The following is a 72,089-nucleotide window of genomic DNA, read 5'->3' on the forward strand; positions in this document are numbered from 1 at the left end:
ACAAACCCAATTCCTTCAGCCTTCCTTCATAGGTCATGTTCTCAAGACCTTTAATCATTCTCGTTGCTCTTCTCTGGACCCTCTCCAATTTCTCCACATCTTTCTTGAAATGCGGTGCCCAGAACTAGACACAATACTCCAGTTGAGGCCTAACCAACGCAGAGTAAAGTGGAAGAATGACTTCTCGTGTCTTGTTTACAACACACCTGTTAATGCATCCCAGAATCACGTTTGCTTTTTTTGCAACAGTATCACACTGTTGACTCATATTTAGCTTGTGGTCTACTATGACCCCTAGATCTCTTTCTGCCATACTCCTTCCTAGACAGTCTCTTCCCATTCTGTATGTGTGAAACTGATTGTTCCTTCCTAAGTGGAGCACTTTGCATTTATCTTTATTGAACTTCATCCTGTTTACCTCAGACCATTTCTCCATGTTAGCTCTGTGTGTGGGGACTGTCTTTCCTTCTCTCCTTGTGCTTCCATTCCTGCTTCCCCCCCTCCCCGGCACATTGGACTACTTCTCTGGCAGTTGGGTGGGAAGCGACATGAAGCCACTTCTGCCTGAGAGCCTGGCTGGAAGGCAGAGCTCTCTCAGGCAGAAGCAGCTCCATCTTGCTTCCCACCCGGCAGCCAGGGACAGTGGCCAAACCTGCCAGAGGAGAGGCATAGGGAGACACGAACCGAGCCCCTCTTCTTCCCTACCCCCCATAGGCCAATCTGGGAGTGGGCACTTGACACCCCCTGCCCCATGTCCCCTCTACGCATCACCTGTGACTGACTGTTTCCCTTAGTTTTTATAATAGAAAGTGAATTGGGCCACAAACAGCTGCTGAGAGGGCAGCTGGGCTTTTACGCAAAGGAGGAAGGAGATGTTAAAGTCCAGAGATTCTCTTGTGCTCACGTCCCTCAAAAAAAAAAATAGTTCAAATGGACTGTAGAATGGACCATATCTTTTGCTAGGGATAAAGACCACACATCATGAAGCAGGGGGTACATGTGTAAAGGTGGTGTAAAGCCCACCTTTAAATTCTATCTTCAGGGCTGAATCTGCAGGGCCAGTCCTCTGGCAAAAGGACAGCCTGAGAGCTCATGTGATTTAGGTTGGTTGCTAATGGGCCAAAACTGCAGCCAGGAGTTGGAACAGACTAGGTCTGGTCATCCTTGCCCTGGGGTGCTGGAACCATTTGTATAGCAGGGGTGCTGAGAGCCATTGACCCAAACTGTAAACCCTGTATATAAAGGAAATCGCTTTGAGCCAGGGGATGCAGCAGCACCCCTAGTTCTAGCACTTGTGCGCCAGCCAGGCACCTTACACTAGTAGCTCGGGTATGTTGTGTTGTAGGTGCCTCACTTCTAGTTTCATACCACCAGGTGGCCTGCCTAAACGTAGGGGACTGGATACATTGCCTCTTCATCCAGATTCCACTTCTAGCGTGTTGTAACTTATAATGAGCTGTAAGCCACACCAGGTTTTGCTCTCGGCCAAGCAGCGCAACTGGTACATATACCAGCAGCATACTTTGGTGTGACTCTTTGCTGCATTAGTTCATGATAGTCTCCCTCTATGGGGTTGATGCACAAGGGTGTGAAAGGTTTCCAAAAAAGAGAACATGCTTAAATGAAGTTGTTTTTAGGACCAAAACAGTAACCATTAACTATTGTGTATTTGCATTAGTCCATGGGTTTACAAGTAGTACACATTCCTTGTACATACTAATTATTACATGTCTGGTGAGTCCTGAGTAAAGTCTTAAATCATTTTCAGGAAAAGTCAAGTCTGAAAGCAAGATCTTTAGTTTTATTGCTATTGGTGTGTTGCTTGACTTTCAGTTTTGCATGTTTCCTGTGTTTTTTGTTTTTCAGACCTGGCAGATGGAATGCACTAAAAATCTATTTTTAAGGTTTTTTGTATTGCTTGCCTTTTATTACCTGGTTTAATCATATCTAGTAAATACTTTTGAGAAAATAACAGGTCTTTGTTGATGGTGATTATCAGGGTAGACACGTCCCTGGAAGGTTTCCAAAGGGCAATGGACCTGCCATCTCCCTTTAATGAGGATTCAGAGAAAGCAGCATCATGGCCACATACCATTTGTAATCTTTTCTTTAAATAAAGCCAAACTGTGTGTGTGTGTGTGTGTGTATGTGGCAGGAAAAAAATTCTTTGTAATATTGGCATAGATGAAATGCAGCTAGATAGATGAAGGTGGAATTGTGCTGCTTTATGTGCTTAATGCACTAAGAGATCTTATGCGAGACACAAAGCAGTTGTTATAAAGCAAACAATCTTCCGCTCCTCTTCAAGCAGATGGGTTCTGTCTTAGTAAAATTGCTGTACTTTCTGCAAATGACACAGCCCTCATACCTCCATGTTCTATTGCTCTTGAAGGAGAAGGACAAACACATTTTGCTACTGTTGTTGCTGTCATTGCCGCAGTTTCCACTGTTTGTTTTTTTAAAAACCAATGTGTGGTGGCTTCTGTTTCCAGAAACTTGCTCCAATTATGTCAGATTTTCTTAATCTGAATTAGCAGAATATTACCCAAAACAACAAGCAGAAGGAAAGGTTCAGGGTCTGTGTGTGTGTTGCTTTTAACATGAAATCCTGGTGTTGCTGTTGCCTACTTGCCTTTTATGTGTCAGGAAGTGCTCCCCTGGAAGAGCTTGGTGTTTTAGGGAATTGGTAACATGGAGGATCCGAGATAGGTGTCGTCATCATCAGGTTATCTATTGTGTGTTTCAAAGGCAGTGTGGATTGAGCACTAGAGTGGGATTTGGGAAACCTGTATTCTTTTCCTGGGTCAGCCACTGACCTGATCTGTTATCTTGAGCAAGTCACTTAATTCTTTGTCCCTTTGTTTCCACTCTGACACTTTGTCAGTCTTGTCTTCCTGACAGGGACTGACTCTAGCTGTATGTATTGGAGTCTGTAGGCACTGTTCTAATTATAATCTCTTTGCCCACTGAACAGATAGAGTCCAGAGAGTGGCAGCGTATGCTGCACCTAGGCCACTAGCATCCCCTACCCCTATTTTGGAGCAATCACATAGTCTAATTTTAAATGGCACTGATTGCATTACTTCTATAAGAATCAAGAGTTCCAAAAATCCTTGGATTGAAATCTGGCTTTACTGAAGTCAATGGGAATTTTGCTGTTGACTTTAGTAAGGCCAGGATTTCTTCCTTTTGTTGTCAGTTTATAGGCTGGATGTTGCAAAACACATTGTGTTTTGTCCTACTTTCGGTGGACATGGAGAATCCTGATAACAGCTCTTAACCTTTTCGAAGTCTCTTATCAAGTCTCCCCCATAGTCCTATTTTCTCAAGACTAAATATGCCCATTTTTTAACCTTTTCTCATTGGTCAGGTTTTCTAAACCTTTGAAAATTTTTGTTGCTCTCCTCTGGACTCTTTCTCCAATTTATCCACATCTTTCCTAAATCATAGTGCCCAGAACTGGACACACTACTCCAGCTCAGTGGTGCTGAGTAAGGTAGGACAATTTATGACCCTTGTCTGTCTTATGACACTTCTGTTGATGCTGCCCAGAACATTAGCCTTTTTAACAACTGCATCATATTATGGACTCAGCAGATCACAAACTGAATATATCACCCCCAGATCCTTTTCAGATGTACTGCCACCTCCAGTTATTCCCCATTTTGAATTTCATCTTGTTGATTTCAGACCAGTTCTCCAATTTAATAAGATTGTTTGTTTGTTTTTTGAATTCTAATCTTGTCCTATAAAGTGCTTGTAATCCTTTGCAACTTGGTGTCATCTGCAACTTTTAAAAACATACTCTCTGCTCTTTTATCCAAATCATTAATGAAAATAGTGAATAGTACTGTACACCGGACTGCCCCCTGTGGAACCTCACTAGTTATGCCCTCCCAGTTTGACAGAAAATTATTGATAACCAGTCTTTGAATATGATCTTTAAACAGGTCATGCACCCATCTTTATAGTAACTTCATCTAGATTATATTTCCCTTGTTCGATTATGAGAAGGTCATGTGGGACTCTGTCAGAAGTCTTCATAAAAACCAAGATATATCACTTCTACTGCTCCCCCGCCCCATTCAGTAGTTCATTAACCCTATCAAAGAAGGAAATTAGGTTAGTTTTGCATGAGTTGTTCCTGATAAATCCACATTGGCTATTTATTGCTCTCTTGTCCTCTAGGGATTTATAAATTGACTGTTGAATAATTTGTTCCAGTATCTTTCTAAGTATCAAAGCTAGCCTGACTGATCTATAATTCCCTGTGTCCTCTTCTCCCCCACCTTCCATTTTTAAACCCAGGTGCTTCTCCAGTCTTCTGGGACTTCACTCATCCTCTTTGAGTTGTTGAAGATAATTGCTATTCAGGTAGTTCATTAAGTACCCTAGGATGAATTTCCACAGACCCTGCTGACTTGAGCATCTCTAACTTACCTAAACATTCTTTAACCTGTTCTTTCCTTATTCTGGTTTGTGTTCCTCCCCCCTTGTTGTTAATATTAATCATGTCGAGTATCTGGTCGCCATTATCCTTTTTAGTGAAGACTGAAGCAAAATAGGCTTTAATACCTCAGCCTTCTTGATGGCCTCCATTATTAGCTCTTCTTTGTCACTAAGCAGAGGACTTTATAGTTTCCTTCATCTTTCTCTTGCTTCTATTGGGCTTAAAGAACCTCTCCTTATTGCCTTTTATGTCCCTTGCTAGGTATAACTCATTTTGTGCCTTAGTCTTTCTGAAATTGTCCCTTCATACCTGGGCTATTTTTTTGTACTCCTCCTTAACAATTTGTCCATATTCTGACTTTATGTAGGATTCTTTTGGGATTTTTTCAGGTCATCAAGGATGTTTTGATGGAGCCATAATGGCCCCCTACTTTTCTTCCTCGCTTTCTTTGCATTAGGATAGTTTGCAGTTGTGCCTTTAATATTGCCTCCTTGAGAAACTGCTAGTTCTTCTGAATTCCTTTTTCCCTTAGATGTTCTTCCCATGGGTTCTTACCTACCAGTTCTGGGTTTGTTAAAGTCTGCTGTTGCTTCTTTTCTCTCTCGCTCTCACTCACACTCACACACACACTTGTCCTTATTCCGCTGCTCTCACTCATTCTTTGGAATGAAATAGGAATCCCTGGAATCCTTACCAAGGAGGAGCTCTGTCAAGCAGACCAGCATTTTTGAACCCCACTGTTCTCATGGTGGTATTTTCATTTGTATACCTCCCACAGTGTGGTAGCTGCTGTACAAGCTAGTAAGGAGACATGGTTATTGCCCCATAGGCAATGCTAATAGATACTAGAAAGCAATGCTAAGGTATATTAGAATGACACTTTCCATACTAATAAAGAAGTTTAGGGCTAACGATAATACAAGTCCTGGCATATCATATTTTATTCTCAGACTCGTAATGAATCCGCTCATCCTATATGTATTATCTTTGTCTCTCTCTCTCAAACAATTATCTTTTGGAATTACTTATGCCCTGTGTTTGTGTTCAATTTTTTTGTAACTGTTAAAGTGAATTTATTAGGCTTTTTCACTGTGCTGAGACTCCCAATGACATATTTGCTCTAGGACTGTGCCAAAGAATAATGGGGTTAATGGCTCAGCCTTAACATATGTTTCATTAATAGTGCTGCTTTGGAGCATTCAAGACTTTTAACTGGTATGACAGAGGTGAAAGGTTGAATATACTCCCTCTTCTTTGTTCACTGCTTTCTCCTCTCTTTATACAGCTCATCCTCAGCTCTTTGATTGTTTGTTCTCTTCCTTCCCTTTGTAGTCTATATTTCCCCTCTGAGAAGCATTAAGGTTGTACTCCTGTCTTCCTTCATTAATGTGTCAGAAAGTGCAACTACTGTGAATAAACAGGAATTGTGTATGGTTCAATGAAAATACAAATTAATGATAGACTGTAAATGCACCTCAGGCATAATCCTGATGCATATATTATCACTTAAAGTACCCTCTAGTGGCTACATTTGGGAACTGACCACAGGTTTTTCATAGACTTGCATTCTGGATATTCTCGGCTGCAGCTATTAGAAGAATCGTAGAAAGTTTAGGGTTGGAAGAGACCTCAGGAGTTCATCTAGTCCAACCCCCTGCTCAAAGCAGGACCAGCACCAACTAAATCATCCCAGCCAGGGCTTTGTCAAGCCAGGCCTTAAAAACGTCTAAGGATGGAGATTCCACCACCTCGTAGTTAACCCATTCCAGTGCTTCACCACCCTCCTAGTGAAATAGTATTTCCTAATATCCAACCTAGACCTCACCCACTACAACTTGAGAACACTGCTCTTTGTTCTGTCGTCTGCCACTACTGAGAACAGCAGAGATCCATCCTCTTTTGAACTCCCCTTCAGGTAGTTGAAGGCTGCTATCAAATCCCCCCCTCACTGTTCTCTTCTGCAGACAAAACAAGCCCAGTTTCCTCAGCCTCTCCTCTTAAGTCATGTGCCCCAGCCCTCTGATCATTTTCATTGCCCTCCACTGGACTCTCTCAAATTTGTCCACATCCTTTCTGTAGTGGGGGGGCCCAAAACTGGACACAATACTCCAGATCTGGCCTCACCAGTGCCAGATAAGGGAAGTGATTATTCCTCTCTGATCTGTTGGCAATGCTCCTACTAATGCACCCCAATATGCCATTAGCTTTCTTGGCAACAAGGGTACATGGTTGACTCATATCCAACTTCTCATCCACTGTAATCCCTAAGTCCTTTTCTGCAGAACTGCTGCCGAGTCAGTTGGTCCCCAGCCTGTAGCAATACATGGGATTCTTCCATCCTAAATACAGGACTCTGCACTTGTCCTTGTTATCAGACTTGTCATCAGATTACTATTGACCCAATCCTTGAATTGTCTAGGTCATTCTGGACCCTATCCCTACCCTCCAGCATATCTACCTCTCCTCCTAGTTTAGTGTAATCCATGAATTTGCTGATGGTGCAATCCATCTCATCATCCAGATCATTTATAAAGAGATTTCTGATGTTGCAAGAAACTCTTTCAAATGAGCTCTAAAGATGTTTTGCAGGCATTTACTTTACTAGATTGAGTCACTATTCTGTTGTACATTTCCATTACTCTAATCCATAAATGAGGACAGACATGATGATGATGGAGTTAAAAATGTGTATTTTTGTATCAGTGCTAATCATGCTACTTTTCCAAATCTTTTCAAGTTTGTGAAAGTTGTTTGCTTGATATCTAGCATTAAGTGCCATTATTGCACAACTCACTCTTGCTAAGTGTTAATTTAAACTGTTTAAGGGTGCATCACACAAATGGGAGACACCAAAATAGCAGTGCACAGTGAAGAAAAGAGTGTCTCTTATTAATGAGACAGGCCAACTTCCCTTTAACATTATAATAAATATAAATATTAACTCTATAGTCTATTGCATATGCAGTTGTAAAGACCACTAGCAGGGTCAGATATAACTCTTGATTAAACTGTATTTTATTAAGCAAAGTGAGCTTATGCCTGCAACTATGGTTTTAAATATCTATCATTGGAATATAGCTGAATTTGTTTTACTGTGCAAAAGCAAACATATCATTGCTATCTACTACTTTATTAATCAGAATAATAGCATCTTATCAGGAATGTACATGAGACTCAATGGCTGTGCAAAAGGCTTCCTGGGACTCCAGAGTCCAGATGGAATTATTGGTTACATTTCAGGATTACTTGAATCTGGAATGTCTCTTTGGAACAGGGCAATATGAAAAAAATGACCTATTTTAAGGACTCTCTAAACTTATGATTCATAATATCAAGGGCCTGGTTACTGAACAGTACATGGAGTACAATACAATAGGCATGATATTGCTAAGCTGTTGAATCAAACAAGTAAAAGTTAATAAACTAATATCAGTAAATATGCAGGCAAGGGAAAACTATGTTGGTAGAAACATTTGTATGGCTTATGGAAGTTGTGTTAACTATCATAGCCAATTCATTAGGGAATATTGAAAAAGGAAAACTGCCTGTGTTAAATCATGTAGCTAAATTCCGTACGTATCGTTGTTCTATGATATTGCTACCAATAGTGGATTCTGACAAAGCAATATTTGATAAATTAGGTACTGTCCATTCAGTAGGTTACCTGGATATGGCATCTACAAAAAAGTCTAGATCTACCTCAACTACTGGTGCATCACTCAGCAATGCAAATCTTCTGAATACTGCACACAGCTTGTGGTTCCATTAAGGGAATTGAGACGTGATACCACCACCACCACCACCACCACATAGGCACAACTCCAGTGTGTGGCTACTAGCACTGAGAATAATCTGAATAAGTAGTATTGTTTTGTAATTAGTTACCAAAGACCTTGCTTATAATTTCACTACTCCAAATTTCTAGTTTACTCCTTATTTACATAGCATTGTGGTCAGACAATAATACTTATTCTAGTTTCTCAACATAAATCCAAAATTCAAAATTTACCACACATGGAAAGAAGTTTCATTTTAAAGTTTTGCTCATATTACAAAAATGTATTCATTTAAATCATATTAATTATGTATGACCACTTGCATAGTTTTCTAAAACAGTACAAGTCTAATACGAATGTTTATCTTTGCTTCATATTAATTTAACAAAGGTGTTGCCCTGATATAATAATCAGAGTAACAAGCAGGGGCCTGTGAGACAAGACGTATGTTAGGTTACTATACACATTATACAAATGCCTGGCAGTTAAAAGAGCTGAACTTGCCTGTGTTTTTCCCAGAGTTCTGTTCACTCATGCTAAATTACATTCCACAATATCCTGCAATAATACAACTCGGCATTTGGCTTAAACATGTAGGAAACTTGTGAAAATCAAGATACATTTGTTGTATGTTTTGAGGCCTGGCCTAGACAATTAGGTTGGTTTAACTATGTCATTGTTAAGCTAACCTAAGTTGCTGTGTCCACAGTGCTAGGTCAAAGGATGAATTCTTCAGTCAACCTTTCTACTGCCTCTCAAGAAGATGGATTACCTACTCTGACGGGAGCATCCTTCCTGTCTGTGAAGAAAGAGTCTACACAGCTGTGCCACTTGAATTCTATTGAATCCTTAGTACAAACTATAGTGATGCCTGCACAGGCCAGTACCTGGAATACTAGTATTGAAAACAAAGGTAAGGAAAGGAACAGAACAAGTTAAAGAACTAGGACAAAATAATGGGGTGAATATTAATGATGTATAAAGAGTTTTGTAACTTGTAAAATCATCCTATAAATATTCCTAGCATGCTTTCTGTGTAAGATGAATGTAACAAGGCTGCATGAGACATTTTCCCAGAGTCTGGTATCGTATTGCACCATTTCCTTTACTGTATCATGGGCTTTCAGCAATAAACCTGTCTGATATTGGTTTTGTTCTTTTTACTAGATTTCATAACAAACCAATTTGTAGTCAAGCAATTGACCATACAATTTATCATAAGTAAAATGACTGACTTCTGGTTTCTTTCTGTCTACTCTGGTTGTTTGGGGACATCGTTAGCCATATATTTTGTCTCTTTAAGCAAATCAACTTCTTTTGCCATGTCTGTTATCCGTGGAGGGATGTGTTGAATTCAGCAGAACAATAATATGAGACTGGGGTGTCAAATGTTTGCATAGCACAAATATTGGCCCAAGACTAGAACTTGCCACCTCTAGCCAATATAATCTTGTGGGAAGGGAACTTTTGGGGTTATGGCTCAGGGATGATGATGATGTGAGCTTTGTTCGTAACTGTCAGACATGCTGTGTGACCTTGGATAAACCTTTTAACCATCCTGTACCTCCATTTTCCTGTGCTTTAAAATGGCAATGATTACACATTTGTGAGGTTGAAGAAATATTTTTATCTCCCACATGGAAAATGGTATAAAAGAACAAATTATTTTGAAAGATCTAGACGCTTCTCAGTGGGGTGAGCTTTCCTTTGCACCAGGCCCCTGTTTGCTTCTAGTGTCAAGTCTTTCCTGGAGTATTATGTATCAGAGGGGTAGCCATGTTAGTCTGGATCTGTAAAAGCAGCAAAGAATCCTGTGGCACCTATAGACTAACAGACGTTTTTGGAGCATGAGCTTTCGTGGGTGAATACCCACTTCGTCAGATGCATCTGACGAAGTGTGTATTCACCCACGAAAGCTCATGCTCCAAAAACGTCTGTTAGTCTATAGGTGCCACAGGATTCTTTGCTGCTGGAGTATTTTATGACTCAAACTTCCAACAACTCAAAGTGTAGCTCAGCCATGTTCTTACTGAAGATGAGAGGATGCTTTTATAAATTGCTTCTTAGCCAGCCTGCAAATGACTACAGGGCTGCTCTAAGAAAAACTTGTTTTTTGCAAAGAAAACTATTCCTAGTGCTTTTGGTATCAGGCAGGGATTTTTTTTTATCCCTTGCCAACTAGTTTAAAAAACATACTCTGAAATTTATATGTATAATATATAGCTGGCAAAAACATACTCTGAAATTTATAATATACATATATAGCCAGCAGGAAGTCTTTAGATGATACTAAAATGCTTCCTGTAGGATCTAAGATTTTGTAGAAGGCCTTACAGGTATGGATCAGCTGTAGCCCTGAAGTGCAGATAGTATCATTTCAGCACCTGATCTCAAACAGTAAGCCTCCTAAATCTTTTCTTGACTCTGACAAAAAGGCTATCAGCAGGCCATAAGGAACACATGTTTAAGCTGCACATTGCCTTCTCCTTTTTCATCTTTTATCATCCTTCAATATATGGAAATTTGCACACACACGAACACAAGAGACTTGTGGGAGTCTGATGATTAGCTTGGGTTTATTACATCTGACTGAAAACATTTCGCATGGCAAAATAAACCAAGTGGGCGAGCAGGAAGGGAGAAGAGTTCAGCTGTATAAAGATGTGCTATCTATAAACATGCCCTGCTAGCAAAGACTTAGCAGTTAAAATGGTCAAATGACTCAGAACAGAATTTGGGTGAACATAACCAACAGCAAAGCATTCCAAAACATGCACATGGGAGCTCTGAACTGAGGAAATGATCCTGCAAACATGGATGTTGAAGATAATGATATGTGTAAGTGCTTGCAAGATTGGGCCAAGTAAGCTCTGTGGTGTGTGTGTGTGTGTGTGTGTGTGTGTGTGTTTAACTAAACAAACAATTAACCAATTTCTAGCACGATTTTTTTTATATACATCACCTGGACCCAATGCTTTTTGCTTAAACCAGTTTTACACTAGTAAAATACCATTATTTTCAGGACTTCGGATTAGGCTCTAAATAAGGTAAGTCAAATGACTCCCTTAAACTTGGAACAGTTTATCAGGGATTGTGGTGGATTCTGTCTATGACGATTTTAAAATCAAGATTGGATGTTTTTTTTCTAAAATACATGTATTTCAAACAGGAAATATTTGAGGGAAGTTCTATGGCCTGTGGTATGCAAGAGATCAGAATAGACTATCAGTGGTCCCTTCTGAACTTTGAATCTATGAATTTCAGTAAGCTTTGGAGCAGTCACTGCTTATGAGAAGAGAAGCAAGTCCACAACCTTGTAGTTGAACTGCTCTTTTTCTAACTTGACTTTTTTTAATATGAGATTCTTTGGAATAGATTCTTCTCCTGCCCCGCTCCAGTATTGTGACCCCGTTTGGAGAAGTGTATAAATGAATGCTATAACTTTAATGGGAAAAGTTGATAGATGTATACTTTCCAGAAGTTATACTCTTCATACAAAATGCAGTCTGTAAAAATCTAATTTCTTCCAACACAATTATAAAGCTGAGTAATATAGAACAAAGTATGCATTAATTAGCATAGATTTATAATCGAAGATATTAAACATGTTTATTAACCATAAGTCTCAAATTGTTAAGTAATGTTAAATAGCAATCTGTTTTCTTATATTAAATCCTTGTCATCTTTATGTAATATTAATTTTATCTAATCGTATTAATCTTGCAGGCGAGATAATAAAGCATGTACAAGAATCTTTTCCCAAGTAAAAAAGCTAACAAGTGTAAACAACTAATTAAGACCCTGATCCTACAGCTCTTAGTCTCTTACTCATTTATACAGAGGAATTAGTCCTAAAACAGAATAAAGAACAAATGGGGAAAAAACACACACAACAGATATACACTGCTAATCCCTGCTGCGTCAATGCATAATTTTCCATATTTAACTACTTATATGAACTATATATTTTGTTTGCTTATATGGCACTGGAATGTGATTAAATTCTCATTCTTGCCATTTGAGGCTAGACGTCCATTATACACAGACCAGTCTCTCAAAATATTAACAAGTGTGACTTCAAACAGGTAGCCCAAGCAGCTAGTTTAAAAAATGAGTCTTGCAGCTTGTTCCAATTAGGAGGTAGAATTGATGATAAACCCAGTTACTTTCAGATACAATGGTATTTATTTACATAGTGTACAAAGTCTTGTTTTCCTGAAAACAGGAGACGGTTTTCTTGCTTACAGCCCCAAACTTTTTAGTCAACACTGGGTGCAAATCTTTTTCTCAAGGCTTCTACCACTGCCTGGACACAGATAGTGTTTTGTTCTATCAGCAGCTTCCTTCTCACTCTTTTTCTGTGGGCCTCTTTCCTGCTTCTCACCTTGTCCCCTTTTTTGCACGCTGTGTCTCACACTCATATACATTTTCCCTTACCCAAACAATACCCAGAGGAGCCCTTCCACTCACATAATTAAAGACCATTATGAAATCATTCAAATTCTTGAGTGGCCCTGCATGTGCCTTTGTTTTAGTTTGAAGACTGACTACTACTTCCACTATCTTAAATGAAGGGCTGCAGTTGTGAAGATCATGTCTCTTCAAGAGCTAGCCTGTGACCCAGTTGTTTCTCTCTCCCTCTCCCTCTCCCTCTCTTCTCCCTTAGCAGCTCTAATGAGTTGGTACATCTACCCACAGAGGTTTGTTTTGTTTTTAGCAGCTCTTACATGCTGGAACAGGCTCAGTGTTATCTTCAATAAAGAATCATCTTTCTCAAGCACTGGCTTCAGACTCCTTCGTCAGGACACTCAAAAGAACACAACAGCAGTTCAGCGTGGCTTAACTTGTAACAGTATATCCTCATCATGGCAAAAGTCAGAGATGTGACTTCTTCACAGACTGAATGCCACCCATATCAATCTCTGGCTAAATTCTTAAGAGGGTCTAGCTGGATATTCAGTATGTCCATTACTGGCAATCTTATGATGCTACTGAATTTCTTGGCACCTAGCTGATCACCAATCTTTGTAGTCGCATTGCTTGGAACATATGGTTCAGAATTCATTAGTTTTTACATTCTAAAATACCATACCAAGAAAGCTGCTGGAACTGAGTGAGTGGTGATAGAAACGATTGATGGATTTGACTATAAATAGCCTCATTTTGGAATTTGTCCTGCCACTTAATAAGGAATAGCTGACGAAGACAATGAAAGTAGACAGTATTAATCTGGTGCTATTCAGCCTTCCTCAGTGCCCACGTCTTCACTTCTATACAATTCAGTTGGTTTAACTGTAGTTCTATAGATCTGCAGCTTTGCAGCAAACTTGATGTCACATCTTTCCCAAAGAGGTCTCTGAAGCAGCTGCTATTATACAAACATCCACATATTTTAAGTATCCTCCAGCTCTATGATGCTGCCCAGATATTTGACAATTGTCACATGCTCAGTCTCCCATCTGGACAAGTTAATAATGAGTTGTTTGAAGTGGTGGCTGGTTGATGGTAATGGCCAGAAAATGGTCAAGAAAGAGATCCTGGAGTCCTTGTGGATAGGTTTCTGAAAACATCTGATCAATGGTCAGCAGCTGTCCAAAAAAGCTAATGCTATTTGGAACCATTAGGAAAGGGATAGATATAAGATCCTGGGATAGATGGACCTTTGGTCTGACCCAGTATGGCTGTTCTTAAGAAAGAAAGAAAATATCATGATGCCACTACATCAATCCATGGTATGTCCCACATTTGAACACTACATGCAGTCCTTGTTGCCCTCATTTTAAAAAAATCTATATTAGAATTGGAAAAGATGCAGAGATGGGCAACAAAGATGATTAGGTTTAAGGAACAGTTTGCATATGAATTGAAATGAGAGACTGGAAATATTCAATTTAGAAAAGATGGCTAAGCAGGGATCTGATAGAAGTCCATTAAACCATAAAATGGTGTGGACAGAGTGATAAGGAAGTGTTTGTTTACCTATTTACATAACACAAGCACCAGCGGTCACCGAATGAAATTATAGGCAGATGTTTTTTGTTCTTTTTAAAAAAAAATACTTAACACAATGCACAGTCAACCTGTGGAACTCAGTGCCAGGGGATGTTGTGAAGGCCAAAAGTATAACTGGGTTCAAAAAAAAACCAAGTGAGTGGAGGACAGGTCCATCAATGGCTGTTAGCCAACCTGCTCAGGGATGCAACCTCATGCTCCGGGTGTCCCTAAATTTCCAACTGCCAAACCTGGGCCTGGATGACAGGTAATGGATTATTCAATAATTACCCTGTTCTCTTCATTACCGCTGAAGAATCTGGCATGGCCACTATGGGTGACCATAGGTCTGTTGTAGCATAGCCATTCTTATGTATAAAAGCTGTCTCAAGGTAAAGATATGGTTGACACTGTAACAACCAGGTCTAAAGCCACACTGAGTGTCCTGGACTTTGCCATAAAGTGCATACTTAATAATATATTAGGAGTCTTTAAATCTGGATAATAACTTAATGTTTCATACTTTAGAAAGTACATTTTTCATTTGTATTCTAGTCTAATGAAATCATCTAGCTAAAAAGTTGTCTAGAAGTACTGGTTCCCCCATCTATTGTCTCACACTTCTCCAACTCAAACACACATTGGGTGAAAATTTAAATCAATGGGAGTTTTGTATTTGACTTTAGTGGGGATTTCACTCATGTCGTCTTTACAGAATTTCTAAGAAATGATTGTCAATAAATGTTGGAACAGTAAAACCAAAGAAAGGCGGAAGTATCAGAGGGTAGCCGTGTTAGTCTGGATCTGTAAAAGCACCCACGAAAGCTCATGCTCCAAAACGTCTGTTAGTCTATAAGGTGCCACAGGATTCTTTGCTGCTTTTAAAGAAAGGCGGAGTTATTTGCAGTGCCTTAAACAACAGGAAAAGAATTAATGCCTGGGGACTACTAAGTTGCTTTGCCTGGGGACTACTAAATTGCTTAGTCTTAATGTTAACAACAAAGGTAATTTTGCGGTGTAATTATCTGTTTAATGTGAGGCATCAACACTAGAGGTGTTTAAGAGTCGGTAAAATAAAACATTTGAGAGATTAAGCAGAAGAATGGCAAGAAGTGGGATTAGATTGATACTAAGACTGAAGAAGACCTCTTAGGCTATGATTCAGGTATAAATGAGGCAAAATCTTTAAACTGCCTGAGGATTGATAATTTTAAAGAGGGCTGATCTACACTAATCTCACATTCGGAAAGTTATTGGCTTTCTCTCCCTCTATTGATGGAATCATCAAAACTAACAAAAGGGCCTGTCAGATCATGTAGTCAGTCCATCTCCTTGCCAATGCAGCACTCTTTCTTGTGTATTTTTGCTATTTTGCAAAGGCTAATCTGCAATGTCTCCAAGTTCTCTTGGAACAGTATTGTACAGTCTAATAAATGCATTAATTCATATGAATTTGGAACACAGACAAGCCTTCAATCTGATCTCTTACCAAGATAACTCCATTGACTAATTCTCATCAGTGTCTGTGAGAGCAGAATCTGGACCATCAAAATTAAACAGAGTTAAATCATCTTAAAATTCCAGAGGGAACATCCCTAGCTCACTTTGAAAGCCAGACCCTTATTTTATTATATGAATGGGTTAGCTCTTCTCTGTACATCTTGCCTGTTTCCCTTCAACACCATCTGTTTTAAGCAACAATTTTTAAAATAACTTTATTGATCACATCTTAGAGATGTCTGGATGAAGAATGTGGCATGAGATGAATCACTTGGTGTTTTTTTTTTTTTTTTTTTAAATTTCATGTACAAAATTTACAATCCATTTTCGCTCATAACAGCTTTCTGGGGTTTTTTTCCCTAAAGGTATTGCAAGTGGCTCAAATCAGCCTGTATTAGCATTTATTTTTCTTCTATTTTTATTATTTCACAGTATAGATCATATTTAACGGACAGACAAAGGCCAGCCATTCACTTTCCTCATCTATGAATGCCAAGTTTTCCTTAGTCCATCTTTAGAATTAAGTGGCCTCTTTTCAAAGCTTTGCTGCTCTGCAAGTCATTCTGGATAAACAATAATCCTTAAAGAGTCAGAAAAATATATAACTTGTTTATGACTCCTTCTAAGCCAGTTGTAAGTGGATGAATGTTGTAACAAAGTTTTTTGCTGGTATCCACCAGGCCTTGGATTTATAGCCACAGCTGATGTATGATGCCATAAGTGAACATCTCCCTGCTTCCTTCAGTAATGAAAATAAAAATGATTCTTTACAGTTAGAGTACTGACTGAACAGTAGGAAGAAGTTGAAAGAGGTATTTTTAAAAGGTTTAAGATTAGTCTGGGAATGAAAAACGAAGGTAAATGTAAAAAAGAAATAACAACTACTATACTAGAGTTCTTCAGAAAAACTTGTCCAGAGCCCAAACAATCCAGCAAGAATAAGGCAGGGGGTGCTGTGGGAGGGAAGGAGACCACTCAATTATAGCCTTAAAATCTCTGTTTGGACTCACTTTGGGTATGTCCACACTTACCATGCATCCATGCTGTGGCAATCGATCCACCAGGGCTTGAGTTAGCTTGTCTAGCAAAGCCCCACTGATGTGACTACAGATCACTTTCTTGTCAAGTCCATTACTCCACTGGAATGAGACCCATAAGGTAAGTCTATGGGAGAAAATCTCCAGTCGACCCAGCGTGGTGTAGACACTGCCGTAAGTTGATCTAAGCTACGTCAACTCCAGCTATGTTATTCACATCACTTAACTCCATAGTGTAGTCCTGCACTTTATCATGGAACCTGACAGTGAGCAAAACTCTGGGTACTCTGCCTACAAACAAAGCACCAGGAAAGATCACAAGAGAATCCAACTGGGAACAAATGTGCTAATGAAATGCATGCTCCGTCATAGCATCAATGTTGCCAAAAAAAACCCTGTGCACACATGGTAGTGGCTAGTCTGTGCTGTATGATACTCGCACACCTGTTGCTGCTTCATCTTGACTCCTCTTTTTGGATGTCCACACCAAAAATACAAAATAAAATTCAGTACTCGTTCTTACTAAAGATAAGAGTCATGTGCAGAGGCCATGGTGCTATGAATAGAATAGTGTTACCTTTGATACTGTCTTTCCTCGTTATTGACTATGAGGGCTTTAAAAGGCCACCAGGAGAATTACAATACAATGAGGCATTCACTTTTCTCCCCTCTATATCTTATCCCGGTAGGTCTATGACGGTCACAAAACTCATTGTACAGCAAGCTGAAGGAGGGAGGATTAATTTTTGCCGAAGATGTCGACTAGTGCAGTAAATGAAAGACATGGCAATGGGTCACTTTTCAAGGTAAATGCACCTGTAATTAATCCCTGGTTAAAAGCTTAACAGATGTCACCCCATATCTAGCCTCAGGCTCTGGTAAGTGTCAGGCCTTCAAAATCCACAACTCTGCTTTTTCCCTGTGGTTACAGGTTCACCCAGCCTGGCAGCTGAGCCATTTCTTTATACAGTTTGGGCCTTTGATCTCCCATCTCTGGGGAAAAATAATCAGCAGACAATCATCCTTTCCTCAGGGAGTAGCTTCAAAAAGCTGGGATTTTTGCCTAACCAGAGGTGTGGAATTTGCATTAACGTCTCCATATGGGGGATTCTCCCCGAAGTTCATTGATATCTGGCACATTTTTCAGTATCATACTTTGAACTCCCAGGCCTCACATCTGTTGTGTCCTACTTAGAGAACATAGTAATACATATACAATTTAAGGCAATGGACCCAAAAGATACTTAATCTTTAATTCAGTAAGGTCTCCCAAGGATATGCAGAAAATTTGCTGTATCTCTAACACAAAGCAAGTGAAATACAAACCAAACTTTGTTTTTTTTTGAGGAGGCTAAACATCAGGGATTATAAAGTGCTTGGGCAAAGACAACAGCCTAGCCTTGTTTTCCCCCATCACCAAAGGATTGCTTTAGTTAAATTCAACCAGTTTATCCTCCTCTTTCTGCTACTGAAAGATATCAATATAAACTGGAACCACTGTATGAGAAAAGGATGCCAAATCCATGACCAGAATACATTTAAAACCTCCATGTAGTGCTACAAGGTTCCTGCGGCAGGCAGCCCAAGATGGCATTTACAGACATAGCAGCAAAAAATCTGTGAATAACAGCTATTGGGTAAACTTTGCAAGATAAAGAGATGCATAGGATCACTAACCAAACCATGTGGACATCCTTGGACACAATTTATTTTCAAACGATAAATATAATGCTCTCCTGTGTAGGGGGGTATACAAGCTCCACAGTGGGCAACAAGGGGTGAAGGAATTGCTCTGGGCTCAGCCAGCCCTGCCCCATCACACCTGGAAAAGATGTGTGGACTGGAGGAGTTGAAAGGGAGCAGAACAACTCGCTTGGTGGCAGAGTAGGGAAGAGAGCGGATCAGTGAACTGCAGCTCCTCAGAAGGCAGGACCTCTCAACAATGGCCTGAAGATCTCTCCCTGAAGGAAGGGAGGATCTGCTTCAGATGCATCCTCAGAGGGAAGTACTATTCTTTCCCCTCTCCCCCCTCATATGAATTCAGTTCGTGTTGATTGTCCTTGTGCTCTTTATGGATTATAGAACAAGGGAGAGACTGGGTATTGACCTGGCTGGACAGCCAAGTGACAGGAGGAGGCAGCAGCTGATGACCTGAGAGAGCTGCCAAGCACAGCCACGAGGAGGAACCCAGCAGTGAACTGACCCCTTTGCACCTTCTTGCCACCGTCTGCAAAAATTGGACAATTGTGGAGTGGTAAGAAGTGGCTCAGGGAGGGCAGTCTTTAGATGCTCCTGGGTGTCAGACTTTTGATAGCCCTCATAGGGTCCTAGGCCAGAGCCAACGGAGTGGGAAGGCCTGGGGTCCCCTACCAACCCCACTCTTCCCTGCATGTCAAAGGCCCTAAGCCCTGACCGCTAGGCAAAGTTTCCTGTGAGAGCAAGCCATCACACCTCCATGTGATCACTATTCTTCAGGATTGGACAAACTAATGCGTTTGAGGTGAATTTTATGCAGGTACAGAGAGTCAGCACAGAGTCTGTGCATCACTTACATCCAACTTCACCATTTGAGAATTGATCCTATCACAGCAAACCTACACTCTGTGGCCTTCCTGAATGAGCAGAGGGTCCAAAGCAATTACGTTATTACAAACTGCTCTCCCTCGAGTGCTTTTTTCTTTGTTACTGGTTTACCAACAATGGAATGAGAGAGCTCCATTAGACACCAAGTGAGAGGAACTCATGTTCTCAGAACTGACTTGTCCTCATGTCTGATATTCAAACCATTTCCCTTCTAATCATAAAGTGCAGATCCTTCATGCAACCAGGATGATAGGGAATTGGACTTCATACAAGATTTTTTCACCCCCATGATTTTTCTGCAGCTGTAATTAGGGAGGAGGGGAGTTAAGCTGATTTTCAAAGGCATTAAGTATCTGCAGTTCTTTTTCCACTAATGGGTTCAGTGAGTAGTTAGCGGTTTTGAAAATCCAGCAATATATTCATAAAATGGCATGGGGAAAACATTCCAGAAAAGGAGTTGATTAGCAGAAAAGGAGCTGCTATTCTTTTTGTTGATTGGCATAAATCCTTCACTGTACCAAAAAAATCATTAAAAGCTCTTCATCTATGTTAAACATATCTAGCCAACATTTATTTTATCAGTGATACTAACAATATTTATGGATGGCTGGCAAATGAAGAGGAAACTTCCACAGAAAATGTAGCAGAATTTTTCCATCCTGTGATAAGAATCATTTTTTTTAACTTCTTGAACAGCTCCCCTTAATCTTCTTAATGATTAAGCTGAAATGTTCCAACTTGAGTGTCCCCAGCTGGGACCTGAAGCCATATATAGGCAATAAATCAGTGCTGTGATTTTCTCAGATGCTGAGCATGCATCAGGTCCTACTGTCATTTATAAGAGTTGCAGATATCCAGCACTTTGAAAAATCAGGCCACTTGGGGTATGTTCAGGGGTGAAAGTAACTTAAAGGACTTACCAATACATTGGAGTCCTGAACAGGGGCCACAACCGGAAGAAGCAGGGCCTTTCAAGATTTAAAGGTCCTGGGGCTCCAGCTGTGGCTGGGAGCCCCAGGGCCTTTAAACCACATCAGAGCTACCAGCTGCAAAGGTGGCTGGGAGCCCCGGGGCTCAGGGGTGAATTAAAGGGCCCGGGGCTCTGGCTGTCGCGGAGCTCTGGGCCCTTCAAAACACTGCGGGAGCCCAGCTGCCGGATCTCCAGCTGCTGCAGGGATCCCCAGGCCCTTTAAATCACCACCGCGGAAGCTGGTCCAGTCTGGCACGGCCTACTGGCTCTTGCCGGTATGCCGTACTGGACCATACCGGCTTACTTTCACCTCTAGGTATGTTTACATTGCAGTACAAGACCTACTGCTGGTCTGGATCAACTGACTCAAGCTGGAGGAATTTGGATGTGAGGCTAAAAACTGCAGTGTAGATGTTTTGGGTTTGGGCCAAGACTGGTCTCCAGCCTAAGACAAAATGTCTACGCCGCAATTTTAAGCCTGAGTCAATTGACCTGGGCTCTGAGACCCTGAGCTGTGGATTGTTATTTCAGTGTAGGGTCTGATCATGTGATGGAGTGGGTGTGCTTTACTCTGACTCTCAGAGTCAGAATCAACACCCTGTTTAGATACCTAACTTTAGGCATTATAGTTTGAAAATGCTGAATACACTTTTATTTTCTGCTGTGATTAGTGCAAGTCCAGACAGTGGAACATAGTCCCAAACTGAGACTTCCTTTAGATGATCCTGAAGATATACTTTCTTTGAAATATAGTAAATCTGAAACCAGAGAGTCTCCTCTACCTTCCTTTAAATATTTACTCTGGAAGAGCTTGTATTATGTTTTGTATTTCTGCATTGGATATAGCCAGGTAAGTCACCCTTATCACATTTGTCTGTTAAATTTGTTCTTCAAATTCTTTTGTTTCATTTTCCATTTCTGCAGTAGGTACAATGAACATTCATTTTTATGATTGACCTTTCCTTAGATTTTTGTATTGATAAATTGCAGCTTAAAACTGTCATTGTATTATTACAAGCTCCTTAGGTATTAAGCCATACAATGTAGCCTCTAGTGAGGCATTTGCCTTTGTTATTCTGCCTTTCCAAGATCAGAAACATTGAATGTGACCATGACACATCTGTAGTCCAATCCTGTAGACTCGGAAATGTATGGCAAAGATAATTGAAATACTGAATTAATTTAGTTCCCTGCCTCGTATAATTTCATTAAAAATACAGGCTCACGCTTTCCATAACATAGTCATAGATTCCAAGGCTAGAAGAGACTGCTGTGATCATCTAGTCTGATCTCCTGTGAACTAGGCCCTAGAACTTCCCTATACTAATTTCTAGAACAGGTCTTTTACAAAAACATCCAGAGCTGATTTTAAAATGCTCGATGATGAAGAATCCACCATGACCCAGGGTAAATTGCCCCAATGGTTAAACTCACTGTTGAAATGTATGTAAGACCTCAACAAGATTGACTTTAGTTTGGCCTGCATGAACTTTAAAGAAAACATGAAGAAATGGAAGACGTGCTTTGCTGGACGTTATCTATTATTGCTTATCATGGCAGAAACATTTTTATGCATGCAAAGGAAAACATATTGATGTCAAGTTAAACAGAAACAGGCAGGTGATGATCAGCTGATTTTTAAACCAATACTTGTTTATATTTCCTTAGGAATTAGACAGCAGGAACACTTTGTACCCATAACTGCTGGCAAGAAACTACCACCTTCCAAGATTTTGGCTCTCAATAGGTGGAAAACCAGCTTACTTTTATGGACTGTGATTTGAATTTTCATAGCAATTAAACTTTGCAAACTGTATCGCAGGGGTTGGCAACCTTTCAGGAGTGGTGTGTCGAGTCTTCATTTATTCACTCCGATTTAAGGTTTCGCGTGCCAGTCATACATTTTAACTTTTTTAGAAGGTCTCTTTCTATAAGTCTATAATATATAACTAAACTATTGTTGTATGTAAAGTAAATAAGGTTTTTAAAACGTTTAAGAAGCTTCATTTAAAATTAAATTAAAATGCAGAGCCACTCTGACCAGTGGCCAGGACCCGGGCAGTGTGAGTACCACAGAAAATCCGCTCGCGTGCTGCGTTCGGCACGCGTGCTATAGGTTGCCTACCCCTGCTGTAATGTATTAGGGTAGTTTTAAATGAAAAGGGAGAAACAGCTTAGCAGAGGAAATGACCTGAAAGCAGTTGGCATGGTACAGAAATGCCACAGATTTCTGTCCTATTCCTCCTGACCCACTGCTGTTCTCTCTCTCTCCCACCTGTATGACTTGTAATGGACCAAACCAAAACCCCAAATCCGGACACGTTCCACTTTGGCTTCTAACTCTATAATAGGATGAGCCAATATCCAAACAACCATGAACTCTGGGGAACTTAGGACCTGAATTTCATAGATCAGATCCATCTCTCCTCTCACAAGGGTAGAGATGCGTCAGATCAATTATTTAATGAAAAATAATGAGGAATTGAAGAATAAGCATAAATAAGTTCCTTGGTTTGGTCTAGATAAGCATCTAAAAGTCCCAGAAGCTTATGTGAACTTCTCTGAATGTCTAATGTATAGAAATCAGATCCTAAATTGCTCCTGCAAGCTGGACTGTTGCTATCTCCTTTGTCCTCAGGATTCAAGGAGAAATCCAGTAGAAATCAAGCTGTGCAGGAGCAAGTGTCAATTTTATTGAGAGAAAAAAGTTGATCAACCTCTATAAACCTTGAAAAGGTGTTGGTTCAACTTGAGTTTGGGCATTATAATAACTAGTCTGAGTTAACTCTTTTTTCTAGGTGAGGGTCTGCTCTTTCCACAAAAAAATATTTTCCTGATGGTTTTTCTTCTTTGTGCTGCTTACATTGACAGACTACAATTGACCCTCCACTTCCTATTTTGTAATTTGGTTCTGACCTATGTGACACTTGTGCCTGGCATATACAGTCAAGAGTGTAAAAGTCTCCCATAATGAGCATCTCCCTATATTTATTGTTAGTTATTCTTAATACATAAAACTGAGCAGATTTTTGCATTCTGACCAAACATGTTATGTTTGGCTGAGTCACTGAAGACCTAATCCAAATGCATTCATCCCTTCTGTGTTTGTCAGGGCTTGAATCCCCTTACCAACCAATTATTATTTCTTATTGTTCAAGAACAGGCTTGGAGGTTAACTACAGCTAGTCCAGATTCAAGTACAGATACAAGTTGAAAGGTATGCTGCCAAAATAAATCATATGAAAAATGTGTGTTAATATTACCTTTGATTACTGAAAGTAAAAACATTAAGACACTAATTTACTGTTTGTTCTTAAACTTTTTTTAAAAGGAAAAAAGTAAACCGAAAAATCAGATTGGACAAGGCAACCAAACCGTCTAACTTCAATTCCTCATTTTCATGAACAAAATAGAAATATTTTCAGTTTATTTGAATCAGGTAATACTAAAATGCTTTAAATTGGGAGCCTAAAACTGGCAATGTCACTTAAAAAACCAGAAGCAAGAAAGCCTAATTATTTAACTCCTGAATCCTTTCTTTAAATTTTTTTTAAAGACTATATCTAGTGCAAGCTCTAGGGCCCTGTATTAAAAAATTTAATATCCTACCATGAGTGGTGCCTGGCTCAGTGGCCCTAGAACAAGCTGGGAATCTTGAGCCCTAGTCGCTCTTCTGACATGGATTCCCCTGTGACCCACTGAAAGAAGTGGCAAAAGTTCTGTGGACTTCTATGGAGTAGGATTGAGAAAATCAGCTATAGTTCTTTCTCATTGCTTACTTACTGATATTTGAGAACTTCTTTCATTATACATCTTGATGCATCTCCATTAATCTAATAAAATGCACATTAGTAAACAAAGAAGAAAAAAAAAGTAAAAACTCTCCAATGTCCTCTGGCAAAAGTTGGGCCTTTCACCAAAAGGTTAACAAACCAGCATTTTATGTCTTTGTTTATAATGGACATTCCCCCATGGTTGTTGTAGGGGACCCCAGAAGACTTTGTCACGGCCTAGTTAGGGCTTTACGCTTTCTCGGTGGCTGGTTACTATCGGACACAGTATACTAGCAGGAGCCGCTTCTAGCCAGTTAGAGCCGCTTTGCTTGGGAAGCCCCGGTGTTTATGAGGAAGTACAGAAAGCCCCTGGCCATAGGCCAAGGGGGGGCGGCCATTGTTGATGGAAAGTCCCAGATTGCATATGCATGTGCTGCTTTGCATAGTATTAGCATGATGTTATAATTGCTGCCTGCTCTTGATTGCATGTTTGGACTCCGTACCAGGCCAAGCTTTTCGTGTGCTGGGTTTCCCATCCCAGTGACAGCAATGCTGGGAGTCCCCGTTGCAGGTGTGTCACATTACCTTCATTAAACCCAATTAAATCACCATGTGTGTGGGCCTCGTCCTCGCAGAGCATCCAGGAACGTAACATTTGGCGCAGCGAGCAGGGTGCTCTGGGGGATGATGCCATTTTGGCCGAAGGTAGGGGAAGTAGGGAAGCCTTCGCTGTCCCTACAGCGCATACCCGGGTGGCCCCAGACGGAGCGCTGGGGGCTGGTTGCTCGAGTTATGGCAGGGTGTACTGCCCCTGCCGAGTGGCCAGAATTTTGGCAAGTGGCCGGCATCACGCCCGCACAGCTGATGGAAGCACTACAGCGGTTGCGGGTGAACCGGCGCCCCAGGGCGGAGCAGCGGGGTATAGGGGAGCTCGGATGGCTCCTCCAGGCCTAGGATGAGGAGGTGCTCCGCTTGCAGCGGGCCCTGAAGGAAAAAATGCTAGAGTGCACAGCCCAGGCGGAGGCCCGCGCTGTGGCACAGGCGGTTGTCACTTCCCAGGGGGAGCGTGCCCAGGAGCTGACGAGGCGTTGTGAAGTGTTAGTGGCCCAGGTTGCCAATTGGTGGCGGCTCAAGCTTGGGCGGCGACTGGTGACCACGGCCCAGGTCCATGCCGTGACCGCCGCCCCCTTTTGGGACCCTGAGGCCTGAGATGGGGGAGGTTGAGCGGGAGCCCGCGGTGGCACATGCCCGTCCTGTACGGGAGCTGAGAGTTGAAGGCAACGTGTTGCAACCAGAGGTCGTGCGAACCTTCAAAACAAGTGAGTTGCAGGAAATTGTGAAGAATTTCCGCCAGGAGCCCGACGAGGGTGTCTTGTGCTGGCTGGTCAGAGTCTAGGACAACGCGGGAAACACGGTGATGCTCCTCCCGTACGAGTTGCACCAGTTGGGAGTCCTGGCGCAGGATACACAGGTATGAGCATCAATGGCTGACCCCTCAGTCCCTGGCAGTGGGGAGGTGGAGTCACCCTCCCTGTATCACTGGCTGACGGCGGCCATGGAAGATGCCTACCCCTTGGTGGGTGAACTGGAGTCACAAGTAGACCCCTGGAAAACCGTCACCGAGGGGGTACAGGCGTTACAACAATTAGGGATGGCCTGGGCCATAGCGACAGGGGGTATGGAGGGGCCGGATGATATGCAACTAACGAAGTCCACCAAAGCCACCCTACTGTGCACAGCCCCAGACAAGTTGAAGCCCTCACTCCTCGCGGTGGTCATGGCAGTGGATGGGCAGGTCGGAGAATTAGCAGCCACTCTCATGCAGCTGGAGGCCGTCCTGGATGGGGTGCGACTGACGGCCATCCGTGCCGTGAAGAGGCAGCAAAGCAAGGGACAGGCCAGCAGGAGGCTGGAGAAGGGAGAAATACGGGTGCCGCGGAGAGTCTTGTGGTCAGATCTTTTACAGGCGGGAGTGCCCTGGGAAGAAATTGACGGGAAGCCGACGGCCGACTTGTATAAGTGAGGGATGCAACTACCTGCTGCCAAGCGAAGTGTGGGACCCGAGGGGGAGAGGGGCGTGGAGCAAAGCAAGCCAGCAGAACCCTCTGCCCCACCCGCTGAGAGGCAGCTGCCACGTCCCTACTGAGGGCGGGGCGGGTCCTCCGCTCCGTGTGTGGCTGCAGTCACCTACGGAAGGGAGGCGGGGGACCAATGCCCCTACGTTCCCTTAGGGATCCGCTGGCCAAGGGGAGGAGTCCAACATGTCCTGGCGCTCCTGGATACCGGTGCCGAAGTCACGATCTTGCATTCCGCACAGACCTAGCACCGAGCCACCCTGGTAAAGGGCCTGGGGGGCGCTGATACCCCAGCGTATGAGGTTATGGTTACCTTGACCCTGGGGAAGGCCCCTCCGTTCCAGGCCATGGTCTTGGCGGCTGCCATCGGGGAGTACATCTTGGGCAGCGATGTCTTACGGGGTCGTTCGGTCAACACGCAGTATGACCTGTTCACATTTGGCCACCCCCAGTATGTAAGTGCGGCGCAGGTGCAGGAGGTGCGGACGCTAACGATCCTGCGGGGCGCCCTGCGTTGGGAGCCAGTGGTGTTGCCCCTCCCTACAGCCGTAGCCTCTCTAAGAAGCAATACCGCCTGCCGGAGTAGGGGGGAGGAGGAAATAACCCAAACGATTAATGCATTGCTAGAAGCCAAAGTTATCCGGCCCACGCTCAGTCCCTATAACAGTCCCATCTGGCCCATGCGAAAGCCGGATGGGATGTGGCGCATGATGGTAGACTACCGGGAGCTGAACAAGGTGACCCCCCCCCCCCAACAGCTGTTGTACCTGACATGATCACCTTGGTCGAGCATATCGCAGCTGCGGCTCAGCTGTGGCATGCCATGTTGAATTTGGCGAATGCCTTTTTCTCCATAGCCATCGCCCCATGTAGTCAAGAGCAGTTTGCATTTTCATGGCAAGCACGTCAATACACCTTTTGTGTGCTACCACAGGGTTGGAAGCATTCCCCGACCATATACCACCAGCTGGTCAACACCGATTTGGCCCGGATACAGTGGCCACCCCAGACCTGCCACTATCACTATATTGATGATGTCATGGTATCTGGCCCCTCCCGGGAGGCGGTAGCGTACGCCCTACACGCCGCAGTGGAGGGCCTGCAAGTGCGGGGCTGGACTCTGAACCCGCAGAAGATACAGGGCCCTGCCCAAACAGTGGTCTTCATGGGTATTTTGTGGGTGGGGCCGGAGCGGCAGATTCCCCAGAAAGTGTGCCAAACCATACAAGGGTATCCCACGCCGCAGACTAAGAGGGAGTTACAGGCCTTCCTGGGCTTGCTTGGGTTTTGGCATGCTTTCATTCCCCATCTGGCATTTCTAATGCGGCCATTACAAGCTTCAGTGCGTAAGGCAGCACCATGGCAGTGGACATGTAGTCACCATACTGCCTTTGAGTTGTGTGCATAAGCAGAGCATCCTTACACTCGCCTTCACGCCCCACAGCCGGGGGTCCCATTCGAATTGGAGATCACCACAGTGGTGGATGTGGCTTTCTGGGGGCTCTGGCAGCCGGTAGGGAGCCAGCAAAAGGAAGCCATCGGCTTCTGGTCCCAAGCACTGAAGGGGGAGGAGCCGGGGTATACCCCATTAGAGAAGCAGATCCTGGCAGTGGAATGGGAATTGCAAGATACAGAGCGCGTGACGGGCCCTACACCAGTGGTGGTCCATACGCCCATCCCTCTAGGACGCTGGGTACGGGAGGACCCCACCCAAACGCAGACTGGGGTTGCTCAAAACGCCACCCACTTTAAGTGGAAGCATTACTTATAGCAATGTATGCTACTCGGCCGACCCTCCATTTCTACCCCTCATGCCGTTCTGCTGGGGGCAGTTACTTTTGAGCATGCACCCTCCCTCAGCCCCCAGAAGGCCACAAACTGCCACCGGTGGAGGATCCTGTGCCTGCCTCCCCTATGGGGGAGGCTCCCCCCATGGACCAGCTATCTGCTGAGGACCAGGAATATGTGTGGTTCACTGACGGGTCGGTGGCGTACACCGCCCAAGGCACTCGGCAGTGCAGGGCGGTAGCATACGACCCCTATGCGGATGTAGTGGCAATGGCCTGGGGCACTGCCGGCTCCAGCCAGTGGGCAGAGCTGAGGGCTGCCGCTCTTGCTATCGCCGATTCCCCGCCGTGGGCCTATCTCTACACCAACAGCTGGGTTCTGTACAAGGGCTTCCGGACTTGGGTGACCGCATGGGAGGCCAAGGGGTGGGAGCTGGCAGGCCGACCCCTGTGGGGAACCACTCTGCGGCAGCAGCTCCTCGCCTATGCCCAACAAGCCTCCCTGGCTGTGCGTCATGTGGACGCTCATATGAAGGCCCAAATTGACGAGGTTCAGTGGAACGCGGCAGCCGATGACATGGCCCGAGGGGAGGTCATACAGCTGGCCGAACGCTATCACGAAGAGGGAGGCTATCGTGGAGCTCGCACAACCCAGTATGCAGCCCTCCGCAAAGGCACTGTGCTACCCTTGTCGGCCTTCCTCACGGCTCCGGCGGGATGCCCTATCTGCTCCAGGCTGGTGCCCTACCGGAATTGGCTGGCTGCATCCACCGAGCCGTGGGCCTGTGCCAAGACTGGCAGGTCGACTACATAGGCCCTCTACCGCAAGAGGGGCGCTGGCAATACGTGTTCACAGCGGTGGATACCTATACCGGCCTGCTATTCGTACACCCCAGTGCCACCGCAGCAGCGACAACTACGCTGACGGCCCTACAACAGTTGTGTTCCCATTACGGGACCCCCTGCCATGCAGAGTGACCAGGGGACTCACTTTACGGCCCAAGCAGTTCGGACCTGGCCCGCCGATGTTGCTATAGACTGGCACGTCCATCTCCCCTGTACGCCGACAGCAAGCGGCCTCATAGAGCATCTAAACAGGTTGCTGAAAGACCAAATCTGCCGCCTCACGCCTACCCACACACTGGGGGGCTGGTCGGGGGTGTTGGAACAGGCTGTCTGGCTCCTGAACAACCGTCACTTGGGAGGGGGCCAGACACCCTTCCGGTGCCTCACCTCGCCTCCCCAAGTACCGGTACAGCTACGGGTGGACCTTAAGCATACACCTGGGGTCCTGGATGCAGAGCAGGGGGTGGTGACCCTATATGCTTCACGCCCCACTACTCCACAAACAGATCAGACAGTGTCTCCGTGGGCTGCCCAAGTGCAGCTATGGTGCGAGCCCCCTTGCTTGCTTGTTTTGTGTCCTCCCAGTAAAGGAGGGCCTCTGGTTCTATCCCCCATACTGGCTAAGCTCAGATCGCTCTCTGGCTCTCCTTTCCTGTACCAATGCGAGCGACAGGGTATTGCAGTGGGAGCGAGGGGAGACCCTTGGTAAACTTGTCCCCTTACCTCCTACAGGTCTCACGAGCTGCGACCCCAGTGAAGCGGAATGGCACGTGCTGGCGAGCGTCTGGTGGACCCTCCCGCTACAAGAGCCACGGGCAGCCATAGTCCTAGCAACAGGGGAAGGCTGAGCCTTTGTGCTGCCGGAGGGGGAAGACTACCCGCGTATGGCCTCGCTTTCATGACTCTCACGGTGCTCTTTGTGAGGGGACTGACGGCTCCGGAGGCTGTGAGCACCCCCACATGGTGCTTGCATGGGTGGTGCTTGCCCAAACGGCCGTTAATGCCACTTCCTTTTGTTTTCCTAGGGTGTATGCTGTAGGTGCTCTCATGGAAACCTGCTTTATTGGTGTTAGCGCGACTCCAGCATCGCTACAGGCACATCACTTGCTGCGGACCAGCTCGAAACGCATGACTTATCAGGATTTGTATATGTTGGGCGTTGCCCAATGTAAACGAGATGCGGGCATGTATTCTTTTCGCCTGGCCAATGTTACCCCTGCTGATACCTGCGTGTATTTTAGGAATGCCCCTCGTGTAGCGGTGGGTCTTACTAATACCGAGTTACGTTGCTAGCATAGCGTTGACCTTTCCTTTGTGTATGGGCATTGTAAATTGCCTGCCGGGTGGTTTTTGTTGTGTGGTCGGGTTGCATATACCTATATCCCCGCCAACAGTTCTGGGGGGCTGTGCACCCTAGGCCGTGTAACGCCCCTGATGCTGCCACACCTCCCAGTGAGGCGCGCCCACCGCCGACGGAGCACCATTCCCCTGGATTCTACCTGTAAGGCAGAGGTAGCCCTCTACTCGGAGTGGAAGGCAGCGGCCCTTATGTTTTCTTTGGTAGGCATCCCAGGCATGGTTGTGAATAATTACCACGCAGTAGCTCACCTTCCCTGTACTGTTGCCAAGGCCATTAATTTAACCTCTACCGTTCTCGCCTTGCTTACGCGAGAATTGGGTGAAGCGCGCCAAGGCATGTTACGAAATCGATTAGCTGTAGATTATTTGCTATTGCGGCATGGCCACTTTTGCTGCGATTTTGCTGGTATGTGCTGGTTTAATATTACAGATGCTGGAGCGGACATCGAGGCTGATTTGGAGAAATTGCGCCATCCTCTAGAGGGCATTGGCCAGCAGAACGGAGATTCCTGGCTCTGGTCCTGGCTCACCTCCCTTCGTGGTTGGGCTACATATCTCGTCCAAGGTCTATGTGTTGGCCTCCTTGGTTTATTAAGCTTGTATGCATGTTGTGGTTTGTGTAGCTTATGCTGTATGTGCAGCCGACTGTGTTGTTGGCACCCTGCGCTTATCCCTATGGAATCCGCTTGGTCCTTGGCGGCACTCGAGAATTTAGGGGACCTCGGAAGACTTTGTCATGGCCTAGTTAGGGCTTTACGCTTTCTCGGTGGCCGGTTACTATCGGACACAGTATACTAGCAGGGGCCGCTTCTAGCCGGTTAGAGCCCCTTTACTTGGGAAGCCCCGGTGTTTGAGGAAGTACAGAAAGCCCCTGGCCATAGACCAAGGGGGGCGGCCATTGTGGATGGAAAGCCCCAAATTGCATATGCATGTGCTACTTTGTATAGTATTAGCATGATGTTATAATTGCTGCCAGCTCTTGATTGCACCTTCGGACACCGTACCAGGCCAAGCTTTTCATGCGCTGGGTTCCCCATCCCAGTGACAGTAACGCTTGGAGTCCCCTTTGTGGGTGTGTCACATTACCTTCATTAAAGCCAATTAAATCACCGTGCGTGTGGGCCTCGTCCTTGCAGAGCATCCAGGCATGTAACAGTTGTTCCCACTGACACAGATCCATTGCTAGTATCACCTGCAAATGCCATTGCTTGTATCCTTGAGAGTCTAGCATAGAGAAGCCATTCTGAGCAGTGTAAAATGACATGCTGGTTAAAGCACTAGCCAGAGGTCTATGCAAGTGTACACACCATTGCTAGTGTGGACAGGCTGTTATACATCCATCTCTTTTAAACCTTCCATTGGTTTAGTGGTCAGCATGCCCATTCTCAGCAGTCCCTGCTTGATCCTGTGAGGGGCGGTGAGAGTTGAGGCTGTTCAGTACCTTTCAGGATCATTATGCAGTGTGGGTGTAAGAGTGTCAACACACAAAATTGATTCCACTTGTATATTAACAGGTGAACTTCCTTTTCCTAGCCCTTTTTTTAGAAATACCCATGTTACTATTCCAAGTTGTGCAAAAGATTTCTAATAGAGTGTAACTTCTAAATCTGGCACTGCTGTGTGGTGGTTAGAACAGCTGCTGTGTGGGGAGCAGAAAAGACTGAAGTGGTGAATGTCTTAGAACTATTGAGTAGGTTCATTGGCTATAAAATTATAACTGGCTTTGGCATAGCACAACTATCCAGAACTGCCTGGAACACGGTCACTGTGCACTGATCCCAAAGTGCTATGTTGAAAATGGAAAACAGATACGGAAGGGTGAGGGCAGGAAGAAAAAAAAGATACACAAATATCAAATCTGAATTCTTTGGGGTACAGTAGAGCTTTGATTATAGCTTTTATTATGTCTTGAACACTTTACCTGAAACTCAAAGGAATTCCAAGGAGGCAAAGAAACCCCTTCCTTCCTTTTCAAAAGACTGTCAATATATCTTGCACGGTATTGTTTTTTCGTATTGGAAATAGCCTGTTTATTCCACATTCATTTTAGTATGAGATTTATTCCACTGCAGTGTAAAACTTAATTAATCTTCAGTTATTTGTCCTGTTTTATCTATGGCTGAACTTTGTAATAAATGCTTGGACTATAATCAGACAGCTTCAGATTTCTCAATGTTGTTCCATGCCAATACCATCTCTGTTCTGTCACTTCTAAGCAGGTTCATTAAAATGGCTGTTGAGTAACATGTACTTGAATGGGCATTATTTTTGGCACAGGCTCTGAAACAGTTTCAGTTTCTGATTGAGCCTGAAAGCTACTTTGGTTCTGGTTTTGCTGTACCCCTTCTGGCATATTTTTTGTCCTCCCACTGACATTCATCACAGCCAGATTTTCAAGCTATTTAAAATCTTCTGGGCAACTTTTGCATTAGTCCTCATTTTAAAGTACAGTGAGGTTTTCAACTCTGAGGTTAGATAGGTACAGAACACTAGTAAGAGGTTGTTTCTCTTCTCTGCAGTCATCTACTTTCAACAGTTCATCTATCTCAAGTTACCAACTGTAATATGCTACTCCCACACTCAAGGCAGATCCCCAGCTAGTGTGAATCCTCACAGCTCCATTGATACCAATTTGCAAAAGCTGAAGAGTTGTCCTTGTGTTTTTTTCCTTCAGTTCTAGTGCCTAAACTCTACTGTTTTTCCTTTATAAAGCAAGAGTACTGCTATTAGCTCAACAGATTAGGATTTACACTGTTTTAATCAAGTTGAATTGGGTCCAATATGTGTTTTCCAACCCTAACGTTGATTTTTCTGTAAAAAGGGAATATTTCTAGATTTCATGTATCTACTTGCATTTAAAGGGAGCTGAGCGTTCAGATATCTATGACCAGAATTAGAAAATATTTTAAAATGGAGGGACACTTCAGCTATTTTGTTTGTCTTGAAGACTGATAACGTGGAATATTGTAAGGTCTTCCCATCAAACAAAGTGAAAATGGAAGGGACATGTCTCTGAATTAATTAATTTTCTGCTTGCATAACATGGCTGTATTAGAATGAAACTTTCCTCTCCATGGCCCCTGTTACCACTTATCATTTATTATTTGTGTTAGCGGAGTGGCTGGAAGCCAGAGTCATAGAGCAGGATCCCACTGTGCGAGGTGATGTACAAACACAGAACAAAAAGATGGTCCCAGCTTCAAAGAGTTTACAATCTAAGTATAAGCCAAGAGACAATAGATGGATACAGATAGATGGGGGGAGTACAAGGAAACAATAAGACAATATTGGTCAACATGATAGGCTGTGATCTCAACACATCAGCAACTAGTCCATTGTCAAGTTGTTTGTAGGTATCATGAGAAGTGTTTTGAAGAAGGATAACTAAGTAGCTTTGTGGATGTTTATGAGGAGAGCCTCCTAAGCATGAGGGGCAGTTGGCTCAATTTTCCTTTTCTAAAGACAACTTTCCCCAGTCAGGTAGGGCAACTTAATGATTGGACTCTATGGACAAAATAAATTTTCTCCCTTTCTGGGCAAAAGTTTCTTCCCACTTCCCCTGCCAAAAAAGTGCTCACATAGATAGTCCTGCTGAAGTCAAAGGACTTTTCACTTGAGTGGCTGTTACCCTTACTCTCTCAGGTCATCATGCGTTAGCCCTTAGTGTTTACTGTCTGTGTTAATGAGAGCATAATTTAGCCCAGAAGGTCATCTTGTCCGTTCCACTTCTTGTTCCCTACAGTATGTTCTCTTTCCCTTTGCCTACTTCATCTTTTAAAAAAATCAGATGATGAAGCTCTCACTGCTTCTGTCCATAGCCCATTCCACAGTCAAATGGGGTGACACTGTTCGGGTATTTTCTGATATACAGCCTATTTTTTTTCACCTGAATTGCATCCCATTAAATCTCCTAGAGCCACCTTCAATAATTCCTCTTTTTGACTTCTTTAATGTCATACTGAGAAACTCACTAAGGTTATGTATATTAATACCACTACAGTGGCAGTGCTGTAGCGCTTCTGTGTCGATGCTACCTATGCCAATGGGAGGGGTTCTCTCGCTGGCATAGGTAATCCATCTCCCTGAGAGGTGATGGTTTAGGTCAATGGAAGAATTATTCTGTCTACAGCAGGAGTTAGGTCAACATATCTATATTTCTCAGGCACGTTGATTTTAACTATGTAAATTCCCAGTGTAGACCAGTCCTATATTTTCAAGTGGAAGTTTTTGTATGCTGTCAGCTCTTTATTTTTTTAACTATTAAATTTGCACTTGCAATGCTGTCTTCAGCACAGCTTTGGAGCTGCATTCACCCACCCTGTCAGAAAGGAATAAACTCTCATTTATCTATTCTCATCTTGTCTTCTGAAACTGGCATGTATGTGAGCTTTGCCTTTAGCTTCTGGGCTCTAAATTTCACTAGAAATTTTTAAACATTACACCCCCCCATATTTTAAAATTTAGTCTAAATCAAGCTCTAGCTGAACTTTTTCGCTTTGCTTTCTTTTCAGACCTCCTTTCACACTTTTGCTCTCTTATACCTTGTTTCTTCCTCAGGGCCAGATTGTATCTCCTTTACTCATGCTGCATTGTATCTCACTCTGAGTAATCCTGTTGAAAATGCTAGGGCTGTTTCTGGAGCTGCGACTGTGATGTGAGTGTTCTGATTATGAAAAGGCAACATACTTCAACGATACTAGATCTGTGATTGCATTAAGGTATACCGCTTTTCTGTTAAAGTGTGGCTTCACTAAGACCCTCCTGCTCACTCACTTACAGACCCACCTCGCCTTCCCTCTCTTGCCCTATTTCTCCTCTTACAAGCCTTTCCCTCCATGCACCATTACCACTCCCAAACTCATTGCTTTTGCCTATGCTTGTGAACCTTGATTGTGAAGTCCTCCATCAAACTGAGTAGCACTTAAGTGAAACTACTCCCATGAGTAAAGGCTATTATCTGACAATGAGGGCGGCCTAGGCCTATTACATATATTCACAGTTGCGGAGCTATCATGAGTTGTGCTGTGATGTTTCTTTATGGAACTAAAGAAACAAAAATCCATGTATCCTGAAACACTGACAATGCTACCATTTGGAAAACTATGATCACATGAATCCTAGCAAAATGTTTACTTCCCTTGTTAAAGCATGATCCTATGAAAGTTGAGTTCTCTTGTCACTAGTTTGTAATTCCAGTCCCAGTTTGAAATGTGCTCCTCTTCCCCATCAAAAAGAACAGTGTGATTACCTTTGTATTACACCATAATTTAATTTCAAGGTCAAAATGGCCTCTCTCCAAGCTACAGACTAGTGATTTAGTGAAAAGTATGTGTGTGAGAGACAGACTTTATCAAGTGAGGTTGTTCTACAGCAGAATGCAAGATCTGTCAAATCCATCTTTTTGAGTTCATAACCCAAGAACCTATGTTTTTCAAGGACACAAATGGAAAGCAGCTCTCTCTCAACTTTTCATAATAGGTCTTTCAGAAAATCTGTAATATTATTCCAGAGTGGAAACATCTGTTTCATCCATATCTTTAAAAAGATCAAGAATAACAGCAGTGGTAACTACATAAATATCCCAGTCTTCTCCGCATTTTTCTGTTGCTTAAATTGTATGCATAACGATAAAGACAAACATTGTACATTCATTAAACTGAAAATATAATTACCTTACATAGCTAGAAGAATACAATACAGGCAGGTAGGCCACAAATAACTGCACCCCAAGAAAGATAAAGAAAAATTACTCACAAAGGGTCAGATCTTACTTGTGATGCTCTTACTCCAGTTCAGTAACATCTTACTCCACACCTAGTCACTAGGACTACTCATGGAATTAAGTTATTACTGAATGAGAGTAAAGTGTCAGAATCTGATTGAGAATGATTGATTAATTCTTCTTAATCTGTGTTCTGGTACAGTATAAAGCTCAATTGGCAATGTAACTGATAAATACGAAACAAAGTGAAATATGTAATTCTTTCTGAATTTCATGCTATGTATTTTCTACAGTATTTATATGAGCATACACTTCAGAAAGTTCATTGCTGCGATTAGGTAGTGGGACACACTTATCCAATCTAATATACACGTGCACTGAGAAAACAAGAGTGAGAAGGTTACTGGATGTTATGGCCCACTATATTGTTTTGGCTGCAGCAAAATCACTTGCACATACTATTAAAATTTAGATTTTAACCTCTAATGTGTTTTCAAATATAGCACAAGTAACCAGCTGGGCTTATTATAGATCCAGAACTTTCAGAATTAAACACCAGGTTTAAAAAAAAACAAACTAATCTGAGATACGTGCTCCTGTGAAATGCTGAATTCGTTTAGCTCCCAGTAAAGAGAGTGGGAATCAGTACATAGCATTTTACAGCATTGAGTCTACAGAGACTACAATTTTTGTTCTTTAACATTTTCAGTAATATTTAATACCCAACAAATGCAGATTGCCAGCTGTTACACATCTTGCAACAATAACATACTGTGATATATTCTCCATAGTTTTTGGTATAAGTGATAATCAGGAGCATCAGAACATCTCTGCAAATAATACTTTTTTTTCTGTTTAGCCTGTTTATTGGTGTGGATGGATGGGTCCCAGCGGTGTTCACAGTTTTCAGCCTCAGTGCCAAACAGCTAGAAAGATCAAGGGACCGTAACAGATAGAGGTAGATTATTTGGCCTGTTCTACTCCCTTAACACTGCAACAGAAGCAAAGGCTATCCAGAAATCCTTAGTGGGGATGTTCCCAATGTGTGGAAGTAGCCAGTGGGTGTACAACTGGTTCTTATGTCTGATTCATCAGGCTGGGACAAGGAATGGTTGGACTGTGGTGAGCTTATGGGTTCCTGGTGACCACGGTCAACTAGCCAAGGACGGCTCTGATCTTGGCTGAGGCAGGGAATCACTGAACGGTGGCTTTTGGTTCTCAGCTCCTTCTGTTCTCCTTGGCTGCTCTGGGTCCCCATTTTGAGAAAGGGAGCTATCTTTTACTAGCCACTCCCAATGCTAAGGCAGAGGCAACTGCGCTCCTATCCTGCTTGTTTTTGGTGTTTCCATATCCCAGCCAGGAAACAGGCAACGAAGAAACCAGAACTTCTCTCCTTTCTCCCCTGTGATATGTGAGGAGGTCAGTAGGGAAGCTGCTGAGCAGTTATCGTAGCAAAGGGGTTCTGGGGAGGCAGTTGGGGAGAAGATGCTGCCACTCATTCCCTCTAGTTATGAAGGATACTCCCATGCAGGATAGGGCCCCATCTGGCCTATAAAAACTATATTGCCTAGCAACTCTAGCAAGAGTTACAATACCACAGCCCTTCCCAGCTATTTCTATGTGAGATTACTTTCCCATACAACTCTACTTGGAATTTTGGGGTCAATTTTTCAAAAACAAGTGCTCACTTGTGGTTGGAAAAATGCCTAGTGCAGTTGCAGTGACTTCACAAATAAGAGGGTTTTTTTTCTGCATACAAGTTGTGGTTAAAACACTTAAAGGCATTTGAACATGTGACATATCCAGCCTTCACACCCACTTACACATACACAAGTGTGTTTTTGGAAAATTTGGCCTTTATCATTTTCCTTATACATCATCTTCTGTTGGAGTGTCTGAAAGCACTTTACAAACATTAACTCAGCCTCACATCAGCTCTGTGAGGTAAATAAATATCATTTCCCACATTTTACGTTTGGCAGAGCTCTGGCACAAAAAGGTTGAATGACATGCCAAGATCACACAGCAAGGAACAAGATCAGGAACAAGCCAGGAAAAGAACCTAGGGATGACTAGCCACTAGACAACAGACTTCACTATGGATCAGATTTCTAGAGTAAGTTTGCTCAGAATAGAGGACAAAGCCCACATACTATTCAGAATCTGTTTGCTAGAAAGGCTCTTATGAAGAGATGAAATGGTATGAAATCATGAGGGTATAAAACAAGTACTTCTGTATGCTATTAATTATTTCCTTAATTTCCAAAGATGTTATAAATCCAGTTTATTTTACAGTGGAAGTGATCTCAGATTATCAGACACATCATAATTTCTCTTGATAGGAAGTACAGGGCTAAGATCTTCTGTGCAAAGAATGCCATATTCCAGACTGCATTCATTTAAGACATACTTCAACTTAAGTCTTTATGAAATTTACTTTTCTTAACTCTCAGTTCAGAAGGGATATGATTAGGATTTGCTCATTGCTTTCACACTGCATGTTCCAGTCAGTTTGGTGCAGTTTAGATATTAGTTTCCTTTGAGTATATATCAGGATGTTCTGAGGTGATATTGGGCATCCACAATAAAATTTATTGGTGTGAGACGACACATTTTCATCAATCAGAGCCTGTTTTATTGCTGTATTCCTTTTACTAGTATCAGTATAAGCAAGCACAATAAATTCTAGATGATGATTTGATATGTACACTGTTTTTCTCACCCTGTTTTTGATAGTGCTGTTTTGTTTCTATTGTTTTCCTTAATGTGTTTAATTATTTTTTCTTTTATAAACACAGTTTTGGGTTATACATTCCTCTTTATGTTGGTATTTTTCAGAGTCTGAAATTACGTGGCACTTTCCTCCTCACTGTATTCTCTTCTTCATTTTCAACATTCAAGACAGCCATTCTGCCGCACGCATAAAATTAGTTTTGCTCAATGTATTTCTTGTCATGCACATGCACAAAGCTTCCAATTTAAATTTTTGTTTTCCTCTGGTGACTCATTTTGCCACATCTGTGTTTATTCTATAACCTGTGGATATAAGGCATGTTCCCTAGCTGGGAGCTGACGGGGCTTCTGCGATGACTGCCATGTGGTGGTTTATTCTTGCATGGAATTCTGCCTTGATTTTTCTAATATACTCAGCATCAGAATTCCCATAAGGTATTCTGCATAGTTCTTTTCAGGGCTCTCAGGTGGAAAATTTTATACTGGGTTATGAAGGATGTCACAAATGCTTTGTCCTTTGTAACAGAGTGTATTTCCTTCATACTCTTATTCAAGTTTCAGTGATGCCTTGTGTATAGTATATACTGTTGCAGTTCTCCTTTTTGTTTCTCTTTACATAATGATTTTGTTCATGATGATCTGTTTATGTCCCTGTCTTCTAGCGTTCCCTTTAGACAGTGTTTCACAGCGTGTTTTCATCATAGGTTTGATCCTGCACCATTCCAGTGATTCGGAGTTTTTACATTGACTTGAAAGGTAGCATGATCAAACTCCATGGGCCAAGCCCTAAAATCTTTTTCCCAGGGGCCAAAGGATTTGTGGCTGAGTAAGAAAGCTGGGATTAGACAGAATGGGATCAAAATGTTGTATGTTTTGAGTGGGGAGAAAAGCTAGTTAAATATATTTCTCTAATGTAGGATTTAACATGCAAAAGCAACTTTTAAACTTTGAAAGTTACAAAAGGGAACAATCTGAAGAGAGGTATCGTTTAAAAACAAAAACAAACATGTCAACACACCAAAATACTAGGACAGACGATTGAAAATCAGGATTAACCAACTGCATGGAGTTATTTTTTTCAGTCCTCAAGGAGAAATCACAATTAAGGTTTATGAAGCAGGGCATACTGTGTGTCTTATGTTGCCTGTTACAAGATTAACAAACAGATCAGGGAAGAGTCTATCTGCAGCTGAACCATCCTCTGTTTTGAAGTAATGATGGAATTACCATTATCACGTAACTCAGAGTGAAATTTTGTACAAATATGCCTAATACAGAGTATGTACAGTCAGTACTATTGGATCATGCTTAAGTAAAGTGCTGATCAGGGAGGCTGCAGTCAAGAATTCTGGGTACCAGGAGATGTAATATTCCCCCTATCTCCACCCAATCCTCTTCCACCAACTCACCTCATGCCCCGTGCATAATTGATTTTGTCTCCAGCTTCTGGTATTCACTATAGTTTCCCTCTCCTCATCCTTTTTACCTGCTTGTTAACTTTTCTTTAACATTATTGTACATGAATACGGATTCATGTAAGTAGTATACATCTGAATGTGGTGGTGGTGGCCGAAACAGAGATGAATAACAAGCAGGTGAGGCCACCAGTAAGGCTGAGGGGCTGCCTGTCCCATATAAGGAGTTCTAGTCCCTGAAGAGAATGTTGCACAGTACCATGATCTGAAACCCCACCCAAGCTTTCTGTCTCGGTCTTCCCACTGCCAATAATCACTCTCACTCCTTTCATGCTCTCTGACACGGACTCTTTCCCCACCCCCCTATTTTTTCTCTTGGTCATAACTGAGTGAAGGGGGCATGGAGACTAGAACGAATATTCACTCCTTCCTTTCACAGACTGCTCTTCTGTGATTTCACAATCTCTCTCCCCTTCCACTTGTTCTTCCTAATTTCACTTTCACCCTCACTCTCTCTCTTTCTGATTTCACACTTCCTTTCTCTCTCTTTTGCTAGGTATTTCTCAGGTACCCATCATGGTAATATCCGAATGTCTCCAAAGACAATCCTAACTCAAGAGAGGATCTAAAGAGTGCACCCTACATTTTCTCTACATGCCAGGAGGATTCTTTCCCCCTTCTTTCGGAGCATGTATCCCTTCTCTCCCTATCTATTTTCTTATTTATTTTTGCTATTATTGTGGGCAGCTTAAGTTACAAGGCAGTCTGTCCTCTTTAAGAGTAGCTGTGGCTTGTATTTAGCCTAGAGCTAGGTGAAAATTTTTGATCAAAAAGTTTTTTCAGTGAAAAATAAAGATTTGGTGATAAAATCAGCATGAGTTCACAAAATGTTTCTATCAGATGGTTTGTTTCAGGGGGAAAAACTTCCCAAAATCTAAAAAAATAAAAACATTTCATTCTGACATTTTTCAACACAAGTTTTTGAAATTTCATAAAAGCTTGATTGTTTTTGAAAATATTAACATTAAAATGGTAACAAAATATTCTGTTTTGGGTTGTTCATTTGACCAAAAATGCAATGTTTTAGACATTTTGCTGAAAACTTTGAAAAAATTTATTTTCAGTATCACCATTTTTCCCTGATTTTTTTCATAACTGCCAGTGAATCAAAAAAATCAATTTGCTCATCCACCTCTCTAGTCCAGCCAGCCCTCTACCAAGGTTTGGTCATTGAATTACAGGCAGGCTGGGATTTGTAGCTCACCAGAAGGTTCACATGACCAAGCTGGGACTAAGCCCTGCTACAGAATGGAGATCCAATGTCAGTCATGTGGCTGGATGATTGTATATACATTAAACCTGTGTCCTCTTTATGGGGAGATTTGCGCTGCATGAGATGTGAGGAGGCTCTTGTTGAAGTGCCTGGTTCAGATTAATTTCCAACCTGCAATTGAGGGGAAATGATAAATGACTGAGCTCTCAGTAGCGAGACTGTGGAGGAGGCTGAGTGGGGTGGGCAGCTATTGGGGAGGAAGAGCTGTTACAGAGAAGTCTTAAACACACAGAAGAACACTGGGAGGGATTTGTGTACTGGGGAACCAGTTAAGATGTTCTAAGAGATTGAGGATGTAAGGAAGTATCTCTGGGAAAAGTGAAGTGGGGTATGAGGGCAGACAGCTGCTTATAACAAAACCGAGTCTTTGGGGCTGGAAAAGAAGGAGGGCTGCCCAGCAATGCCACAGAGAAAGGACAAAAACCCTTGGAAATGAGGGTAAAAGGTTAGGAGACAGGAGATGTGCGGTTACACCACAAAGAGAAGAAAAGGTAGACCGGTTTGGGTGGAGGGAGGGTATATTGGGAAGAGGTCAGTGACCAAGTAAAAAAACTAGATAGAAGTTTTGTGGAATTTTCATTTCATTTTGAATCTTAAGGGGAAAATTCAGAGATTTGTCAAGAGGATTAATCAATCACCCATCTACAATGGGGAATACTGTGGACCAGCAGCTGGAAAATGGGAAACTGCATCTCCATGCTCCAAATAGGTACATTACTATTACAGCTAAGCTAAGCAAGTTGTTTGTTTTATTGCTCTCACTTCACACACTCCCTCTTTTTTTTACATGCATTCCTTCTTATCTTTAATGCATGCTCATCTTCTTTAATTCCCCCTTTCTTTCACTCTTCTTTCCTTTTCACCTAACCCTTCCTTACTCTAGACTTCTCTCCCCATAAATAAGCAGGAGCCCATTACTGGAGTAGCTTCAGCTGCTCCTTTCTGTGAGGCTCTGTTGGACAATCTGTTCTCAGTCAGAATCTGAATCCTTGCTGAGCCCAACCATGGTCAAGAATCTTTCCTGTCTGTCTTCCCCTTCCTGGCAGTGACTCTATCTGATCATGACAGAGCTGATTCAAGTTACAGTACACTTGAGTGACTGGATAGAGTGCCTGATCTTTCCTACTAAGATGACTTGTGGGCATTTCACTTGAACAATGACTACAAGATTGGGTCCATACTTCATAAAATGCCTTGGGATATAGCAGGATGAAAGAAAGTGAGATCCTAGGTCCATTGAATTCAATGATAGTTTTGCCACTGATTTCAATGTGGCCAGGATTTTACCCACTATATGTAAGTAACAAGGTGCAAATTACTAAGTTTCAAAGCAATCCTTTAACTAAAATGTCCAGTGACATCAATAGGAGCTTTGCTTGCATAAGACTTCAGGATCTTGCCTATTTACTTTTCAGATGACAATGCAGTGGATACTATAGTAGCTAATTCAGTACACGAGACAGTGGATTTCTATATTGTTGCTTACTAAAGATTTAAAGTGATGAGTTCAATCCCAGCTGAAGGTAGTCGAAGCTGAAAGCACTCAACATCACTAAGGAGGTGCTCATTATCTTGTGTAGGATGTAGTCTTAGATCAAATTTAATTACCGCATATTCTAAATCAGCTGCAGCAACTAGAATTCCAGGAGAGAGAGTCACTGTCAAGCATTTTTCTAAATCAACATGCAATATGAAGGAGATAGTTCGGAGTTGTCTTTTATGACCAAGGTACTTTAAAACCATTGTGGAGTTCCAACAAGGATGTAAAAACTCTCTGCTATAAAGCTCAGGCACTTCTGAAAGTACAATTTTGGCAGAATGCTCTGAAAAATGCATCCCTCTGATTTTAACAACTTAGGTGGCTATTAGGTGAAACTTTGTAGCAGAGTGTAAATGGATTCAGTTGAAATGTGTTGTATGAATTACATTCAAGTCAAATACGAGCAGAGTGTGGAAACGCTTTTAGATTCTTCCCTGAGAAATCTTTTGCTTAAAGAAAAATTGTATTACATTACAGTCCACATCTTTGAATGCTGCCTGAATAAATGAGAAACATATGTGAGTGTTAAAATTAGTTTTGTTTGTGTGTAAGATAAAATGGCTCCTTTTGGAGTATTCCTCCAGTCTGTGCCTAGATAATATAAACATGAATCAGCTTCGCAGGCTTGGGGAAGGTACAGAATCTTTGCTCAGAAACTTTTACTTGCAAAAGTTAGTCTAATTTCCATCTTCTACTTGTGTAACTACAGTAGGCTTTCAACTGCATCCAACCACCTGTTCAGCACATCCACAGCCAGATTTGACTCCTTAGAGAGAATGTTTCATGCCTGGTCCACCAATATATCAGACCATTTCTTTGAAATTGGCTACCATCACTTCTCTTAAAAACAAATCTTGTCAACAACTGACAGCTGTTCAAGAATACACTAATATTTGTAATATTTGGCACTTATTTAGCAGCTTCCATCCAAAGATCTCAAAACATTTTTAGAAAAATGAATGTATATAATCTCTCCTTACCATTGTGAGATAAGGAAATATCATCTAGTGAAAGTCCATTTTTGTTTACTTTTAAGTAACATTTTCAATATATATGGTAGTGAGAATAATCTCATGTAATTTCTTGTAAGGGAAAGTCTGATTGGGTAATAGAACGCCTGTCTCAAGATCTGCTCCTTTTTCTAGTAGACAGTCCTTTGCTAGAGGTGTGTTAAGCAGGTATTTTAGCAACTTCTGATTTGGATCACAGTTTTACAGGCTCATCTAATACTGGGTTGGATTGCTTGCTACTATCTCTACTCTCTTTTGGAGTGACAAGGTGGATGAGGTAATGTCTTTTATTGGACGTTGGTGAAAGAGAGAAGCTTTCAAGCTACATGGGGCTGCTCTTCAGGTCCCTTTCAGAAGCTGTCCAGTAAAAGATATGACTTCATCCACCTTGTGTGTGTCTCATACCCTGGGACAAACATGAGCTCTATTCACTTTGACATTTCTCTATCTCAAAGGCCTGGTTATTGGTGGTTTCAGGTTGTGGATCTGCTTCCAGCACAATTGATAGTATTTTCCCATGTAATATAACATTCCACCACTTGCTATTATGTGTGGGTGGCATGCTAGTTTCATTGTTACATGAAATAAATTCCTTATTTGTTTTTTCCCTTCTCCTAGATTAGATTATGATTCAGTGCTGTTGCTTAAATAAACATATTAGTAGTTTAATGGATACAACTAGCTGTTGCTTTATCCAGTTAAAGCTGACTTGCTAATGCCACAAGGTAAGATTGGCGCAGATGGGTTTTTTCTGGGCTTTTGGATGAATGAAATATGTTTGGCCACTCCTTGGTGGTGGGAACACTGGAAAGATTTTGGGTGATTAGCTCTCCCTGGCTTTCACTGTAGTCAGAATAAAGCGCAGAAAAGCAAATTGCTATGTTGGTTGTGTGCGGAACTCCAAGAGGTCTGGGGATGCATATCTGAAAAAAAGATAATTTGGTCCTGACTTTGTAAGGCTGAAGTGGACTGATGTGTGAGGGCTGTCTGTTTTTTTGGAGAGGTGGTGTTTTGCTGCCCATCCCTCAGACCTATCTGCCCCATATCTTTCCCTCAGCCCTGCACTGCAGCACTACAACCCTCTTCCCCAATTCCTTCTCCTGACATCAACAACTCCCCAACTCTTTCCTCACTACACCCCTAGATCCTTTGCTTTCCTCACTTCACCTCCAGGACCCCACATCCCTCCCCAACTCTTATCGTCTGCCCCCAGAAATGAGAGATCTGTATATTTGGGTCTGGGGGGATGTCTTGGCTCACCATCCTTCCTCTGAGTTGCCGATGGGCAGATTCCCCAGCTGTTCATATCTTGCTGGAGTATCTGGAATCTTATCTCTGAGCTTCCCCCACTCTATAGGCCCCTCTGGGGGAAGTCATTGGGTCTGGATGTGTCTTGGGGGTCTCTGGGTTGCAACAGGACACCAGTGTTTACAAAGGGGGCCTGAGCCCATAAAGGTTGAGAACCACTGTCCCACAGGACATGGATCTTGCAGGAGGGGCAATAAGTCAGTCTTGGAATGGACATGGAATATTTTCAGTCTGATATCAGCTGCACCACTGGGGCCCCCTGAATGCATGCAGACATCTGTGCTAGCAGCATGCAGGACTATCTACCATGAAAATAGTTTCTTCTTTTTTTTAATGAAACCTTAGATCTTAGAAAATCTCGATCTTTGCTGCATTACAGGGCACACTTCCTCAGAGATAAAGGATACTCAAACATGCTATCAAGCTCACCTTTGTAACCCTCAGGAGGAGTTCTGAAATTATGCACGGAGTCAGCGACACAGCCATACTGCCAACAATCAAATTAGCCAGAAAACCTGTCAGGCACCAGTCAGGGGGCAGCAGTCATAGACCCTGAATCTGTTCCTTGGAAAAAAAAATCTGTTCAAGAGCTTAGCATCTGAGTCCACAGCACACTCGGTGCCAAATGTGTGGCCACAGCTGTTGGCTTGGATTTAAAAGCAGAGCGCACACAAGGGCAAAAAAGAAGCCAAGTCAAGAATGCTAGAAGGAGACTATGCCAAATAGTCTCTAAATCGTTAAGTAATTTGCTTTATGATGGTCTCAATATTATGCTGTGGCTATGAAAGTCTACTGTGTGCTTATGATAATATGCTAGGGAGTTATGTGTGCAGGCACTTAAAAAAAGAGCATCAAAGAAAGGGCCCAATTCTGGAATCCTTGTGCATGCACTGTTCTCCAGGAAAAGACTGGAAGCTTAGGGTGCACAACAAATACAAGCCCGAGCCTAAGAAGCACTGGATTATTGCATTACTGCAGGGGTAGTCAGGTTTTTTCCCTCAAGGTCCAAATTTCTTGATCAAGGTATAGTCAAGGTCCAGACTCCAGAGAAAATAATAATAAAAAAGATTTTGGTGTCCCTTCCAAAGCATCTAGTGATCCAGCTTTGGCCAAGAGTCCAACTATTGACTACCTGTGTTACTGTCTATAGGCTGTTCTGGCTTTGTCGTGGTACAAGGTGCAAAGCTGGCCAGAGCTGCATAGTTTGGCCACAGCAGGCAATTAATAGCCTGAAGGTCAAGAATCTTCACAGTGACGTTCCATACACCTGCTCTGTGTACTCTAAATCCCGTTTGCTTCTTGTGACTATTTAAAACTCCCGCAGCCGTGGGTAACCATGCGGAGGCCCTGTACATTAAGAGATTATCCCTGGCTAATAGGGAAAGGAGGCTGGGTTCCTAAATGGTTCAGTGGCAGAAGAACCTTAAAAGGGTTCCTGAAAAATGACTTCAAAATGGAACTGCCAAATACCATTGACTTGGCGATGGAGAGTGGGGAAGCCACTTTTGTGGGGGTGTATAAATCGTTTCCTTGTTCCTACTCAAGCCTGAAAAATAAGAGCAAATGGATTTTGGGGAGCTCTTGGGATGGTTGCTTCTGCCAATCGCACACAAATACCATCTCACTACAACTATGTGGTAAAATCCAGCCCATCTAAAGAAAATGTTTTGAAATTTCATTGCACTAAAATTTCTCCTGAAGCCAGGGAATGACAAATACTTGTGTCAAGCTTTGACAATATTGTTTCTAAGTGTGATAAATATTGCACATAATCTTGAATGTTTGTGGAAGCTCTGCAATCTTGAAAAGCAGTGAACCTTAAGGACAGTTTCACACCCAGCTCTGCTTGATAACATCCATCCCCAAATCACACAAAGATCAAAATTCTTTACTCTGCAGCTTTTAAAAACAAAGCAAAGCACTTTTAAATTTCCACTCTTATTCTAGACACTGGGCTTCTTCCAAATGACAAATAGCAATTACAGGAAGAAAATGTGAATAACTAGAAAGAAAATTGTACAGTCTTGATTTCTATATTTTTAATTTTCTTAAATGAACACCGTGGGGTCACTTAATTTCAAGAGGCTAAGATGAGTTGACTTCAGCTTTTTTGCAGTGTTTTTCAGGAGACAACAATGATCCCCACTGAGATTTGCCGCAGTGAAGATCAAACTTACTGGGCTGTGTTTACTTGTCAATTATTGATATCCTCCTGGATCTCCGTTCATAAACATTATTCATGCTATTCTGACAGAAATGTCATTTTTCTGCACATATCCCCCAAAAGCTGCAAAATGCTCTGAAAATAAGGCAGATAGCATTTTGATATTCCTTCATCCTCTTGAAATAAACTAGAGTATTTGAGAGTTTAATCCAAGTATAAACAAGTCGATATATAAAAATGGCAATATAACATGCACAAAAACTAATCTCCATCTCTTGTGGTAGATGTGAAATGAATTGAGTTCACACCTCATTAAAACCCTGGCTTTTAAAATGCTTCTGTTTTGATTGAAAGGAAGAGAGCCAGAGACTCAATATAGTCCACTAAGGACCCTGCCATTCTGACTGATGTGTAAGGCACTCAGACCCAGATCATCCAAGGTATTTAGGTAAGTAACTCCCAGTGGAAATTAAATGTCTAAATACCTTGGAAGTTCTGCACTTCCAATACTATGGTAAATTAGTTACAGTATAAAATCCTAAAATAACCAGAGTGCAAGATTTCGGGGGCAGTCATTGTGGTTTTTACAGTTCTTAGTACTTTATGTGGGACTATGTCACCAGCCTTTCTCATAAGTGAACGAGATGAAATTAGTGTCAGGTAGGCGCCCAGCTTGATGAAAGACTGTCTTCAAATAATATTATCAATGGTTCACTATCAAACTGGGAGGACATACCAAGTGGGGTCATGAAGGAGTGTGCTCTGGATTCCGCACTATTTAATTTTTTTTTTCACAATCCTTCTGATTCACTGTCCTTGATTCAGATGAACTCCAGAATGTCTGCAGAAAGAGTTGGTGTCAGGAATGTGCATGTACATAGTCACATGAGAATTTACTTGCAAGGCATTTGTGCAGACACTTTACAAAATCTCTTCACATTTGAGAGTTGGAAGGGGATGTAGGTAGAGTTTGGTAAAGAAGAAGAGAGAACTAAAATCAAAACTGGCAGCACTGGAAGTGGGGGTAGAGCTCGGTCACCATCACCACCCCTGGGACAGTAGCAGGGGCAGTGTGACAAACCTTTCGGAGTAGGGAGGTACCCGGTGAATCCTAGATAACTGCAAGCAGCAGCAGGAGTAAAAGCATTATTTATTACATCATGGACACTTGGATACTATAATAATGGGCATGATATAAACAGCTGGACAGATGCATCAATCAGAGCACTGCCCTAAGTATCACAAACAAATATTAGGCAAAAAGGTGTAGATGGTATAAGGAAAAACCTGGTTTTACAAAATAAAGCCACAACTTCAATTCTAGAACTCTGGACACATCAGCAAGAGCATCTTCTTCTTAACTCTTCTTACACATAGAAGATGCATGTTACCTAAGCAGCGCCATGCACTATAATGGAAGGAAAATGTGTGTAATGTAAACTAAAGCCAATTAATCAGATTACAGAACTCTCGAAAACTTCTTTTAGTGTTATTCTTCAACAGCAGACTGTCGAACGAGGCAACTATATTGCCTTTTTATCACAGCAGAGACAGATGTTCCAAGGAGAAAACTGCAATTTCTAAAAGATCTAAAAATAAACCAAGGGTCGTCATTAAAGGGAAAATGACCTGCTGACTTGAAAATCGTATGTGCCTGAAGACCGGAATTTTCAAAAGAGGACTAAGGGAAATTAGTCAATGAGAAGTGCTGGGCACCCTAGCTCCGAAGCCCTTTTTGAATATCCCATCCTTAAAGGTTCACATTAATGGAACTGTTGTGTGACCAACCACAACAAAAGCAAAATTCTAAGAAGTGAAACAGTCGTGTCATGTTACATTGCTCTAGGGATATGTTGTCTTATACGGTTCTGTCTTCTTCGCTAGCTTCTGAGCACTGAAATTAGTTCCCTCTTCTCTTTGTGCTGCCCTGATTTATGAGTTACTTGAAATTAAATAGCACCATGCCTAATTTACGCTCCTAAATCCATATTTAAGTAGCCATATATGTTGCCCAATTTTTCAAAAATGCTGACCACCCACCTGCTCCCAATGAACTCCAGTAGTCTCTTCCATGCTCATTCAGTTTTTGGCCCCTCTGTGGACCCTATCAGAGAATTTGGTAATTTGAGATATAGACAGTGTGTCACATCCATCATTGCCTATCTGCAAGAAATTCTAATCACTGATGTAGGTGAAAGGCTGTCTATTATCTTTTCCTCCAATAAATGCCTTATTTATTATCATGAATGTTCTGGCTACATTTCCTATTAATTTTAATTAGTAAAAAATACCCTTCATCTTTATAGCACTTCACACTTTCAACATGTTGTACAAAAATTAACTTAATAACGTCTATAGGACAAATCAAGTATGTTTGCTGTTGACTAGATAATTTTGTTTTCTCAAAGTTGTGCAAGAGAGAATGTCCATTAGTTTGTGTATTATTGCAATCTGCATTCAATAGGCAGTGCTGCTAAATGCAGTGGCTGGAGTAGAAAAAAAAATTGAACCTCAAAAGTGTGGAGTTTTGTTCTATTTGGATTACAAAGATTCTTTTTGTGTTCTTGGGTGAAGGGTAGAGTGAATCTTGAGTGTAGGATGAAAATACGCAGCACCATTTTCTAGTATAAAGAGCTGGCAAACAGTGGAGCTAATATTAGCATGTGATCTTATGCAGAAGATTCACTGAAGGTTTCCTCTCACCTCCATCAAATGACTGATTGCTTTGATGGGCAAAAGCTTGACGAGAAATTTTATGTATGTTTTGTTACCTGTTCTGTTGGAGAGATGATAGTCTAGAACAGGAGTCGGCAACCTTTCAGAAGTGGTGTACCGAGTCTTCATTTATTCACTCTAATTTAAGGTTTCGCGTGCCGATAATACATTTTAACGTTTTTAAAAGGTCTCTTTCTATAAGTCTATAATATATAATTAAACTATTGTTGTATGTAAAGTAAATAAGGTTTTAAAAATGTTTAAGAAGCTTCATTTAAAATTAAATTAAAATGCAGAGCCCCCCGGACTGGTGGCCAGGACCTGGGCAGTGTGAGTGCCACTGAAAATCAGCTCACATGCTGCCTTCGGCACGCGTGCCATAGGTTGCCTCCGCCTGGTCTAGAAAGTCACACAATTAATAGCATGTGTAGGCCAAGTGCTTGAGTGATCGACTTTGCTTCATGTAGCCAGTTATTTGTTATCAAAGGGACATGCACAGTGAGCGTGATTAAAAGCCCACTGAAGTCAATGAAAGTCTTTCCACTGACATCAGTGAGCAGATGTTAGGTTCAATCTATCAATCTAATTTTAGAACACCTAAAATTTCAAAGGTTTACAAAATATAAGATTAAACAATAATATTTCTATGAACCTTTTTTAAAGTAATAGAATTTAAAATAAATGTTTGGATATAAACTTTCCTCTGTAGTATTTGAAACCCAAACACTGCAGCATTATGCCAGTGCATTTGAGCTTAGAAACTGAAACTGATACTAAACAAAAAATGAAGTTGCCTGTCCTCCATAGTATTAGTTTGTAGGATTGTGCTCTTAATGTGGAAAAGTAAATTAGATTTTAAAATTACTTATTTTAACAGTCTTAAGTGCTGCTAGTAACAGAACTTAAGGAAATTGAATGATTATTTTAATCTGATTATTTTCAGCTTTAAGAAAAGTTTAATAAGAAATTTTGTGTGGTCAAATTTTCTTTCCTCCTTGAGGGCTTGTAGAAATCGTATACTTAATTACTCTAATGATGGACTTCAGAAGCCTGAGGAAAGCTTGAAAATCCTAATGATGCATCTTCTGGGACTTTCTACAGAACAAAACAGGGGAGGGAGGTTGCCTTTTGCTTTTATACAATACAGATACTAATTTTCTGACTTTTAAAACATGGATGATTGTCAGTGACTAAGTCTAATTAAAGACAATGCCAGTAAAGGGCAGGAATCAAGTATTTAAGAGAGAAAAAAATTTATAGATGATGAAATGGAGTGGAAAACTGTACATTGAACCATGTAATTGCAGTACTCTGGTTTCACCCTTATGAAAATCAACATCATATACACGGAGGATGATAAAAATAAAATGTTAACTGAAATAATCATGTAGTAAATTGATTTAAAAACTATGAATGTGGTCCTGCAGATAATTAAGATTTCAATTCTATTTCCTTTTGATACTGTAGAATATAAATTGTATTTTGGCTTTCTGAGGCACAGTCTAGTATTTTTCATCTTGTTTTGACTATTATTAAATCAAATGTTTCCTTAATACTATTGATCTTTATCTGTGACTGTTCAAAGCAATTGGAGTTGTTTTCCCTCTTTGAAAATTTACCACTATAAAAGGTGATTATTCTTATTTAATGGATAAACAGTAAAAAAGGAAGCAAGGTCAATAATAGCTATACATAATGTCTGTACATTACATAATGATGTATCAGAAGTCAGGAGTCATGGGTCAGATGAAAGATCTGTGCCACAATAGTTGTCAATTGTGTATTTCTCTGTCATATCCATATAAATAAATAGTTTTACAGGCTAATATCCTATGTGCAATGGTGATCTTTTTTTCTAGAATTTTGCACTCTGGAGCAGGAAATACTCTGGCAAAGTATCTGAAGTGTCTATTTCTAAGCATAGACCATTGTAGTTCTCCATATGTGATAAGTCAACGTACTTTAATGGGACTAATGCAACAAAGCATAGAAAAAGACAGTAGCTCAGAGCAGGTTCAGACAACATGGTGGCCTAAATGCTGGCATCTAGCAGCAGCCTGTCTACTCTGGCACTCCTACCTTTGCTACAATTGTGGCAGTTGTTATAGCAGTAGAATAGTGGGGAATTTGAAGAAGACTGTCTGGTATGCAGATGCAAAAATGATCAGCAACTTTGCAGGTGCAAAAGACGGGACAGTTTTACAAATCATACCCTAAACTTTTTTTCCAGTTTACTCACTTTGATGTGTATATCATCTTGAATAAATAGGAAAAAGCTAACATATGTACATAAGGGACCTGGGTTAATTCAGAGTAATTCAACTGTATGCTGTAAATCAGAGAGATCAGAATCAGTCCCAAAAGATTTTCAGATGCAACTAAAAGACACTACTGAAGAGTAGTAGAATCCTATAGCTTAGAAACAAGTGAAAATGACACTTAAAAAAAATCACTTTCCACTGCCCTCTGCTGACTGTACACTGTGTATACTGTGCAATGAATCCAACCTGTGTGTATTGTTTCTCAGAGCTCTATGCTTGGGAAAGAGAATGTAAGCCATTGTTATGTGAAGATGAGTCTTTGAGGATAGTCTTAATTGCCAATATTGCTATAATATCTCAAAGCTTTCCTACATGTTTAACAATAGGATATCACTGTGTTCTTGTAGATGTAAAACCAAGCATGTTTGAATCAGCTATGATTTATATAATCATTGACTTCATTCCAAAACACAAATATGCCAGGTTAATCTAATACGCACCAAACTACATTACCAAATACAGTCTTATATAAACACTGCGTTATCCACTTTAGGAGCATACAATTCACAAACTGTTGTGAGGATCATAAAACAATTTGTGTGAATTGTGGCTACTGACCTAATAGTGTTGTGAAACACCCTTTAAACTTTGTTCCAAGCCTCTGAAGAAAGCTAGGGTCAGAATCTATGCTGGACTTGACAGAGGTGCAGGGGTGAAGGACAAAGATGGCTTAAGCCTAATGACTTCTGCTTTCCTGATCCTAAGATGCTTAGGGACAGAAACAGCCCTGATGTAACGCAGATGTCCAGGAGTTGCCCTAAGTTACTGCAACCTCCGCTGTGGGCAGCGTTGTCACTGAGAGTGCCTATAGTGCTACAAGAATTAGGCTCCCCCTAGCATGTTTCCTGTGCTAGGGATTGTTGGAGAGGGCCTTGAAACAGCCATGGGGGGGGGGGGAATCCCTCCCCTATAGCCCATTTCCTTTATCCTACACCAGGGGTTGGCAACCTTGCAGGAGTGGTGTGCCGAGTCTTAAGTTATTCACTCTAATTCAAGGTTTTGGTGCCAATAATAAATGTTAATGTTTTTAGAAGGTCTCATTCTATAAGTCTATAATATATAACTAAACTATTGCTGTATGTAAAGTAAATAAGGTTTTTAAAATGTTTAAGAAGCTTCATTTAAAATTAAATTAAAATGCAGAGCCCTCCAGACCAGTGGCCAGGACCCGGGCAGTGTGAGTGCAACTGGAAATCAGCTCATGTGCTGCAGGTTGCCTACCCCTGGCCTACACAATCCCACTAATAAGTGATCAGTGGTATTGGTAGGTGTCATACACAGGGGTTCTGGTAAGAAACTGAATTTTATGTTCTTGCTCCTGTTAACAGACATACGTCAGACGCAGTACCAAGGTCAGTGTCTGTTGCCTCCAGTGGCTACAGTTACAGGTATTCACCCACTGTTAAAAATAATTAGAGGTTATAAAAATGAAACTAGTTAAAATTGACCATATAGGGCTTGATATTTGTGGGTTTTCTAGCTCTCACTTTCGTAAAAGGCATACACAAGCTCTTAGTTATTACCACAGCTTCCTCTAGTGATGCAATTCTTAACACACCTCTAGCACACTAGACAGGAGACAGATAATTAGTGAGGTATTTTCAGGTCATATAAATACTCTTTCAATGTCCAGGAGTGTAACATTCTAAATGTGGCTACTGCTCAGGAGAAAGGTATCATACCAGTTAGTCTCGTCTTTGTAATTGTTTGTTCCTCGCTTTCATTCGAGGTACCTGCAGGCAACAGTCTCCAGTTGATGCATAATTTAACACCACAAGTGGTCGTCATGGCTTTCTCAGATGCTGCTGCAATGCAACCTGTCTTTCTGGCAGCCAGAGCTATCTCTGAGTCTTGTGCCTTCCTTTCCTTTAAGGTCCAGGTACTCTTTTCTTGGAGCACGTGGGAGAACACATGGAATCTATTGTAAAGAAGCATGTGGCGCCAATCTGGCAGTTTTGGCAGAGTGTAGAGGCTTCTGCAGAAGAGATGCATTTTAGAGGCCTAGATAGTCTGCCCAGTGTGAAACCTTCCACCCAAAAGCAAGTATCATTCAACTTGTGAGTTGGCACCTCCCCATTCCTGTGGATGGTTGTTAGTGTAGATTGCCAGTATAACACACCTATGCATTCCGTGCATTGGATGAGGACATGAATCTATATGAAGTGTACTCAGATCAGTGTAAATGATCAAGAGTTTAATGTAGCTGGGAGGAACCATGATCTATTAAAGCCTCATTTAAGAGGGAGAAACTTTGTAACAAAATTTCTAAAGAGGATGGAGCATATGCATATTGAAGTGTTTTATAGATTAAATGAGTTTGAGATTAGAGCTCCTACTGATTTCAGACATTGACCCCTTCCTGTGTAAAGAGAAGTAAACCAAAGGTATGAAATCTGAAAAATACTGCTTTTTCAGTGCCTCAGTGAAAAAGAACTCTATGCATCATAGATCTTGTCTGCTTGCTAACCTCAGAATCTATAAGACTAATCAGATATTTTCTGACAGTCTAATTCAATGATGGCTTCCAAATTTAAATTTATCTCATTCTCTTCCAAGGAAAATTCCCAGGGAAGAAGGCAGAATGACCCAGAAAATCCACCAGATTAACATTGCCAATTTTCCAAGAAATTGTTTCATCTAGTGGGAAGTTTTGTGGGGTGAGCATAGCTGATAGGTTTTCTGGGAATTTAGGGAGGTGCACTCCATGGTGGCAAAAGATATCCAAGTGGAGAAGTGGCTAGTTCTTTTATTTATACTCTGACAATTCTATAGCCACACAGCACCTTCAGGAGGTGTGATGCCATTGGCTGAACTCCCTGTTGCTGATATTAGAAACTATGGAAGGATTCAATAGGAATTAATGGTGCTTTTAGGATTATTAATTCTCCCTTTGATATCTATTAGGAGATCTTTGACATCAGCAGGCAATGTTGCCATGGAGAGCAGCTGGTCTTTTACTTCACTACAGCCTCATCTGTACAACCCCGTGTATCCTGAGCTCTGTGGGATCCCTATGTCTGAAATGTTGCAGTAGAGCCAGCAATAACCCCAAGATGAGTTTGAGTGATCTGAGTTCCCCTCCACTTGCAAAAGGGATAGTCCCTCCCTTCAGAGATGTAGATAGATACATTCAAATTTACTTCCCTAAGTAGATAGGAACTTCTGTGAGAAAAATTGCATACAGGCAAACGATAAACTAGAAGCATTTGGAAACACATGAACACAGAGTGGGGTAAGTTCATCAAGCAATATATCACCAAACAAAACAAGATTAAGGGCTTAATCCTGTGAATTGTTTAACACCTGTAACCCCCCTCTGAAGTTAACAGAATTTCACAGTGCACAACACCTTTCAGGGTCCTCAAAAAGATATAATTTTGGGGCTATTGTTTCTTAAAACAGTTTTTCTACTGCTACCATTAAGGATAAAGTGCAGTTTTATTTTGAAAGGTGACTCGTATGTTAAAAAAGCAAATAAACAAACCAAAAAACCAAGCATCTCCATGTCTGTTATGTGTCAAATAATTCCCAGGTCAGCTGAGCTCCAGTTACAAGGAAAACAATGTTTTCCTAACTGCCAACTCTGTCAACTCAGCCGGGGCACAGTCATGCTTAGTCCTTTCCAACTTGTGCATCATCACAGGTAATAAAGATGGGACAAGCTAAATTAGATCCTTGGTTTATTTCTATGCAATCGCGAAGGGTTTGCAAAATGTAATTGCTTAGAATTTAGTGACATTGCTGTTGACAGTGGGCTGGAATAGAATTCACCTTACTCTATCTTAGCCCTGCAGAGCCAACATAGATAAGAGGAGTAAAACTTACACACACACAAAGTCACCTTGTTTTTGTCACTAAAGTCAGCAATTATGAGGCTGATTACAGGAAAGAAATATATTTGAGTAAAAAGGTGTCATTTTTACATAATGACTTTTCAAATAGTATAGCACTTTAAAATAACCTCCCTTAAAATTGTCATGAGAGGTCTAATTTAACTTAAAAAATACTTCTCACTTCTTTTAGTTTTAGTGTAAAAATAGCCTAATTGTTGAAGATGATGATTCTTCCCTTCTGGTAATATTACTGGGCAAAAAAAGATATTGTCTTAGCATTTGGAGGGACTTAAATATTACCAATGAGTAAAATGATTACCATTTAAAAAAGTCAGAACACACACATCTCTGAGATCCTGACAGCTACATACCATAGAAAATAATTGGTCATTCAGATATAGTGTTTGGCAATGGTGGCTTTTTAATAGTAAATTTGTAAACTATACATACTCTTTGCATCTCCATCACAAATTGACATCTGTTCTTAATTTATTACTGCAATAGAGTGCAATAAAATCTGTGGAATATTTTTATTGCATCAGTTTTAAACTAACATCTGTGGGCCAAATTACACCATTCTGTGCAAAGGTGAGTATAGACAGCCTCTCCAAGGATCTCCACATTTCCATGGAGAACAGCTGGTTCCCTGTTCCAACTCCTCTATCACCCTTAACTCTGTAGAGGCCAGATTCTGCAATGCCTCAGTAAAGGAGGTTTTACAAGTTACCATGGAAGGAAATAGTACTGCAAAGTCATGACCAAGCCTTTAGATAAAATTTGTTGGATCTCAGTCCCCTCCACTAGTAGAAGTTGAAGAGATAATTGTAGCCCAAGGCAACTGTGTAGATTTTCCCAGTAACAATCCAGACCACATCAGAATAATTGAACCCCTATTCTTCTTCATGAATAGTTGGTGACACTGAAACAATTTTGAGCTTGGTCAATAATTTTGCAACGAATGAGAACAATGCTATTGCCTGGTGGGTAGGGCACTTACTAGGGGAAGGAGGGAAACATTCAAGTTCCAGTCCAGGTTCCGACTGATACTTAAGTAGTCTCCTCGCTGGCGCTCGCTACACAGAGCGACGTCTCCCCTCTCCTTGCATGGTTTGGGTCCTGGATTCTGTGTTTTGTTTTGTGTGTGACACCTAGTGCCTCATACCAAGGTTACTCCACACTGTGCCTGGGTGCTCTCCCTTGGGAAAGTGAATAATGCTACCACTACTGGCAAGGAGTACAAAACCCCGGATGCAAGAAACATAAAGTACATTAATACAAACTCCTGAAAAGGAATGTCACACCCAAAAATAACCATATAACAAGGGGAGGGGGTATCATAACCTTAGTCCCAGATTTGGACCTTAGCGTCCAAAATATGGGGGTTAGCATGAAAAACCTCCAAGCTTAGTTACCAGCTTGGACCTGGTACCTGCTGCCACCACCCAAAAAATTAGAGTGTTTTGGGGCACTCTGGTCCCCCTGAAAAACCTTCCCTGGGACCCCAAGACCCAAATCCCTTGAGTCTCACAACAAAGGGAAATAATCCTTTTTCCCTTCCCCCCTCCAGGTGCTCCTGAAGAGATACACAGACACAAGCTCTGTGAAACTACACAGAGGGACTCCTCCTCTCTGTTTCCAGTCCTGGAAACAAAAAGTACTTTCCTATTCCCCCAGAGGGAATGCAAAATCAGGCTAGCAATCCAACACACAGATCTTCCCTTGATTTCTTCCTCCCACCAATTCCCTGGTGAGTACAGACTCAATTTCCCTGAAGTAAAGAAAAACTTCAACAGGTCTTAAAAGAAAGCTTTATATAAAAAGAAAGAAAAATACATACAAATGGGCTCTCTGTATTAAGATGATACAACACAGGGTCAATTGCTTAAAAGAATATTGAATAAACAGCCTTATTCAAAAAGAATACAAATCAAAGCACTCCAGCACTTATATTCATGCAAATACCAAAGAAAAGAAACCATAGAACTTACTATCTGATCTCTTTGTCCTTACACTTAGAAACAGAAGACTAGAAAGTACTTCTCCAAAGCTCAGAGAAAGCAGGCAGGCAGAAAACAAAGACTCAGACACTCAATTCCCTCCACCCAAAGTTGAAAAAATCCGGTTTCCTGATTGGTCCTCTGGTCAGGTGCTTCAGGTGAAAGAGACATTAACCCTTAGCTATCTGTTTATGACACGCCCCCCAAATTGCAGACAGTGGGGAAGCTCACTGGCGGCGATTTCCTTCTAGAACTTGAAAATAAACAGATTAATACAACACATACACCTTTACATATACTCCTAAGTATATAACTAACAGACTTCTACATTTTAAGAACACTTTTTAACTACTGAATTCTGGGAAACTCTCACGGGAGAGTGCATCAGCTACTTTGTTAGAAGCTCCTGTGATGTGTTGAATTTCAAAATCAAAATCTTGGAGAGCTAAACTCCAACGAAGAAGTTTCTTGTTGTTCCCCTTGGCAGTATGAAGCCACTTTAGTGCAGCATGGTCAGTTTGTAGTTGGAACCGCCGTCCCCAAACATATGGGCGTAGCTTTTCCAGGGCGTACACAATGGCATAGCATTCCTTTTCACTGACTGACCAGTGACTTTCCCTCTCAGACAGTTTCTTGCTGAGAAACACGACAGGATGGAAGTTGTGATCTGTTGCTTCCTGCATGAGCACCGCTCCTATACCACGCTCAGATGCATCTGTGGTTACTAGGAATGGCTTGTCAAAATCCAGGGCCCTGAGCACAGGGTCAGATATGAGCATCGCCTTAAGCTGGGTAAAGGCCTTTTGACACTCATTAGTCCACTGAACGGCATTTGGCTGGGTCTTTTTGGTCAGGTCGGTCAATGGGGCAGCGATTTGGCTGTAGTGTGGTACAAATCGCCTGTAGTATCCGGCCAAGCCTAAGAAGGATTGGACCTGCTTCTTTGACTTTGGGACAGGCCACTTTTGGATAGCATCCACCTTGGCCTGTAGGGGGTTTATGGTTCCTCGACCCACCTGGTGCCCCAGGTAAGTCACTCTGTTTTGGCCTATTTGACACTTTTTGGCCTTAACAGTTAGTCCTGCCTGCCTGATGCGCTCAAAGACCTTTTCCAGGTGTAGTAGGTGTTCGGGCCAGGAGTCTGAAAAAATGGCCACATCATCGAGGTAGGCAACTGCAAATTCTCCCAGTCCAGCTAGTAGACCATCTACCAGCCTCTGGAAGGTGGCGGGTGCATTTCGAAGGCCGAAAGGAAGGACATTGAATTCATACACCCCCGCATGGGTGACGAATGCTGACCTCTCCTTGGCAGGTTCATCTAGCGGTACTTGCCAGTACCCCTTGGTTAAGTCTATTGTAGAGATGAACTGGGCACGTCCCAACTTTTCCAATAGCTCATCGGTGCGGGGCATTGGATAGTTGTCCGGACGACTTACCGCATTTAGCTTACGGTAGTCCACGCAAAAGTGTATTTCCCCATCTGGTTTGGGTACCAGAACCACTGGAGATGCCCATGCACTGGTAGATGGGCGGATTATACCCATCTGTAGCATGTTCTGGATCTCCCGTTCTATAGCAGCTTGGGCATGAGGAGACACTCGGTAGGGTGGGGTTCTGATTGGGTGAGCATTACCTGTATCAATGGAGTGGTATGCCCGTTCAGTCCGTCCTGGGGTGGCTGAGAACAATGGGGCGAAGCTAGTGCACAGCTCCTTGATTTGTTGCCGCTGCAGACGTTCCAGGGTGGTTGAGAGGTTGACCTCTTCCACGCCACCGTCTTTTTTCCCGTCGTAGTAGACACCGTCAGGCCACTCAGCATCATCTCCCTGGACTGTAAACTGACAAACCTGTAAGTCTCTGGAATAAAAAGGCTTGAGAGAATTAACATGGTACACTTTAGGCTTTAGGGAGGAATTGGGAAATGCTATGAGGTAGTTTACAGCTCCCAGGCGCTCTTGGACCGTGAATGGCCCTTCCCATGATGCTTCCATCTTATGGGCCTGTTGCGCCTTCAAGACCATAACCTGGTCTCCTACCTTGAAGGAACGTTCTCTGGCATGTCTGTCATACCAGGCCTTTTGCTCTTCTTGAGCATCCTTTAGGTTCTCTCTGGCAAGGGCTAAAGAGTGTCGGAGGGTGCTTTGTAGGTTGCTTACAAAGTCCAGAATGTTAGTTCCTGGAGAAGGAGTAAACCCCTCCCATTGCTGCTTCACCAACTGTAATGGCCCCTTAACCTCGTGACCATACACAAGTTCAAATGGTGAAAACCCTAAACTGGGATGTGGTACAGCCCTGTAGGCAAACAGCAACTGCTGCAACACTAGGTCCCAATTATTGGAGAATTCGTTCATGAATTTTCTTATCATGGCCCCCAAAGTTCCATTGAACCTTTCCACCAGGCCATTGGTTTGATGGTGGTACGGGGTGGCAACCAAGTGATTCACCCCATGAGTTTCCCACAGTTTTTCCATGGTCCCTGCCAGGAAATTAGACCCTGAATCTGTAAGGATGTCAGAGGGCCAACCTACCCTGGCAAAGAGGTCTGTTAGGGCCAGGCACACAGTGTTAGCCCTGGTGTTGCCTAGAGCTACTGCTTCTGGCCATCGGGTAGCAAAGTCCACTAAAGTCAGTACGTACTGCTTTCCTCTGGGCGTCTTTTTTGGGAAAGGGCCCAGAATATCCACAGCTACTCGCTGAAATGGGACCTCAATTATGGGGAGTGGCTGGAGAGGGGCCTTGACCTGGTCTTGAGGCTTTCCCACTCTTTGGCATACCTCACAAGACCGGACATACTTGGCAACGTCCTTGCCCATCCCCTCCCAGTGGAAGGACTTCCCCAACCGGTCCTTGGTTCTGTTTACCCCAGCATGGCCACTGGGATGATCATGGGCTAAGCTTAAGAGCTTCTCCCGGTACTTAGTTGGAACCACCAACTGTTTTTGCGGCTGCCATTCTTCCCGGTGTCCACCAGAAAGAATTTCCTTGTATAAAAGTCCTTGGTCTATAACAAACCGGGATCGATTAGAAGAGCTGAGAGGCGGTGGGGTGCTCCGTGCCGCCGCCCAAGCTTTCTGAAGGCTGTCATCCGCTTCCTGCTCAGCTTGGAACTGTTCCCTTGAGGCTGGAGTCACCAGTTTTTCCTCAGACTGTGGACTTGGGCTTGGTCCCTCTGGAAGCGATGTAGGTGATGGGGTTGTTTCCGTTGCTGGTGAACCGCTCTCCGCTGGTGCACCTGAGGGTATTTCAGGCTCTGGCTGAGCCTTTTGGGTATGGCTGTCTGTTGCTTCTGCCAGTTGTGGCTCGCTGGCGCCCACTGGCGTTGAGTTTGAAGATGGGGTTGCAATCGCTGGTGCTGGTTGCTGTTCCAGTTCCGGGCCTGGGACTGGAGATGCTGTGGCTGTTTCAGTGGTAGGCATGGAATCCGGGTCCACTACCTCTGTCTGGGTCTCTGGTAACACAGACGGGGCCTCTGTGGACGGTTCAGGAACAGGAATGGGTCTGGAAGCTTGCCTGGTTTGGCTACGTGTAACCATTCCCACTCTCTTGGCCCGCCTCACCTGGTTGGCCAAGTCTTCCCCCAGTAGCATGGGGATAGGATAATTGTCATAGACTGCAAAAGTCCACATTCCTGACCAGCCTTTGTACTGGACAGGCAGTTGAGCTGTAGGCAAGTCTACAGCTTGTGACATGAAGGGGTAAATTGTAACTTTGGCCTTTGGGTTGATGAATTTGGGGTCAACGAAGGATTGGTGGATAGCTGACACTTGTGCCCCCATGTCTCTCCACGCAGTAACCTTCTTTCCGCCCACTCTCAAATTTTCCCTTCGCTCCAAGGGTATTTGAGAGGCATCCGGGCCTGGGGATCTTTGGTGTGATGGTGGTGTAATGAATTGCACTCGCATGGTGTTCTTGGGACAGTTGGCCTTGATATGTCCCAGTTCATTACACTTAAAGCATCTTCCATCTGATGGGTCACTGGGCCGAGGTGAGTTACTGGAGACTGGTGAGGTTGAAGGGTAGGGTTATCTGTGGCTTTACTTGGGTGGTATGTGGGGTCTTTGGCTGTCCTCGGTTGTAGGGTTTATGGTCTATGTGCCCCCTGGGGTAATCGTTCCCCTTGACAGTAGCTTTCTTGCTTTCTGCCAGTTCCATCCATTTGGCTCCAATCTCCCCCGCCTCAGCGATATCTTTGGGATTTCCATCTTGTATGTACCGTGTGATGTCTTCAGGAACACCATCCAAGAACTGCTCCATTTGTATGAGGAGGTGCAGTTCTTCCAAGGTTTGAATGTTGTTTCCTGTTATCCAGGCCTCATAGTTTTTTGCAATGTAGTAGGCGTGTTTGGGAAATGACACCTCTGGTTTCCACTTTTGGGTTCTGAAACGCCGACGGGCATGATCTGGGGTTATCCCCATTCTGTATCTGGCCTTGGTTTGAAAAAGTTTATAGTCATTCATTTGCTGCTTAGGCATTTCAGCTGCCACCTCTGCTAAAGGTCCACTGAGCTGTGACCTCAATTCTACCATGTACTGGTCTTCGGGAATGCTGTACCCAAGACAGGCTCTGTCAAAATTTTCCAAGAAGGCCTCGGTGTCATCACCTGCCTTGTAGGTGGGAAATTTCCTGTGCTGTGGAGCAATAATGGGTGCCGGGTTGTTAGGGTTGGCTGGCACATGCAGCCCAGCTTTTGCCAACTCCAGTTCATGTTTTCTCTGTTTTTCCTTCTCTTCATTCTCTTTTTGTTGTTTTTTCCATTTCTTTTTGGTGTTTTTCCATTTCTTTTTGGTGTTTTTCCATTTCTCGGTGGTGGGCCGCCTCCTCTTCTTCTTGCTTCCTTCTGTGGGCCAACTCTTCTTCTGCTTGTTTCCTTCGGTAGGCTACCTCTTCTTCTTCTAGTTTTCTTTTGTGTGCTGCCTCTTGGGCTGCCTGTTCTCTTTGGAAGGCTGCCAGTTTCATGCTTTCTTCCTTTTCTTTCATCTCCATCTGTCGCCTGTGTTCAGCTTCTTTGATTTGTTCTTCGGCCTCAGTTTTTGCCTTAGAAGTCATGGCTCCTGTTTTCTTGTGTTGGGGTGCCCTCCGGTGTTTATCTTCTGAACTGCAGGTTCTGTTGCCTCCTGAAGTCTGCCTAGCAACAGTGCTTTTTTCCTTTTCTCTCTCTAGTTAATGTTCAATGAAAGGAAACCAGAAAAACCACTTCATTTGCATGCATATAGTGCTGGTACTGGAGGGCTATTGCATGACAAAAGACCCTTAACAGTCTGGTAATGGCTTCTTGCTTAACATGCAAGCCACAAACTGCCAGAGAGCAGAAAAAAAATTTCTCTCTGGTTCTCTTTTAAAACCAAACTGTTTCCCTCTGCTAAAAAGCCCCTAGCAGAGAAAAGAAAAATAAAATATTTCCACTGGCTTCTGGATTCTGTCTATCCCACCACTGCACACCATATCATAACCTTAGTCCCAGATTTGGACCTTAGCGTCCAAAATATGGGGGTTAGCATGAAAAACCTCCAAGCTTAGTTACCAGCTTGGACCTGGTACCTGCTGCCACCACCCAAAAAATTAGAGTGTTTTGGGGCACTCTGGTCCCCCTGAAAAACCTTCCCTGGGACCCCAAGACCCAAATCCCTTGAGTCTCACAACAAAGGGAAATAATCCTTTTTCCCTTCCCCCCTCCAGGTGCTCCTGAAGAGATACACAGACACAAGCTCTGTGAAACTACACAGAGGGACTCCTCCTCTCTGTTTCCAGTCCTGGAAACAAAAAGTACTTTCCTATTCCCCCAGAGGGAATGCAAAATCAGGCTAGCAATCCAACACACAGATCTCCCCTTGATTTCTTCCTCCCACCAATTCCCTGGTGAGTACAGACACAATTTCCCTGAAGTAAAGAAAAACTTCAACAGGTCTTAAAAGAAAGCTTTATATAAAAAGAAAGAAAAATACATACAAATGGGCTCTCTGTATTAAGATGATACAACACAGGGTCAATTGCTTAAAAGAATATTGAATAAACAGCCTTATTCAAAAAGAATACAAATCAAAGCACTCCAGCTCTTATATTCATGCAAATACCAAAGAAAAGAAACCATAGAACTTACTATCTGATCTCTTTGTCCTTACACTTAGAAACAGAAGACTAGAAAGTAGAAAATACTTCTCCAAAGCTCAGAGAAAGCAGGCAGGCAGAAAACAAAGACTCAGACACTCAATTCCCTCCACCCAAAGTTGAAAAAATCCGGTTTCCTGATTGGTCCTCTGGTCAGGTGCTTCAGGTGAAAGAGACATTAACCCTTAGCTATCTGTTTATGACAGGGGGACTTTATTAGGAATAGGAAAATAGGATCTAGGGAATAAAGAGGTTAACATTAATTCCTGAATACTAAACATTAATAAACAAATTCCCCAGCTCATAAAGCTTACAGTTTATCCCAACCCCCAGCTCCCTGCCTGGAACATTCATTGGTGGATGGTACATTGAAGAAGTCTAGGATGAGTGCTGCAGGGCCGTGAACAGTGGCTGGCATAAACAAAAAAGGATCCCCTTACAGAGTCTTTGCCTGTGGGTCGGGCAAGGTCCGCTCTTGACTCCCTGGTCTGGAGTCCTGTGGAGGTCTCATCTGGCTGTTGGTGAGTGCTTTAACAAAGATCGACGGGGGAACACCACTACCTTCTCCTATGTGAATGGCACCTACTTTTTGCCTTCTAACTATCGCCTTGTGACAGTCTGTGTACCCTCTATGTTTGCTCCTTTTAGAGGCTTATGGTAAAATTTGTACAAAGTATGCCATATCATTTGAAAACTCATGATTTGCTGATCATTATTGTCTTGGTAAAATGCATATGTCAACCCTCTATGTAAAGTTATAAGATTCCACTGTCTGATATTACTGAGACATGTTGCAGCATGTTCTGGAGGGCAGTCACAAACCAGTTCCCCAGATACAAAAGGCTATCCAAGGGTTCAGCCAGGTGTCAACAAGATCAAATGGACCATTAGCTGATTAAGTGGCCATCTTCTGGAGGAGAGATGGTGTGGACAAAGAATCTACATTTTTACAAAGAAGCAGCTTGAGGTTTGTGTCCACACAGACTTTCTGTCTCCTGAATGTCAGATTCTTGTGCTAGAGAAATGGCTAGAAGTGGAGAGAGCAGATGTCCCAAACCATATCTCCCTTTCTCTCCACCCTTAGCATCAACATCACTTGAAAAACAAAGGAAGCAGCATTGGGGAAGGATCTTGACTGAAAGATTCAGCCAGTAAGACTATTGGGACTTATGGTGAGAGAGCACTTTGTTTTGAATTCACTTAACTTGTTAAGTTAAGTATTAGTTACATTTTACCTATTTATTTCTTTGTATCCAAGTCTCACTTTTATGCATCATTACTTGTAATCTTTTAAAATCCATCTTTCTGTAGTGAATACATTCATTTTAATGTTTTATCTAAACCAGTGTGTTTGAATTGAAGTGTTTGGGAAACTTCATTTGGGATAACAGAATTTGTGTATAACATATTCTATTAATGAAATGACAGATTTTATTTGAGGTTGTATTGTCCAGGAGGGTGCTGGGCAGTACAAGACACACTTTTTTCTGAGGGGAAGTCTGGGACTGGGAGTTTGCTGGTGTGTCCCTGCAGTGTAGTTCATGAGTGGCTGGCTACAGCACTCATACAGTATAACCGGGATTAATTTACATGCTGGAGGCTGTTTGAGAACAGACCAGGAGTGATTGCTTTCAAAGTGAAGCAGTGTAAAAGGCACCCAAAGAGGACACACAACTGTCTATCAGTCCAAATTGTACCCTGGATAATGTCATATGCTTCCATCGACTTTGTGCCAAAGCTATTTAATAAAGTCGACATGAATTTGTGAATAGTTTGTGACCTAAAACTGCATTTTTCAGCAAATAAATTGTTGTCAGAAACTCCTATAGAGCTTCATTGGTTAAAGTGGGTTTGAGGACAAGCTCTCACTCCCTAGAAAATGACTCGTGGTTATCGTAACATATAGCCTCTGTCTGCTAAAATCCTACCACTTGCCTTTTTGTGGTGGAGTTGCTCTTAACTGAAAGTGGGTGTGTGAACGGCAGGTGTTTGGTGCCTTGTTCCCTCTCTTCAAGCGTAAAGGACATGAGCAAGAATGTAGTAATTACTGACCCATCAAATTAATGAGTTACATGATAAAATGGCTGGAAAGAATTATTGAGAAGATTTCGGGAGGAGCTGAAGCATCAAGCAAGTGACAACCAATTTGGGTTTATGCCAGGAAGGTCAACAATGGATGCAATGTTTGCAGCCTGCTTATTGCTGGAGAAGTACAGGGAGAAATGCAAGGACTTGCACTTAGTGTTTATGGATTTAGAGAAAACTTACAACAAAGTTCCTAGAGAATTGTTAGGGTGGTGGCTATGGTTGTACAATCTGCTGGAGATACATTTAGCATAGACATACAGGGGTAGTAAAACAGTAGTGAGATGCAATCGCGGCCATAACGAGAAATTCACTGTGCGGTAGGGCTACGTTAAGAATCAGCCTTTCCTATTTGTGATTATAATGGACACCTTAACAAAGAAGATTAGGGGAGAGGCTCCATGGAGCATGCTTTTTACCATTGACCTTATGATGTATCATGAAGATAAAAATGAACTGGAAAGGAATCTAGAACTGTGGAGGGCTGCATTAGGAAAAAAATGGCTTATGAATCAGCCAACAAAAGATGGAATATATCCAATGCTTCATTGAGAGGAACAACTGAAGCTAGTAAAAATAGATGATAGAGTATAGTCTGAGCAATACCTTGTTTCACTGTTGAGCCATGACAGGAATGGGAATGTAGATGTTAGGAGCCACATAAAAAGTGCTGGATGTAAATGGAGGGAGTTGATGGGAATTCTCTGCAATAAGAATATACCCAGTAAACTAAAGAGCAAAGTGGTTTGAGAGTTTGATTAGGGTAGCCATGATGCAAAGAGAGAGTATAGACAGAGATGCCTGTGTCATGTGAGATGGTGGGATGTTTTGGCCAGAGAATACAGCAGTTATGGGACAAAGGTCACTAGGAAGACCTAGAAAAAGGTGGTTTAAGATGCTAAAGGAAGACACAAAGAAGGTTGGTGTCATCTGGGAAGATGCATTTGACAGGAATGCTTGGAGACCGTGATGGGGTGTACTTACCCTGCACTGGTGCTGCAGTGTTTAACCATACTTTATGGGCCGAAAAGGCCATGTCCCCTCGCTCTTGCTGGGCGTGACTATAAAAAGGCTATAAAAAGAGTAGTCCAGTTCAGACTGGGCTGACTGGGGAGGAGAGCAGATGAGTGTTGCAGGCTCCTGCCAAGAAGCTGCAAGTACCTGCCCATCTGCAAGGCCTATGGGAGGAAGGAGTCGCTGGAAATCTAGCCCGCAGTGTACCCACGAGGAGATGGAGACTACAGAGCTGGGAGACATGGTCAGAAGTAGCCCAGGGGTCCCAGACATTGGTCTGGTTGTGGTATCAGGAATAGAGTCAGCATGTTTTGGTAGGATCCCCACTGGAATCCATTAGGGTAGGGAGCACCAGATCCCCCTGCCCCTTGCCACCAGCCCCATCACTGGCCTGCTCCCCTTTGGCCACAAGGCCCAAGCTTGTTACTGACTTGCAACAGCCAGAAGCTGTGGGAACCTAGATGGTGAGGGCTGTCTGCCCAGCCCTATTGATTCTGGCCACTAGGCCACATGGCGCTGCCCCAAAGGGCTGCCCTAATGGCTCTGGCCGATAGACCACGATGCCCCACGCTGAAGGGCCACCCTATTGATTCTGGCCACTAGTTCATACTGTCCTGCACAGGAGGGGAGCCACTTTGATGATGTCCTGACACTCCGTGATGGCGTGTGCTTACCTCACAGCACAGACAAAGAACAAGAGCCACTAATTCTGACAGATGGGACAAGACAAAGGCAAAGAAAAGAAGAAACCTTTTGACTCAATTCTACTCACATGTACCCTTTAAAATCTTAAAATTTCTACAAAAATGAATTGTAATGACAATTGTGTCTGAAAATTTCACTGAAGCTGGATACACTGAACATCAGCAAAAAAGCATCAGGATAGATTTTTTGCTGTCTACTTTTACATTGTGAACTATGTTTATAGGGACTGGATTGGTTACATACGTGATCTCCCCTACATATTCAGAGTAGCAGCTGTGTTAGTCTGTATCTGCAAAAAGAACAGGAATACTTGTGGCACCTTAGAGACTAACAAATTTATTTGAGCATAAGCTTTCGTGTCCTACAGCCCACTTCATCAGAAACATAGAATGGAACATATAGCGAGAGGAGATATATACATACAGAGAACACGAAGAAGTGGGAGTTGCCCAAAGAGGCTAGTTAAGATGAACTGTTGTCAGCAAAAAAACTTTTGTATTGGTAATCAAGATGGCCCATTTAAGACAGTTTGACAAGAAGCTCTGAGGATACTTAACATGGGGAAATAGATTCAATGTGTGTAATGGCTCAGCCATTCCCAGTCTCTATTTAAGCCTAAATTGATTGTATCTAGTTTGCATATCAATTCAAGTTCAGCAGTTTCTCGTTGGAGTCTGTTTTTGAAGCTTTTCTGTTGCAAAATTGCCGCCTTTAAATCTGTTACTGAGTGGCCGGAGAGTTTGAACTGTTCTCCTACTGGTTTTTGAATGTTATGATTCCTGATGTCAGATTTGTGTCCATTTTTTTTTTTTTTGCATGGAGACTGTCTGGTTTGGCCATTGCTGGCACATGATGGCATATATCACAGTGGTAGATGTGCAGGTGAATGAGCCCCTGATGGTGTGACTGATGTGATTAGGTCCTATGATGGTGTCACTTGAATAAATATGTGGACAGAGTTGGCATCGGGCTTTGTTGCAAGGATAGGTTCTTGGGTTAGTGTTTTTGTTCTGGGTGTGTGGTTGCTGGTGAGTATTTGCTTCAGGTTAGGGGGCTTGTTTCCCAAGATCTATGAGAGTGAGGTATCATCTTTCAGGATAGGTTGCAGATCTTTGATGCACTGGAGAGGTTTTAGTTGGGCACTGAAAGTAACGGCTAGTGACGTTCTGTTATTTTCTTTGTTGGGCCTGTCTTGTAGTAGGTGACTTCTGGGTACTCTTCTGGCTCTGTCAATCTGTTTTTTCACTTCAGCAGGTGGGTATTGTAGTTTTAAGAATGCTTGATAGAGATCTTGTAGGTGTTTATCTCTATCTGAGGGATTGGAACAAATGTGGTTGTATCTTAGAGCTTGGCTGTAGACAATGGATTGTGTGATGTGTCCTGGATGGAAGCTGGAGGCACGTAGGTAAGTATAGGGGTCAGTAGGTTTCCGGTATAGAGTGGTGTTTATGTGACCATTGCTTATTAGTAAAGTAGTGTCAAAGAAATGGACTACTTGTGTGGACTAGTCTAGGCTGAGGCTGATGGTGGGATGGAAATTTGTTGAAATCATGGTGGAATTCCTCAGGGGCTGCTTTTCCATGGGTCCAGATGATGAAGATGTCATCAATGTAGCGCAAGTAGAGTAGGGGCATTAGGGGACGAGAGCCAAGGAAGCGTTGTTCTAAGTCAGCCATAAAAATGTTTGCATACTGTGGGGCCATATGGGTAGTGTTTCTGATTGTCTGAACCTAACTCATGCTCAGGAAGGACAGGAGACACACTTTCTCAGCCTAGTCTGCAGTTTTTGACAATCTGAACTTCTCGGGGGAGAGGGGAAACAAGATAGTTTTTTCCAATTGGTGATTATACATATTGGGAATTGATTATTCTGTATACAGAAATGTATAAGAAAGGGCAGTTGCCACAGTTATTGCTGTTCACTTTTTACAATCTAGTCCACATCACTGATGGTTTCGAGCTGCTGTCATCACTCAGTCTGTGAAGGCAACATTTATAACAAATGTGTTGATGAACTGTTTGCTCAGCTCCCTTTATTGGTGATGTATGGGAGATATCAAGATAGTTAAATTATGACTCTGCAATCATTTTTAATTCATTAGTCCCTTCCAGAGAATAAAAAGTGAGGTCAGTGTTCTGGGATTATCTTCTCTGAATCTATCCTCTAATTCTTTTCTGCTATGTTTTCCAAGCCCTTGCATTCCTAGGTACTTCTCTAAAAAACATCAGATCACTTTAATTTGCCAGTGTTTGAATATAGTGAAAAAACAAAATTTAGATAACAGGCTCTAGTTTTAGCTAGTTAACTTTGTATTTCCAAACTGCACCATATTTCTGGTTCTCTGTAAAAACAATTCTGAACCAATAGCAAAATTTTGTTTGCCTACATAAAACGTTTATGTTCTTTCCTTTTCCTTTTATTCTCTTTTCATTTTGCCTTTGTTTCTATTGCCAATTATTCTAACATCATAGAAAATGGGAGCAAAGACTAGTCCTTCCTCTGTTTAGATGAAGAAAATGCAGTGTGTAATCCATTTGTTTGTACTCTTGCAGTTGTGTTAGACACGGTATAGCTATGGAGAATGTGAAATGAAAACAGTTCCTTTTGGCAACTTAATTAGCAGTGCTGATGAATAAGAATAGTGATTTAACAGGTACTGTTCATTCACTTCTATACATATCTTGACACACAGTGTTGCAGGTAAAGCAAAATGAAAGCCAGATCCATCATATAAAATCACAATCTCACCAATTAGATCTATTGCCAGGTCTTTCTTTTTCTGTGTGGGTAAACAATGATCATCTTCCTGTGCTGCCCACCAGCAAAGCTCTAATTAAGGGTTTGTCACAAGTAGGTGTACAATTTAATCCATTGTTTAGTCATTCCAATATATTGCAATGAATCTGCTCCCTAGTAATCCCAATTAGGCGGTGTGACATTTATCAAGTGTTAATTAAGTGGATTCTATTCTACGTGTAAAGAACATAGGATCATAGCGTGGAGATACAGGATTGTTGTTTGTTCGTTTATTTTTACGTATTGCTATAGCAGGAGCCACAGAGACCATTATCATTAAATTTGCATCATAGTTTCCCATCTATGATGATTTTCAACAATTTATATCTCAATAAAACTGAATGGAATTTCATGGGACAAAGATAAGGCACTTGCCCAAGGGCTTTCCTTTGGTTGAATTCCAAAGTCCCATTGCAAACAATAAAGGTGTTAGAACTTCTAAAGAAAAGGTCACAAGAATCTCTTACACTGGAAAATGTTAGGGAACCTAAACATACGGTCTGCTGCTTGCTCCTCCTATAGTCAAATATGTCCCTAATCCTGCAAACACTTATGCACATACATAACTTGATACGCTTGAAAATTTCTTGATGTAGAATCTAACCTAAGAAAACAGAACTCTAGACTACCATGTTCTGGCACTTATTTAAAGTAAAACTCATGGGCAGTTATTCTCACATAAGAACAACTATTTAAAATTTTCATTTTGTTCTCTGTTCTGCTATTATCATTGTGTTTACATTCAATTTCCCACCTCTTCTCTGTAAGCCTTCTTGCCTGACCATACTAATACATTGAAAACATGCACCTTTGAAAGTGTGATCCTTCAAACCACTTTCAATCTGATCTGCTGAACAATTCATGATTCAATAGAGAATTTAAGGTTCATTGCAGGGCACTCAGCAGGTTTAATGAGTTTTCATTAAGCCCTTATCAAATCTATTCTATTTGTTAAGGAATGTGATTATAAGTAATTTTTCAATTAACTTGCACTGGTTTTGTGGTATAACTCTGCCTAGCTAATGTTAATGCTTCAACATCATTAAGATGTTATATAAGTAACTATTGATAGCTGTTGTATTAATTCTACTTTTGCAAAACAGAATGTAACTAGTATAAAACATAAATAGTATTTGGAATATTA

This window comes from Gopherus flavomarginatus, chromosome 3 (assembly GCF_025201925.1).
Source record: "Gopherus flavomarginatus isolate rGopFla2 chromosome 3, rGopFla2.mat.asm, whole genome shotgun sequence".
Lineage (NCBI taxonomy): Eukaryota > Metazoa > Chordata > Testudines > Testudinidae > Gopherus > Gopherus flavomarginatus.